Source organism: Trachypithecus francoisi, unplaced genomic scaffold, assembly GCF_009764315.1.
Source record: "Trachypithecus francoisi isolate TF-2019V2 unplaced genomic scaffold, Tfra_2.0 Lachesis_group11, whole genome shotgun sequence".
Lineage (NCBI taxonomy): Eukaryota > Metazoa > Chordata > Mammalia > Primates > Cercopithecidae > Trachypithecus > Trachypithecus francoisi.
Genome location: NW_022681456.1, coordinates 64,272,500 through 64,344,588, shown reverse-complemented (window position 1 = coordinate 64,344,588; position 72,089 = coordinate 64,272,500). Strand labels below are relative to the sequence as shown.

The window sequence follows — 72,089 nt, the reverse complement described above, 5'->3', positions numbered from 1 at the left end:
CCATGTTGGCCAGGCTGGTCTCGAACTCCTGACCTCAAGTGATCTGCCTGCCGAGGTCTCCCAAAGTGTTGGGATTACAGGTGTGAGCCATGGAGCTCGGCCTCTTTTGAGTTTTTGATTAGCCTCTCCAATCAGACATGCATTTATCTCAGTGAGCAGAGGGTGACTTTGAATAGAATGGGAGGCAGGTTTGCCCTCAGATATTCCCAGCTCCACTTTTCCCATTGGCTTAGTGATTTTGGGGCCCTAAGACTTATTTTCCTTTCACAGATGGATCTGACGACTGGAAAATGGTTCCTGTGACTCAGAGCCTCTGCTCTGACCTACAGCTCTGTCTCCTTTATCTAGAACACTCTTCCCCATATACCATGTGACTTCCTATCCCATCTTTTATATGAGTGCTTAAACATCCTGTTCTTCATCCTCAGCTACTTTTGCAAAAATTCTTTGCTCGCTCTCACCCAGCCTGCTTCGTTTTTCTCCAGAGCACTATCACCATCTCCCAAGCTATAGACTTTATTGAGTGATGTGTTTATTGCCCCCCACCCTCCAGTGTAAGCTCCATCAGTGACGAGACTTTGTTTCTTCGGTTCCCTGTGTATCTCCAGCATCCAGACCAATGCTCACCACATCAGCTGTGCTCACTACATATCTGCCGGGTGAAGTAAAATCTAGGCATCAGAATCACAGGTTCATGGGGTGGTTGGATTTCTGGGCTAAGGCATCCTAATAAGAAATGGCATCAAGCCTGAGATGTCACTGAAAATGAAAGTTTAAAACAAAAAAAACAAAGCACTGAAGCTAAGTACATGTCCCAGGGCTACAAAATTATACATCTCTTAGATTTAATGGAGCCACAAACCAAGGTACTTAGAATGAAAAAGATTATTTCTTTCTCTCTCTCTCTCTCTTTCTCTGAGACAGAATCTTGTTCTTGTTACCCAGGCTGGAGTGCAATGGCACGATCTCAGCTCACTGCAACCTCTGCCTCCTGAGTTCAAACAATTCTCCTGCCTCAGCCTCCTGAGTAGCTGGGATTACAGATGCGCACCACCATGGCTGGCTAATATTTGTATTTTTAACAGAGACAGGGTTTCACCACGTTGGCCAGATTGGTCTCGAACTCCTGACCTTGTGATCTGCCCGCCTTGGCCTCCTAAAGTGCTGGGATTACAGGCATGAACCACCACACCTCGTCAAGATTTGTATTTTAGAAAGAATTTTATTTTGTAATTGATAGTTGGTATGGAGTGAGTGTTTGTGCTCCCTTGAAAGCCCTGTGTTAAAGCCCTGATCCCCAGTGTGCTGGTATTTGGAGGGGAGATCTTTGGAGACAATTAGGGTTAGATTAAGTCATGAGGGTGGGGCCTTCATGATGCCCTCACTAAAAGACTACGAGACAGGAGACCATGCGAGGATACAGCTAGATGTCTACAGACCGGGAAGAGGGCCCTCACCAGATGCCACATTTTTCAGTACCTTGATTTTGGGCTTTCTGGCCACCAGAACTGTGAGAAATAAATTTCTGTTGTGTATAAACCACTCAGTCTATGGTACTTTGTTATGGCAGCCCGACTGATAAGATACTGGTGTGGTATTGTAGAACAGTGTAATGGCCTCCTTGAATAGCAGTGCTAGTTGTAGGACTAAACTCTAGGAGGCAGTGTTGCATATTCTAAAGAAATCATTCTTTCTAACTCTCCTAAGAACACACAGTGTGACCTTAGACCAGCCACTTTCCAGCCTTGAGCCTTTGAGTCCTCATCTATGATGGGAAGGAAATAGATTGGAGATACTTTACATTTCTCAGTCAGTGCTAACATGTGTAATCAATTCAGTGTGCAAGATGATGTTAATTTGCCTAGATCTTTTTTCATCTAATATTCACCTTTATGTTTATTTACCAAATGTCCTCACTCTTGGTGCAGAGTAAATTCTATCTGGAACCACTGTTTAAGATTACTGTCTCAGTGGAAAATAATTTCTTTCTTTCTCCAGGTGTCATTATTTTCCTCTTTTTAATTCCTTACCTTTCCCACAATCCAGAATTGTAAGAAAATAAGTATTAGAATAATATTTGACCAAATATCTGGGCATTATGGCCCAGCCAAGTTGACACATAAAATTAGCCATCACATAGTACCGAATACTTATGCTTTGCTTTTCTAAAAGTGTTCTATATGCTTTATCTCAGTAAATACAACTCTCTAATATAAGAAATGCTGAGGCCTGGAGGGATTGAAATGGCTTGTCCAAGGTCACACAATAAGTGGCACCATGGGACAAAACCCCAGGTCTTGTCATTCTGCGTCCCATGCTCTTTCTCCCTTATCCTGCTGCTTCTCCAGAGTTGGCAGTGTTCCCAGGAACGCGCCATTCGTGGTGATTTTACCTGGCTGTGAAAGGCCCTCTGGATCAGAGGCACAATCATTGTCAGTCTGATTTGGAATCCTTGGTCTTGTGACACAAAACACGATCAGCCTGGCCGGGTGCGGTGGCTCAAGCCTGTAATCCCAGCACTTTGGGAGGCCGAGACGGGTGGATCACGAGGTCAGGAGATCGAGACCATCCTGGCTAAAATGGTGAAACCCCGTCTCTACTAAAAAAATATAAAAAAACTAGCCGGGCGATGTGGCGGGCGCCTGTAGTCCCAGTTACTCGGGAGGCTGAGACAGGAGAATGGCGTGAACCCGGGAGGCGGAGCTTGCAGTGAGCTGAGATCTGGCCACTGCACTCCAGCCCGGGCTACAGAGCGAGACTCCGTCTCAAAAAAAAAACAAACAAACAAACAAACAAAAAAAAAACACGATCAGCCCTAGCTCAGATGGATGGTTTTGAGAAGGTGTGAGTTTTTCCTTTTGCTTTTTTTTCATTGTTGCAAGCAATTTGGCTTCCTGATGTCTATTTTTTCATTTCTCAGCCATGGCAAAGGCTATAGTGATGAGCGGCTTCTGTGAGATATTGACCATCCCTTGTACTTGGGATCAATTCACTGGGTCAAGCTCAAGGAAAGATGTTGCAGACAGATTACTGGCAGTAAATGTGAACAAAGCCACAATGATGGAAATGCATCTAAGTTTCTCCTGGGCTCATTTGTTTTATTTACCTATTGACTTTTCAGCACCATATCTTTCAGATGTGTCTAGGAAATGCCTCATATATTTCCTTACTAACAAACATTAGTCACAAGTATCAGCTGACAATGAATTTAGTCCTAGGTTTTTGGGAGTTGCCATGATTCTTAAGGACTCTATGGAATCAAAGAGGGAAAGTATCTTTGGAAGTTTAATTGGGTTGACCTGGAAGGACCTCTTAGGAGTAATACAAGATCCATATTAGCACATGATAAAATGACCCTGTTATTTTGTGGAGCGATGTTTTCTTTTTTTTCTTCTTTCTTTCTTTTTTTTTTTTTTGAGACGGAGTCTTACTCTGTTGCCCAGGCTGGGGTGCAGTGGCGTGATCTCGGCTCACTGCAACCTCTGCCTCCCAGGTTCAAGCGATTCTCCTGCTTCAGCCTGCTGAGTAGCTGGGACTACAAGCAAGAGTCACTATGCCCGGCTAATTTTTGTTTTTTAGTAGAGATGGGGGTTTCACCATGCTGGTCAGGCTGGTCTTGAACTCCTGACCTCAAGTGATCCTCCTGCCTTGGCATCCCAAAGTGCTGGGATTATAGGTGTGAGCCACTGTGCCCGACCTGGAACAGTTTTTCCCTTGGGAAGTCAAATGGTAGTAGAGTTAGTTTCAACTAAACCATGCCTTTGGTTCAGTGGGAGCCAATAACATTGAAACATGTGATGACTGGGCCTTGGCAACCATCAAGACAAAATTCAATTTGCCCTAGAATTTTCACACTCAGGGGAAACACGCACGCGTACATACCCACACATCAGAAGAAAGTTTGCCAAAGATTCGGGGTAGCAGGAGGGATGGGGGAAAAGCATTCGTCTGAGAAGAGTTATGAATGGTTAGCATGTGAAAGGTATCACACCAGGTCCTGGGACTGTAGCCTCTGTAGCCTCACAGAGCTCATGGTCTCAGAAAGGCAAATTCAACAAATATTTATTAAGGTCCTACTGTGCGTTAGACACGGAATGAAATGTCCCATCCTATTTGGTGCCATCACAGAACTTCAGTCCAATAGGGAATAGGTGCTGTGACAGGGGAGGCAGAGGGTATGGAATTCTGTAGCCTGCCCTGGTCTGAAAGGCATGAGAAAGCTTTCTAGATAAAGTGACATCAGAGCCACCCTCTTAAGGATGTATAGAAGTCAACCAAATGGAGGCCATTTTTGGGCTTGGTGGTTTCACTCAGGAGAAAAACAAACGTTTTGGTTGGAAGAGATACGAGGCCATTGGTAGAACTGCAATACAGGCAGATAGGCTGGAAAAGGCAAGTACAAAGTGAGGCTGGGGAATGGCTGGGGCAGGAGGAGGGGAGTGATGAGAGGTGAGGCTGAGTGGGGGACCAGGGGCCAGAGCTGGGGAGCCTTGTATGCCATATTGAGGAATTTGGGCTTTGCTTTTAGTCTTTTGAAAGATTTTTAAATATTATGAATGAAACAATGAGGCCTGAGGCTTTGAAAGTTCACTCTGTCTGCAATTTGCTGTGATACGTCCTTTAATACAGATCGCCCGGAGAGTGCTTCTACAGCGTATTGGAGGATGCAGAAGCAAGGTAAAGGGATGTGGGGACAGGCGGGGTTGTGTCTGTTGCTGTCAGCAGCTCTGGGCTCCCTCTCGGGAACTCTGTGGCACTCCAGGTACCTTCTCTGATGTCTCTGTCATCCATGATAGTCGTGGCCTTCAGGGTGGAGGCTGTCACTGCCCTCTTTATGATGTTGATCGAAGTTTACGTCTGGCCTGCCACCCTGAATCTTTGGCAAACTTTCTTTTGATGTGTGTGTATGTGCACATGCGTGTTTTCCCTGAGTGTGAAAATTTGAGGGCAAATTGAATTTTGTCTTGATAGTTGTCAAGTCACTGCAGATTCAGATACTTCCCTCACTGCTGGCTTCTCTACAAATCCAGCAGCTTCTGTCTTGGTGCCTGCCAACACCCAGTGAAGAGGCAAGTCCAGAGCCTCAGTGAGGAGGCTCAGCTCAAAGTTGAAAAGCACACTCCTGTTCTCTCTCCTGTTCTATTTGTTACTGGCAAAGTCTTACTTACTGGGGTGGTAACAGAAAGTTGCTGCCTGGAGACTGACAGGCTTGAATGCTGGTTCTGCTGCCTGATAGCTGTGTGGCTTTGAGAAAGCGATGTGAACCTTCCTGACCCTCAGATCTCCCTCCTACTTTTTTTTTTTTTTTTTTTTTGAGACGGAGTCTCGCTGTCTCCTAGGCTGGAGTGCAGTGGCACGATCTCGGCTCCCTGAAAGCTCCACCTCCCAGGTTCACGCCATTCTCCTGCCTCAGCCTCCTGAGTAGCTGGGACTACAGGTGCCTGCCACCACGCCTAGCTAATTTTTTGTATTTTTAGTAGAGATGGGGTTTCACTGTGTTAGCCAGAATGGTCTCGATCTCCTGACCTCGTGATCCACCTGCCTTGGCCTCCCAAAGTGCTGGGATTACAGGTGTGAGCCACCGCACCCGGCCCCCTCAGACTCTTTGTCTGTAAATAGTAATGACCGACACTGCATGGTTGCTGTGAGACTAGTAGTTGCGCCATAAATAGGTCAAAGAAAATAACAGGATCAAAGGCAAAGCTGTTGCTGGTAGTGACCTTGAGGAGAAAATAAGTTGGAATCTCTGTCTTTATTTGATGATTTGTTCTTATAATAATGCTTTCAATATTTTAATTAAATTTCATTTTTGTATTTTTCAGCTGTTGTCCAGATATTTTTGCCTTGGAGTTTTTCAAGTGTAGATTTTTTTTTTTTTTTTTTCGAGATGGAGTAGCACTCTGTCATCCAGGCTGGGGTACAGTGTTATGATCTCACCTCACTGCAACCTCCAACTCCCAGATTCAAGAGATTCTTGTGCCTCAGCCTCCTGAGTAGCTGGGATTACAGGCGTGCACCACCACACCCAGCTAACTTTTGTATTTTCAGTAGAGATGGGGTTTCACCATGTTGGCCAGTTGACCTCAAATGATCTGCCCATCTTGGCCTCCCACAAGTGCTGGGATTACAGGTGTGAGCCACCACGCCTGGCCTAAGGTTAGTCCTTGGAATTGTCGTTGTTGCTCAGAGGCCTTGTGATTATGGTACTGACAGTAATGGCCTCTGGAATATTACTAAAGGGTAATATGGGAGAGAGGGCCGATGCTATGAAGAGTTCCTGAGATAAAATCCCAGGATATGTTGTTGTATTAGTTAGGGCACCAGCTGAAACACTGTAACAAAGAGACCCCCGAATCCAGTGTCATGCAAGTCATGAAACAGTTCCAGCATTGGGGGGTGGCTCTGTCAACCTCAACACATGGCTTCCAAGATCGCTCCAGTCACCCATCTCCCAGACAGCAGGAATGCAGAAAGGGAGCAACGCAGCTTCTCCTTCCAGGAGATGATCTGCAAATTGCACCTGTCATGTTTTGCTCACATTCTATTGCCCAAATGTAGTCACTTGCGATCCCTAGAATGGATCCTGGGAGACAATTAGTAGACTTTGCTACAGGTAGCCAATAGCCCAGCCTGCAGAGTCATATCTGATAGGAAATCCCAAAGTTCCTTCTGACTATTGGCCACAACAGTCACTAACTGCTACTATAAAAAGCTAAAAAACAAAAATGAACTTATACTTTCAATATATCATTCATGTCTATTAAACAAATACTTCTTGAGTGTCTACCCAGTGCCCAACAGTGGTCTAGCCTCTGGGAGGTACAGCAGCCCACAGAACAGGCATGACCCCGGTATCACAGGCCACATGGATACAAGCTGAGTGTTCCTAACAAGGAGGCTGATTTTGCTGTTCTGCTTTGCACTGGTTAAAAAAAAATTCCGCCGGGCGCGGTGGCTTAAGCCTGTAATCCCAGCACTTTGGGAGGCCGAGGTGGGCGGATCACAAGGTCAGGAGATCGAGACCATCCTGGCTAACACGGTGAAACCCCGTCTCTACTAAAAAATACAAAAAACTAGCCGGGCGAGGTGGCAGGCGCCTGTAGTCCCAGCTACTCGGGAGGCTGAGGCAGGAGAATGGCGTGAACCCGGGAGGCGGAGCTTGCAGTGAGCTGAGATCTGGCCACTGCACTCCAGCCCGGGCTACAGAGCGAGACTCCGTCTCAAAAAAAAAAAAAAAAAAAAAAAAAAAATTCCACTTCCCACCCACCAAACATGGGGAGTATTGTGCTTGCTTCCGGGTGCACATTTGAGTAGAACCATTTTTGACACCGCCAGTAGAGACAGATCAGGACAGTGGAAGGACTCAGGATCATCAGATGTAAAGAACAATTTGATTCTTGGTTTGGCAAGGTTTGCTCTCGAGGAATGAAGTGTGTGTGTGTGTGTGTGTGTCTGTGTGTCTGTGTGTGTGTGCATGTGTGTGTGTGTGTTGAGGGAATGTATAGAGGTATCATACTCTTCAGATGTTTGAGGCAGGTCATAAGTGGGCAGAAGGATGGACTTCTTAGGTGTGGACCCAGAGGCGGAATGAGAACCAGCGGGATCTGGCTGTCAGGGGACAGCTTTTCACTCAACGTGGAGAAGGCCTCTAAAGAGTGTAATGTCCCAGCACGCAGTGTGTTGTCTCAGGAAGGGTGAATTGTCTTTCACTAAAGGGATTCCAGCTGGATGAATCTTGACAGGGTGATTGTAGAGAGAATTCTATCACACAAAAAGGCACTGAACCAGGTGACACAAAAATTTCCTTCTCGCCCCAAGGTTATAAGAACTGACAGGTCAGTGACATGGAGACCTACTGTGAATGCATTTACTCCAACCAGCTGGGAGCCAGTGGGTATCAGCAGCCTCTGAGGTCTATTCCTTGATGTCCTGCAGATGAAGAGGCTCTCCATTCCACATTCCCCGCTGATTTGAAGACATTCTCCATGTTGGCCAGGCTGGTCTCAAACTCCTGACCTCAGGTGATCCACGCGCCTCGGCCTCCCGAACTGCTGGGATTACAGGCGTGAGCCACCACGCCCAGCCCATTTCCCCCTCCTGATAAGACCCTCAGTTGCCAATTTCTTGGATTCTGTCTTTGGTAAGCAATCCATTTAGAACGGATTTTAAACATTAACAAGAGCTTAAGGAAATAATTAAAGTGTGTGTGCTTGTGTATTATCTTGGACCAAGGGATGCAGAACCCCTGCCCCTAAGAAAGGCTGTTTCTACCCAAAAGCCCCTCTGTGCTTTGAAGCATCTTTCTCTAAAGTTTCTCATATTCAAGTCCCTCTCTGGTGCCTGAGACTGGCAGGCTGGCAATGCCATCTGGACAAGGCGCTCTAAGGCATATGGGGTTATCCTGCAGGCCCTGCTTCCAGGAGGAACCTGACTGATGCATGAGTCACTCCTGGGTCTGGTGCAGTGTTTTGTGTTTTCAGCATACTGATTTGGAATGACTCAAATTATTTACATACACAGGGGCTCTACATACGTTAGGGGCAGCCCTGATCACCCCAACCCTGTCCATCCATGTCCCAAGCCTCCTTCCCCAGAGGCAATGTCAAGTGCATCTGAGAACCTCCAGTCGCCCTCAGGGATGAACAAAGCTTCCACCCTTGGTTTCGGATGGATTGAAGCGGAGGCTCTCATCTGGGCTTTTTGAGGGTCACCATGCTCACTGCTGCCACCTGGAGGCAGCCTGGAGAAACTCTCGCTGGTGTTCCTCCCTTGGCCTTTGCTTCCGCCACGTGGAGTTTGTTACATGCTGTTTTTATTAAATCGGTCCAAGGCGGGAGATTTAAGAAATAATGTCCATAGATATTTGACTTCGCAAAATAGTCATTGATATACTTTAGGGAAGAAACATTAAAAATTATGAAATCCGAGGAGGGGGATGGGAAGAAAAATTAATCCCAAATCTTTTGCTTGAAAGTGTGGCCCATTTTTTTAACTAATATTAAAAATAGTTAATAATTACTGAGTCATAACTTTGCATCAGACCCTGTATTAATTGCTTTATCTTCACAATTTCATTTAATTTTTCAAACAACCTGATGAGGAAGGTTCTGGCATTAACACAGTTTTGTAGTTGATGAAATTGAGGCTAAGGGATGTTGGGTAGCTCACCCAAGGTCTCACAGCTAGAAAGTGTTTCAGCCCGACTAGAGTAGTGCCTCAGCTCTCAATCACCATACTACTTAATAATATGACGATACAAACATCATAGCAAGCATGTATTGTGTATGCTATATGGCAGGCAGTGTAATATGAATTTATTAATACCCACAAAAATAGGTATTACTGTTATCTCCATTTTATTCGTGAGAAAACCAAGTCACAGAAAGGTCAAGTAACTTGTCACCAAAAGTGGTCTATCCAGGATTTGAACCCGTGAAATCTGAGTCCAAAGCTCATATTCTTTTTTTTTTTTTTGAGACAGAGTCTTGCTCTGTCACCCAGGCTGGAGTGCCATGGTGCCATCTCGGCTTACTGCAGCCTCTACCTCCTGGGTTCAAGTGATTCTTCTGCCTCAACTTCCTGAGTAGCTGGGATTACAGGTGCCTGCCACCAAGCCCTGCTAAATTTTTTTGGTATTTTCAGTAGAGATGGGGTTTTGCCATGTTGGCCAGGCTGCTGTCGAACTCCTGACCTCAGGTGATCCACCCGCCTCGGCCTCCCAAAGTGTTGGGATTACAGGCATGAGCCACCACGCCTGGCCCAAAGCTCATATTCTTACTTTTATGTTCAAAGACCTCGCTTCTTCACAAAGGTTGACCAGGCCATGTTTGAAATTTGGTTTTATATGTGGAATGTAAAGTAAAATCAGGGCTCATAAACCAGGCACGGTGGCATATCCCAGTAGTCCCAGCTACTCAAGAAGCTGAGGTGGGAGGATCACTTGAGTCCAGAAGTTCAAGGCCAGCCTGGGCTACATAGCAAGATCCATCTCTAGGAAAAACAAACAAACAAACAAAAAACAAGAAGAACTTACTCCCCTGGTATATTGTGGACCACAGACCATGGGAAGTGCACATTATCTGCTGAAAAATACATAGGAAAGGTACCTGGCTGGTCCCCAGCCGGCAGGTGTTGTGGATGCAGGGTGGCAGTGACACCCATGCCATGCTGTATCTGCTCTTTTAGGTTCTAGGAGGCCCTGAGGGAGGGAATTTGTGTGTATCACACAAGTTTTAGATGTCAACACCGACTCTGGACAGCCCTGGATCCTAGGAGACATACTTATATCTGATTTTTACTGCATGTTTTTGTTTTGTTTTGGTTTTCGGAGACAGTCTTTGTCACCCACGCTGGAGCACAGTGGCGTGATCATAGCTCACTGCCACCCTGACCTCCTAGGCTCAAGCCATCCTCCTGCCTTAGCCTTCTGAGTAGCTGGGACTATAGGCACGTGCCAGCATGCCTGGCTAATTTTTAAGTTTATTTTATTTTTATTTTTATTTATTTATTTATTCTTTTTTGGTGGAGATGGGCACTCACTATGTTGCCCAGGTGGGTCTCAAACTCCTGGTCTCAAACAATCCTCTTGCCTTGGCCTCTTATTGCTGGGATTACAGATGTGAGCCACTGTGCCCCACCCTATGCTGCATGTTTCAGTGGGGTAACAACAGAGTGGGATTTGCAAAAACTGTGTATGGGAGAAATATGGACTCCCTTAGCCTTGGGTACTGGAGGTGAGGCAGCTGCAGAGAACTGCACTGGTGGCTGGGGGCCAGACCCCATCGACCTTGATGGGACAGCTGAAGGACAGGGTCATTTCTACTCTGACGCTGGCTTTCTGCTGTTTGGTCTCAAACGCCTCAGTGCTCCTTCCACAGGCTCTCTGAGTGTCCCTAGAAATATTCGGAGGAAAGTGGCTCTGAACTTTGTGTTGGCTAGACACAAAGCCAGCGCCCATCATGGAGAGAACTCAAGAACATGGGCATATTCTTGCCTCTTACATTTGACTGACGTTTTGCCTGACATCAGTCTTTTATCAACTTTTGGTCACTTACAACTTTTAGAAGTTTTATTTTCCCTGCAGTGAGGGGGTTTGATCTTGTCCTTAGCCATCTCTCCCACCAGCAGGATTTACTAACTCTGGCTTAGCTGTTTCTTCTTCCTCCACTTACTGGTTTGCCTTTTTCCTAGGGAGAGTAAAGCTGGCTTTAACACATTCCATATCCTAGGCTGTGCACAGTGGTGCACACCTGTAATTCCAGCACTTTGGGAGGCCAAGGTGGGCAGATCACTTGAGGCCAGGAGTGGCCTGGCCAGCATGGTGAAACTCCATCTCTACTAAAAATACAAACATTAGCTGGGTGTGGTGGGGCATGCTTGTAATCCCAGCTACTTGGAAGGCCGAGGCACGAGAATCGCTTGAGCCCAGGAGGCAGAGGTTGCAGTGAGACGAGACTGTGCCACTGAACACCAGCCTAGGTGAGAGAGTGAAACTCCATCTCAAACCCCTGTGCCCCGCCCCCCAAAAAAACCCCATCCCAAATCCTTTCGTCTCCTGTCTGTGTGGAGTGCTCTCTGTTGCTCAGCGCTCCATGCCCATTGCTGTGGAGCTGACCTGGGAGTGACTGATGGCTCCTGAGGCTAAAGGATGGAAATAGCAGGAGGGCTCCTGGCTGCCCCACCTATGATAAGAGCCAACCAGCCTGCCAGGTTCCCTGAACAGCGGCTGTGGCTATGCAAACCTGAATGAAGAGGCTCGAATTTCCCGAGTGGGAATGGCATGGCAATGACATGCTGTTCCTGAGTTGTCTGGGATCTGACATCTCTGCCAGGCCTGCTGCCAATGGGGCCTGGTCAAGCAGGGTTGGTTGGTGCTGGGAGTCCCTGCATCTTGGATGATTTACACTGTCATCCTGCCAGGGTGAATACCATGACTGTGTATTTCACCCAGAGAGGCAGGTCAACAAGAGAAAAGCATGCAGGTTTAACATGTCTGAGTGATAGCATGGGGCTGCTGGGAGTGTATAGAAGTGAGCAGAAAGATGATCTGAGAACTTTAACTTCTGCATTTTCTTATTCTTTCCCTCAGTGCATTTATGGAACTCACAGTGGCTGAGGTCTTCATGGAGCCAGTGATGCTTTAGTAAAAGAAGTACAAACTCAACATAACTATGAGGGCTAGGCAGGCAACAAATGAGTGAAGCAGGCCTAGTGTAGGACAATAGGGAGTGGTGGAGACTGCGGTAAATTGGAGCATGCTGGCCAAAAAAAAAAGAGCTATCTGAAAATCAGATTCAGACTACCAGCCACCTTCCCACTGCAGACCAAAATTGTATGTATCTAATTGTGTTTCAGACTGCTAAATTAAGAAACTTATTAGTAAACATTATTTTGCTTAATGTAAAAAAAAAAGACGAAAACTAGATTCAGTAAAATTGCTTTAAGTGCTTCTACTGTTCCACTTTTCATCATGGAAACTAGTACTTCTGGAATGCCCCAGTTTAAAGCCTTGAGTGAGTAATACTGACCATCTGTGAGGGTTGGGCCCTGAAGTCAGCACACATGAGAACACTGGTAGAGTGAAAATTACCTTTAAAATCTCCTAGGAAGGTACCATGTTGGGCATTAATAAAGTGCATTTCTCAGGAACGCCACATGCCTGGATGCTAAAAAGTGGAGAATGTTTTTCAGTTGAGCAGCAGATGAGATTGTTGACTTGTGATTAGGAGCCAAGTTGTTTGAAAGATTCGAGTGTTGTACCTTTAACCACCAGGATCACTCTGGAATTGAGGCTGAGGGAGTGGGATTTTTCTATCTTCCATCTTCCACTCATTCTTATACATCTGTTTCCCGGGGAGAAGGGGAGAAAGGAGAATGGTCTTTTCTTTCTACACGTATACAGGTGCTTCTCTTTTCTTCGCCAAGCTCACAGAGTTGAATTCACACAGGCCGCCACACATTTAATGTAATTTCAGTGTTCTGAAGCATGATCTCGGAACCTGAAAACCTCACATGTGTACAAAGAAGGAATTGCTGGTCTTGCACTGGATCTTCAGATGTGCTTCACGCACCCAAACCAGTTTGGACTCATGACAAAGTACAATCCCATATTAAACCCAAGAGTTTAAGTTGTTGCCAATGAAGCAAGGGATCAGGAGGGGAGCGGGTACAACTGAAGGGAATGTGTTTATAGAGAAATAAGCTCTAGGGTTGGGCTATCCTTCAGTGAAGTCACATATCTGCCTCATGGTTTATGCGCCGGCCTGATTTTGAAACCCAGCTCTGCTCGTTATCAGCTCTGTGGCATGGGTACAGTAGTTTATTTCCCCAAACCCCGGTTTCCTCACCTATAAAATGGGCATAGAGATACTTCACAGCTCGTTAAGAGAATTAAATGTGATAAGGAATTGTTATAACTTAAAAAAAATTTGTTTTAGCATAATTTGGCTCTGTTGTTTTACTTGGTCTTTTAGAAGGAAAAGTTTATTTGAATTAGTGGGAGGAGGATTGCAAGAGGTTTTAGTGAGAGTTGTTTTAATAAGTTTTTCTATTAATTTTGGGGCACAGGGTATGATGCAGTATTTTATGAGAATAAGTAACTATTTTAATGGCTAGAGAGATGACGATTGAGGACGTAATTTTTTTTTTTTAATTTACTGAACCAATTATTTATTAAATTTATGAAGGGATTGTTTAGTTCAGAATTTTTGGCTAGCTTATTTCATAGGGCAGTAAGATTCTGTAATGCTTTAATTATGGTTCCGCTGGGCATAGTGTTATTAGGGATATAAGTACTGCATTGAGTTTTGATTATGACACAAACTCCACTTTCTTTTGCTAGTATTATGTTTAATGCTATTTTATTTTTCCAGGCCATTTGACTGGCGAGTCCTAATTGTTTAGCTATTTTTAAAATAGTATTTTTAGTATAATTGATACATCATTGCTGATTGTAATAAATGTAATTTATTCAATTTGCATCTTTATTTACAGTTAACTATTAGAAGAAAGTAGATTCAAATCCGGTAGCTATTTGGTTTTGGGCTTTAAATTTATTTGACACTTTTCTTGGGACTTCAATGGCATTTATATACATATGAGAATTGAAGAACCTATGGGGGGCCTCTTTTGTGTGATGATGTTTGGTTTTTATTTTTTCTGGTTGATGAAATGCCAGGGTGAAAGGGATGGCCAATTGAATTAGAGCACAAATTTTGTTCTAGTTATTTGGCAGAGTGTCCAGTATTGTTTTATTATAATATTACCACACAACCGCTAGAGGATGGCTAAGGGCAGACTATTAGGTAAGCTTTTGGAAGGGCTAAAGCTCACTGCATTTTTGTTAAGGCTCCCAGGAACACTAAGTTTTTTTCTCCAAACCCCAGTTTCCTTACCTATAAAATGGGCTCAGAGATACTTCACAGCTTGTTAAGAGAATTAAATGTGATAAGGTATGGACAGCACTTACTACAGTAACTGCCACCCAATAGGTTCAGTAAATGTTGGTCTCCCAAGGTTCCTCCATGGACCTCAAGGGGTATGTCGGCAGAGGTTGTTGGGTTGTTACGGTGATTGGTGATTGACTGCTCATCAGTTGTGTGCTGCAAACGTAACTTTCTATCCTAACCTGGTTAACTGTTATGGATGTGGTGTGGAATAGTAGAATCAGCAATGAGCCTAGGGGACCTGTGTTCAAATCCCAGATTGAAATTTTAATTGTTGTGTAACCTGTAGCAAGTTATTTAGCTTTTCTATATTCCTCCTATTTACTTCGTAGCTGTCATGAGGACCGATTGAAGTGATATATGTAAAACACCAGGCACAACCTAAGTACCCAAAAGGTGTTAACCCTCCCTTTCCTGATCTCACGCTCCTTTTCCTTTCACTATTTAGGTCAATTTTCTAATTTTCATCACAACTGTGTCTTTCTTCCTCCCCAGGTATAGAATCTCCAGAGATGTTACTGGAACCAGCATTTGAGAGGAATTTATTTATTTTTTTATTTAGTTGAGATAGAGTCTTGCTCTGTCACCCAGGCTGGAGTGCAGTGGTGCGATCTTGGCTCACTGCAGCTTCCGCCCCCCACCCCCAGGTGCAAGTGATTCTCCTGCCTCAGCCTCCCAAGTAGCTGGGATTACAGGTGCCTGTCACCATGCTCAGCTAGTTTTTTGTATTTTAGTAGAGAAGGGGTTTCACCATGTTGGCCAGGATGGTCTCAAACTCCTGACCTCAAGTGACCCACCAGTCCCAAAGTGCTGGGATTACAGGCGTGAGCCACCGTGCCTGGCCTTGAGAGGGATTTTAAATAACTTAGTCTAACCATTCATTTAGAGATGAGCAAAATGAAGTCCAGAGTATTCAAGTAACTTGACTGAGATCACACAGCTAAGTTTGTGATTACACTTGATTGAGGTTTTCAGGTCTTCTAACTTTGGATCTAAATCTGATTTGCATTTATTTATTCATTTTTTTCTTTCCTTCAAGCATCCATGCACCAATTTTTTTTTTTCATATGGTCAGACAGTTTTCTAATCATTGGAGATGCACTGGTTGAAAAAAGCCAGTGAATGGAGCTTGCATCCCAGTGGAAAGGGCCTGGCTGCCTTCTAAGGCAAGCTGGCACATGTCTCATTTCCACTGTACCCACGAGAAGGGCATTGTCCCACCCAGCCCCTCCCAGCTAAACCTTTTTCCCTGAAGAGTATCAGGGGTACATAGCCTCTGCATCAGGGCCGGGGGAGCAAAACCATGTTGAAGAGAGGTGAATGAATGTGACAGAAATCTGCCTGTCTTCCTTCATTCTTTAGTTATGAAAGTAATCGGATTCCATTTTTATTTGGAAAAAAATGACTGATTGAAAGTGTTTTCTAATCTTGGTTGTGCTTTTCCTTTGGAGTCAGTAGGGCCCAGTAACCATGTGGATTAATACCAAGCTTATCATTAGAATTGAAGATGCTGCCACTTCCAGAAAGTTTTGTTCCTTGGGGAATAAAAACAAGATGAGATTCATTCACTTCTGAACCCATCTGCAACCATCCAAGCATGGCAGTTGATTTATAAGGACAGGGCCAAGGGGGGCAGTAAACACTCAATATTCACCCATCTTTGAGGCATAAAGGGGAGTAAAGACTTAGACTGTAGACCCAGAGCAGACCTCAGCCAGTAAGAACAAGTGATGCTGGCCATTTGGTGCAAGCCTCCACCTTTGCTGATCCCATACCCTAAATAGAATTTGATTGTGGACTCCACCTCTGGATTTGCTCCTGCCTTCTTCTGAGTGTTGAAGGGTCCTGAACTATCATCTCTGTTTCTCCTTAAGCAACAGCTCCTTAAGTAGCAGGCTTTACTCCTGCAGTTTAGTCTGATGCAAGAGTTGGCCTATTTTTAGTTGGCTTTTGTGCAAATGAGTGCTATGCCCCAAGCACTGAAAGGGGAAACATCACCACTCACAGGTAGCAGGAGGGCAGGCATTTGGAAGGAAGTTAGTATTTAGTGGGGAGGAGCTGGAGTTTTCTTTCTTTTCTTCCACTCATATCACCCTCTCTCTCCCCTCTTTCAGATGCTGTTTGTTTCATACCAGTGTATCTAATTTGCAAAAAATATGTAGAACTTATGAAAGGTCGTTTAGTAGATGGGGGGATAATTGGCTCACTCTGTGGAGAAACAAAAACAACAAAACTTATCCCTACTTAACACTGTAAAGGAAATAGGACAAAAAATGTAGGAGAATATCATGAGAGAGGGATGGGGAAAGATTTCTTATACAAATAACTTCAAAAGCATAAAACAAAAAAAATTGATGAATTTGATTATATTAAATTAAGGATTTCTATTAAACAAATACCATGGATACTTTTAATAGACACACAAAGGATCAGAAAAGACCACTACAATGTCTGAAACCAACAAGGGTCTATTACCAGTCTAGAAACAGAAGGAACTCCCGAAAATCAATAAGAAAAGTATAGAAAGTCCATTAGATAAAAAAGCAAAGAAGTTGAAAAGGCAATTTTCAGAAGAAGAGTGCTAAAAGGATGCACAGGCACATGAAGAGATGCTTAATGGCATTAGAAATCAGATAAATGTCAATTAAACAACAATTAGGCATCCCTTTACATTTGTCAGGCTGGAAAAAACAGATAGTGAGGCAATGCCAAGCTTGGGGTTGGGGAAAGGGATGTAGAGATGCAGGGACACTTCTGGAGGAGGTCAATCTGTTCATGGGTCTACACCCCAAAGAAACTCTTCTATGGGTCCCTAGGGTGCCTAGAGGGAGGAAGAGGCAATTGGGATAGTATGTAAGTGAGATATAAGACATTCTGGAGTACGCAGCAAGAAGCAATTTGGGGAGTAGGTAAGATTTACAAGAGGGAATTTGGGAGTGCTAAGTGAAAAACATAGTACTGAGTGAAAAACAAACAGATGAGACCTATACTCCAAAAACAGTTGCACACAAAACAATATGCATTTTATAAGAATGTATACAAGCAAAGAGCTTCATGTTAAACTAAAATAGTTAGGATGGGGAACAGCATTGAGGATGAAGAAAACAAACTCAGGGGCAAACATGAATGAACTTCAGAAGGCATGTTCTTATTTCCCAGGACCTGCAGAGAGAGTGGCAGATCTGTTAGGGAGGGTGGGAGGGACAGAACTTCCCAGACACCTAGCTTTAGCGGAATGCCTGACACTCAATAGTTGCTTAATGTTTCATGAATGACTATGAATATGAGTCCAACTGGTGACATCATCCAGGATTTCACAAATTCCTTGATGTTATTCTCCTGGAAGTCTGAGGCAGAGGAATCCATGAGTTTGGCCCATGGGAAGGTGGTAAACTGACCCCATCCATTGTAACTTTTCTACTAAAAAGTCCTTTCTAATAAAGTGCCAAATTACATGTCTAGAAGATACAGTTTGTTCAGTCCTAAGAAAGACATATATAAAAGCTGAAGCTAGATCAGTTGTCTATCCACAGTCTAACAGTTTATTGGCACAAGTTCTTCAATAATATTGGGAAGAATTTATTATTATTTGAGACAGACTTGCTCTGTTGCCCAGGCTGGAGTGCAGTAGCATGATCTCAGTTCACTGCAAACTCCGCCTCCTGGGTTCAAGTGATTCTTGTGCCTCAGCCTCCCAAGAGCTGGGATTACAGGTGTGTGCCACCATGCCAGGCTAATTTTTGTAATTTTTTTAGTAGAGATGGGATTTTGCCATGTTAGCCAGGCTAGTCTCAAACTCCTGACCTCAAGCAACTCGCCTGCTTTGGCTTCCCAAAGTGCTGGGATTATTGGCATGAGCCACTGTGCCGGATCGATGGTCAATCTTTATGTAAACTATAATCTAAGGAAATTACAGTTATGCCAGCAATGGCATTTAGCTACTCTTACTGGTAGGAGCCATTCAAGGAATCTAAGCATGAACCTCCGGGTTCAAATCCGATTTTTCTGAATTTGAGATATCGGATCCTCTATCATCAAGGGAGAAATGGTAATTATTTCACAGCTTGTACACAGAATAGGAATTTAGCCTGTTGCTGGGCCAATCTGTTCTCTTCTATTTCTTTCTCTAGCTCATCTCTCATCACTAATCTCCTTGGTGGTTTTCTCATTTTTACCTTATTGGCCTAAATCAGGTTTCTCAAACTTGGGATATTGGGCCAAATAGTTGTGGACGTCTGTCCTGTGCATTGTAGGATGTTTAGCAGCATTTCTGGCCTCTACCCACTAGATGCCAGAAATACTCCCCAGCACGACAACTAAAATTATCTCCAGACATTGTCAAATATCTTCTGGGTGCAAAGCCATCTCTGGCTGAGAGCCACTGGCCTAGACAAAGAACCTGGAACACATCAGCACTTCTGTGCAAAACCCTTTTTAGAAACGTTCTTATTTGTTTTCAGGATACAAGATACAGCATTCCCTTTGCTGCTTCTGGCAAATGTCTAAAATTAGAAGGTCAGAGAAGATGATTCTAGGTAACCACCTGGACAAATCTACCTGTGGCAAAAGGAAGGTTTGAGTCCACTTTCTGAATTAACCCAGAAACAAAACAAAATAAAACACAAAAATGTAACCTCCAAACTGAATTAATTACTTGGGCAAATGTGGTTTTTGGGTCTCGATTTTACAGGGAAATTGGTGCGTTTTCCATTTGCCATGGACTGGCATGCGCTGGCTGCACAGGTGGAGGTGATGAAGAGCGAGAGTTTGGAGAGAGGTGAATGTTTGTTAGGATTCTGTCTCTCGAGTTTTACCAGTGAATAGGAATCTTTTTTTCTGGGTTTTGTAAGATTTGCAAAAAGAGAACGATTGTGGTGTTCTTGAATTGGTTCTTTTGATGCAGTGGCCCTATGAGTGGAACAGCCTGTCCCAAAAATTAAGGTCCATAGAACTAAAAAAACAAAAAAGCATGCAAAAGTCTTGAGGACCTATCTGACATAGTTCAACAAGACGAAATGAGGAAATCTTTGGTTGTTACTGTTAATAGGCCCAGCACATCAGAAAATGTTTGTTGTTGACCATGTAGGTGATTGTGATGAGAGAGGGGCAGGGGAATTAGGTTTCAACTGGCTCTTGCTTAGGCGTTTTTACAGCTGTAGTTGTTCTTTCTAATTAACTGGTCTAGGACCAGGTTTAGGGAGATTAGATACCTCAAGAGGGTCGTCTAACTTTGAACCCGGGGTTCTAAATCCTCTCGATTTATAGTGGAGAAAACAGAAGCAAACTTTTCTCCAGTTCCATGTTTTGATTGAGGGGATGGAGACACATAATGGGTCAGAGGAGGAATTCATTGCCATGACAATGAGGCCTGCGATATGGTGGACAGTGAAGAACTATGACAAAAAACACTGCAGAGAAAGAAGACGTGGGAGGAGTTAGGAAGCATATGAAAGGAAAAAAAGCCAAAGAGAAATGACAAGATCAATGATTTGGAAGCTTAATGGTGTGTGTTTTAGAAGAAAAGCTTTCTGAGCCAGGCACAGTGGCGCATGTCTGTAAGTCCCAGCTTCTTCAGAGGCTGAGACAGGCAGATCTCTTGAGCTAGGGAGTTCAAGGCCAGCATGGGCAACACAGCAGGACCTGTCTCTAAAAAAGAAATAAGAAAAGCTTCCTGAATGAAAGAGGTTAGAATCCTGTAGAATAAGGGGATCCTGGCAAACAAGTAACTAAATGAGGAAGAGAAGAAGGGCTTTTCCTGAAGTTCACAGTGAATCCATGGGAACATTAATCCCCAGTCATGCTTGCCATCCATATGGTGCTGCTGCATTCCCAGCCTTCTCTCACGACATCTCATGAAGGCCCAGTGAAATGAACCAGAAAAGAGCTCATTTTACAGATGAGAATAAGAAGTTCAGAAGAACAGAGACTTGTTCAAGTTTATAAAGGAAAACACTGGTTTTCCTTATCCCATTATAACACATAGCCACTTGGGCTCAGTAGATTCTCGGAGAGTAGATTTTACAACAATAAGATCTCAGAAAACTGATTTAAAATGGAATCAAGCAGGGTGTGGTGGCTCATGCCTGTAATCCCAGTAATCCCAACACTTTGGGAGGCCAAGATGGGTGGATCACTTGAGGTCAGGAGTTCAAGACCAGCCTGGACAACATGGTGAAACCCCATCTCTACTAAAAATACAAAAAAATTAGCCAGGTGTGATGGCATGCACCTGTAATCCAAGCTACTCGGGAGGCTGAGGCAGGAGAATCGCTTAAAACTAGGAGGTGGAGGTTGCAGTGAGCAGAGATTGTGCCACCGCACTCCAGCTGTGGGTGACAAAGTGAGACTCTGTCTCAAAAAAAAAAAGAAAAAAAATTGAATCAATTTATCTAATTTATCTGGAGAAGGAATCTAGAGGGGAAGACACTAAAAGAAGAGGTGTATTTTTAAGATTTAAACAAATCTTTACTTTCATGGCGAATTTTACATTTTTCCATTCCATTTAAAATATTTTCCATAGCTTAGCTGAACCAGGCTGAAAGTGGATGCCTGGAGTGATGGAGGCGATACACCATAAAGTAGACATGACAATAAAGGAAGGGGAGATAACAGTCTTCTTTGTTTTGCTGGGGGCCAGTCATCTCTAAATTCTTGGAAAATTGAGAAAAAGTTAGTGGGCCATTTCCTTACTGAACTGCAGACCCCAGCGTCAGGGCAGAGTTATCTCTACAAAGCAGGGAGAGAACGCAACAAATAGAGCTTGGCCTAACTGCACTCTCTGGCTTTCGGGTCACGTTTAATGTGACAGAGTTGAGCCTGTTCTTCGAACGCAAACCCAAAAGATTAAGGCACCAGGCAATGTGACCATTCATCTAGGTGGGTGAAGGTTCCAGGACTCGGGGAAAAGGAGCTAGGCAGGCAACGAAATCAGGTACATGAGAAGAAATCATTTTGTTTTTTTCAACCGTGGTCTGCGTTGAGTAAAAACTCATTTTAGAATTAATAGAGAATTTATTCATCTGCTCTGAGCAATTGCTGGCTTGATTTTATAGCTGAATTCAACCACATGGGCTCATTGAGCATGCCATGATTTAGTTTTCACTGCAAGTAGAAAATGAGAGTCTATTTCAAATTTTGAAGAAATATTGAGGAAATTAAATAATTATCTGGATAAAAGTGCATAAGGGGTGTGTGGAAGCAGAGATAAATGAACACTGCCAGTCCTTCATAAATGTATTATTGTATTTGTGTATAATTTATCACCTTGGATTTAGGAATGAAAACTGATTATATTTCAAAAGCAGCTAAGTAGAAACTTACTTGAATTTGAACAACAGATAGAACCAAAGAGAAGAGAATAGACAGACTGAAACTGAAACATCCAATAAAATAGCATTAAGAGCGTGGTGACTGGGAGAAGGTTAGGGATCCTGCCTTCTTGAAGTGTTATATTGGCTCTTGATCCCATAGTCTATATGTAGTGCTTTGGGAATAATGATGCTTTCCCAGGTGCTAACACTACCAACCAACATAGAGAACCATCAAGGTGTGTAGCATTTCCTCTAATATTATTTCTTCTCAGTCCTTTGAGAAAAGTTAAAGTCAATGTCATTGCTGTCATGCAGCTTGGAGGCCTGGGAGATATGAGGTCATGTGAAAATGTGCCAATTTTAACATTGTGTATCAGGAGGAGTTGGGGAAGGGAAGGAGGGTCCTGCCAACTTTCTTCTGTCATGAAAAATAAAGAGGACTATGGCTGGTACTCCAAGCTGGAGCAATGCCCTTCTCTATGAGTGCATAAAAGACGCAGGTAGACTTGAGCGGGGAGGACCCAGAGAGGCCCTTGAGGCTGGAGAGATTTAGCCTGAACCTAAATCTCTTTGGGCATGCCTCCCTTGGGGCATCCTCCAGAATGCTGGGCAAATTGCTGGCAGATTCAGGGCCTTACAGATAGCACAGGGCAGTGAGAAAGCATACTGGTTAACAGTGTGGGCTCTTGAGTCAGATAAACCTGGGTTTGAATGTGAACACTGTCACTTCTTGGCTATGTGATTTTAGGCAAATACCTTACTTCTCTAAAGCCTGTTTCTCTTGCCTTTAAAATGGAAATAACATATCAGTCTTGTAAGATTTGCTGCTGCCTGGAACACTGTGAGCACTCAATAAATGGTAGTTATGAGGGTGATTTTATTTCTAAAGCCATATGAAGTCAAGTGTCATCATATGACAAATGGTAAGTGCAGCAGTCGTAAGGCATGGCCTAGGCACTTGGGAGCCCACGACAAACAGCCGTCCTGAGAGCTCCTTGGGAGGAGTACCAACATCCGGTCCCCATTATGTAGCCCTGGACCCCATTAGCCACCCAGCCCAGTATCCTACCTCATTCCCAAATGACCCGATAGACACAGTAACTGGTCCCATGTTGCAACATGATTGGGATTTTTGCATAAGAGTTAGAGTTAAACAGACATGAGTCATCTTATTCTTTGGTTCCATAGCATTTGGCTATGCAAATTTCATATTCTCTTGGCTTCCTTTTTCTCCAGTGCCCAAGACCAAAGAGTGGAAGCAGAAAGAAATGGCAATGGCTGCAAGGACGTGGGGGGAACCATTACTCCTATATGCCTTCCACTGGAAGTAAGGCTGGAAGGGTATCAGGCTGGATTCATTGACACCTTTGATGATTCTGTAGGAGGCTTTGCCAATGTCTTATATTTTGAAATTCATGGCAAGATGTAAGCAACAGATTTGGCAAGAGGAAATATTATAACCTGAAAAATGGGACAGATTAGAGTCACTAGAAAAGCAGCACAACCAGGGAGAAGGGAAGGGAAAAAAAAGGATGACAGAATAAAGGAGAAAGAGAGAAAAGTAGAAAAGGAAATGGAAGAGAATGAAGTGTTCTGGTGCTGATGAAACTTAAGAATCAGGAAGTGATAATAACAATAATAGTTATAGGAAAGTAGGAATGAGATGGTTAGAAAGCCTCAAACAAAAAAGTTAGGAAGGAGGGGGTCTTTCAGTCATTATGTGATCCATCTCCTTTCTTTATGGCTAAAGAGAAAAAGAAAGAGAAAAAAGAAGAGAAATAGAGAACCCTATGTGTGTGGGCCTTAGGTCTAGGGGATTGGACTATGATTTGTGAGACTCTTTCCACAGCAAATAATCTATGAATTTATAAGTCGTGTATATTTTTCAGATTCCTTATTTGGTTAAGACTTATTTATCACTGTGGTCTGTGTAACTTCCAATGAAAGCCATGTTGTGATGGATGACGTGAATGCATTTCATTTTTTGCAGTTCTCAAAAAGTCAGGATCATAATGCCCTTCAAAGTTCTAAGTAGCTTATATAGTGTGATCACATTTTTAAAAAGTTAACCAGCCTTCAGATATGTCCTGGGACTAATGCTGCTTTTGGGGAGATAAGAATCTAGGCCAGAACCAGGTCCTAGGACTTTGTGGCACTCATTTGGGTGATTCCTCAGTTTCCCTGTTGTTCAGCTCTATGATATCTGTTTCCTTAGTGTCCAGGTTTTCCATTAAATACAGCATATCAGGAGAGACTCGAGAGCCAGCCACAATGTTGATCCCACTGATCTCTGAGGATGTTTCTGTGTCAATTAAAAGAGCTGGCTGAGAGCTCATGGGGTCTGGACTTAGGTTTCCTAGGGAAGTGTGGCTGGACTCCAGGAATCCTGGAAAGCTCCACCTTTTTAGAAAGGTATCACCAGGGTCTTCTTCACAGTTGAATATATTTTCCTCAGCACTGGCTGAAACAGTCTGGAGACTGGGGCCTCTAGGAGGTGTTTCCTTCTCTGAAGGAGACAGGATGGACCCCATGGGGCCCTGCTGCTGCTCAGTCTTGCTTGGCTGAACCCCTGTAAACTCAGAGCTCAGGATGGAGGTAGCGGAGTCATGGTGGTAGCTGTCTGAAGTGGGCACCGGAGCTTCGGCCGCTGTGATCAATACTTCGGGCACCAGTGGCATTTTGATGGGTGAGGTTCTCACACTGGACTGTGGGGTCAGGCTCTGTAAAGTGCTTGTCTGGCTGGTCTCCCTGATGGTGGACAGCTCTCCCATGCTGGAGCGCAGCGTGGGGCTTCCTTCTGGGAAGGAGGATTTCTTCCAGGTGGGTGAGGCCCTGTGGGGGTTTCTTGAGGGCACATCCAGTAGATCCCTGGCTGGGCTGAGGTCATCTCGGGGTAAGAACATGGAGCTGTCACTTGTCTGCCTTCTATAGCTTCTTCTTCTGGGGCTGGAGGGGTGTTCGTGGGCACTCAGGAACCGCTTGACTCTTCTTATCATGGAATGCCGATGGCCATGCTTCTCATAATTCCACAGCCACTCCTCGTCAGGAAAGTCGGACCCAGACAGCCTGAAACACACAATGACAAGATCCAGGCAGAGTAGCTTCAGGGGCCTAGTTTTGGGGGCAGAGTCTCAAAGTTAAGAGATGAGTTTGGTATGTTTGCCTTATATATTTTTAAATGGGGGTTTGAGGACTTGAGATAGTCTAGCAGAGGCTCTCACACTTTTTGATCTCAGATTCCTTTTAAACTCTTAAAAATTATTGAGTATCCCAAAGAGATTTGCTTATGTGGGTTATATCTACTACTCTTTACTGTATTTAAAATTATAACTGGGGAATGTCTGAAATGCAAGCATGTGCAAGCACACATTCCATTTACTGCTAAGTGATGACATCATCACATATCTTGTGGCCTCTGGAAAATTCCTCTGGACACTCTTGACAGAATGAGAATGAAAAAGGCAAATAACATGTTGTGCTATTATGAAAACATTTTTGACCTTCAGGACTCTCTGGAGGGGTCTTAGGGATCCCCAGATATCCCCAGACCACACTTTGAGAATCACTGATCTAGAGACTTAGACATTAAGAAATATCTATATATCTATATCTATGAATCTATCTAGCTAGCTAGCTAGCTAGCTATCACCTAGTATATATTCTTTCTCCCTTAGTACAGTTGAATTAAAGTCATGTTTCCCAAGGACCCATAAAACCCCCCTTAACAATGGATGAGAGTAAATTCATGAGAGTGCAATGACCAGCTCACATTTATTGACTATATACTAAGGCCCAGCTAAGCACCTTCTATGCATTGATTCATTCAGTTATCACAATAATTAGATGAGTTGGTATTAGTGTTATTATTTACACTTTACAAATGAGGAAACTGAGGCCTGCAGAGATTCATTAAATGTACGCAGCTAGGGAGAGCAAATTCGGAAGTCTGGCTCCAAGTTCCCTCTCCTAATCGCTTTGATGGAAAGCCTATTGCACAGGGGTCAAGGGATGAGCTAGAGCCCAGGGCAGAAGAGTGAGTAAAGCACAGTCCTTGCTCAGAGGTAATTTGTAAACATGCCTGATGAGGCTTTGCATTTACATCTGTACAATTAGGGTTAAAACAAGAGAAATTGGAACCTTGTGGAAAGGATATATTCATCCAGGTAGGGTGAACTCGCATCACGATTGGGCTCCCTTTGTGATTAAATTTGATGGATTAGCTACCAAGAATTTCCTGCTGGATTTTTACCATTTAAAAAATAAAACAAATAATTCTACCATTTAGTTAATTAATTATTTATTTGAGACAGAGTATTACTCTGTCGCCCAGGCTGGCGTGTAGTGGTATGATCTCAGCTCACTGCAACCTCCGTCTCCCAGGTTCAAGTGATTCTCAGGCCTCAGCCTCCTCAATAGCTGGGATTACAGGCAAGTGCTACCACGCCCAGCTAATTTTTGTCTTTTTAGTAGAGACAGGTTTTACCATGTTGGCCGGGCTGTCTCGAACTCCTGACCTCAAATGATCCGCCCACCTTGCCCTCCCAAAGTACTGGGATTACAGGCATAAGCCACCACGCTTGGCCAATCCTAACATTTTAAATCTCCTTCAGGACTGACATAAAATGAATAATTGAGGTGAGATAAGCCTGTTTGGTAATTTGGTCTACTCTGGCCTCGGATTACATAGTTATTTGCCACACATCTCCATGGACTTATAGCCTTAATAGGGTTTGAAGAACAACTTAAAGCCTTGCCCTTGAATTACAAATGCTCATCGTGCTAGCTCTGGGAGCAACAGTAACCAGCCGGTCTCAGTCCAATATTGGTAGAGACATCTCTGGTGACAAGATGCTACGTGCGTTTTATGTGACATGAAGGAAAACATTGGGACAGTATAATATTGGTGTAACTTGAAAGGGCAAAGCAAGCAGCCAAAGAAACATCGTTCCTCATGTTTATGAATAAAACATGGATGACTGAGATGATTAACTGGCTGAATGTCCCGGGACGGCGTTCGATGACAGCCTTGTGCTGTTTTTCTAAAGCCCCAGCAGCACCCTTGGCTACCAGATAGCCTTCTGACCCACCCTCCACTGTGTGAGGCTCAGATTCTATTACATCGACTTGAGAAATGCAGACTCATGCTTCAGTGGCCTTGGTGACCCTGCTGGGTGGATTGCATTTGGTCAGCTCTCCAGTCACTCTCCACAAGCACCCATTTAGTTAGGGAGGAGGACACCAGCGGAGCCACAGGTGAACTTGTTCACTAACATAGCCACTCTGGATGTGTTCTGGGAATCAAGGACAAGCTGGCAATCTCTTTATATAGGACAAGCATCTGTCTTCCATTTGGGATCTCAACTATTTATTTAAGATTTGTTTTTTTAAACTACCTCTAAAGGATGCAATATTGTAAGAAAGACAATCTTCTAGGAAAAAAAGTTTTTATTTTTAATACTTCAAAACTTTGTGACTCAAAAACAAAAACTTTATGCCCTGTTGTAGGACGTATGTATAAGACCTTCAACTGCAGCAAGAGGTATAAACCCCTGGGTCATAGATGGGGGAAAATAGACAAGTTGCAACAAGCAAGCTGCAGAACGTCTAGTGTTTTTGCTAACATCCTACTGATTCATGACTGACATTGGGTAGGCCTGCCAAGAAGACCCTATTGTACCTTCCTGGCTCATAAGACTATGGAGTGGATGCGTGAAATTTATCTGTTTATTCACCCTACTAAATTTATTGAGCACTTATCATGAACAATTTGCTGCATTAGGTACCTTTTAAATGATCACTTAAAAGGAGAGAGAAGACATATAAATTAATATCTACATTTGGGGCAAAGCAAATTTTTGAGCTGGCCTTTGACACTGAGTGGGAATTGGATAGATAGGAAAGGGACAGAGCATTCCACATGAAAGAAGCGACTTGAACAAATAAGGCAGAAGGAAAGTTTAGGGTGTTTGGGAGAAATAGGAGGTACTTGAATCTGTGTGAAACACAGAAAAGTGTCAGGCCTAGGCTGGAAAGAGGTCCTTAGACTGTGCCATGAAGAGTTGTATACCAGATTGCGGGATGTGGACTTTATCCTGGAGACAGAGGGAAGCTGTGGATTGTCTTTGAGAATGGAGGGCGTTGCTAGGGTTGTGTGGTGTTGGTAGGGGTGTCCATGGTGGAAGGCTACACAAAAAGCAATGTTGATGATTGCTTTGGATAAGAAACATGACTTGAAAACTTTTCACTCCTTTAGTCTGAAACAGGGTCTTTGGAAGAACACTTGGTGTTCTGTGCTCTTGGGGGCAGTTTTACATATCTTACGCTGAGTGATGAATGATGCCCTCCAGGTCTTAATGCTGTAACAGAGCAGTAGGGAAACTCCCCAGCATGACAAACCTAATGACATTTCTTCTGAATGCTTCCATGGAAGATCTAATTGCCAACACACAATGTTCATCTCCTCCTTTCTCTGGTAGCCACTATTCCCAATATGACAGCAGAAGCTGTGCTTTAAGAACAAAATAGTTTAAAATAGAATACTTATTTATTTATTTATTTAGAGACAAGGCCTCACTCTGTGACCCAGGCTGGAGTGCAGTGGCACAATCATGGCTCACTGCAGCCTTGACCTCTTGGGCTAAAGCGATCCTTCCACCTTAGCCTCTCAAGTAGCTAGGACTGTGGATGTGCACCAGCATGCGTGGCTAATTTTTTATTTTTGGTAGAGATGGGGTCTCCCTATGTTGCCCATGCTGGTCTTGAACTCCTGGCCTGAAGTGGTCCTCTTGTCTTGACTTCCCAAAGTGTTGGGATTATAGATGAGAGCTACCACACTCGGCTTTAGAATAGTTTGAAAGAGTATTTCCCAAATGGGAGGCTGGGGTATAAATTTTAGTTTATTTTATGTTTTTTTTTTTTTTTTCTGCTCCTTATTTGATATTTAAAGTATCCTCTTAGTCTAGGGTTAGTACAATCCTGAGGCTCAATATAATACCACTTAACCAACTGATAGCAGAAACATTATATGATAGAACAAAAATACCCTCATTATATTCCTATTAGAGAGAGTCAGCTGAACGAGCTTGGTTTTATGTTCTGGAACTTATTTGGAGTGAGAGAGGCAGGTAATTAGAGATAGGAGGACATTCATGGAAAGTGTCATGCAGCCATCAGTTTCCAGGGATGAAATTTGAGAACTGTCTCTGTGGTGGGAAAAATAATTTATTTTGAGAACTTGCAGAGCCAGGATTGCTGCTGTCCATGCTGACACCAACCAGCTGCGTGATCTTTGGGGACTCATTTAATCTTTTGTGACTTAGTATTATTCTTGGTAAGCTGGTGATAATTATCCTTTATCTGCCTTTTAGGTTGTTTGAAAGTTCAAAAGGGGTGACATGTGTAGAAAAGCTTTGAAAGTAGAAGATGTAAAAAGGACTCTGTCAATGACTGGCAAACTTTCAGAAGTGGTTTCCAAGTCATCATTGACTTCTCATACAGGGTTGGAAGAGATGATAATGTGTATCTGAAGGTCACTCCCTTTTCTTCTTCAAGATTGTCCTTTTAAAATTGTTACTACACCAGGAGATATCACTTAACAATTAACACCTTCAAAAGGGATGACTTAGCCATTTAATGATAAGCCATTTAATGATAGGGCACTGGGCGCATGAAGAGGAAATATAAGAACTGGAAGAAGCCGGGTTATTTGAGGGAAGGAAGAGAGGACTGCTCAAATGGTGAAAATTATGGAGACAGACTGCCCTGACCTTGCCTCTCAATATTGCTTTTTGTGCCATTTGCCAAACATCATCAAACTCTGCAATATACACTTATTGTGCAATAGAAACCATCAATACAAAAACATAGAAAACATGAGAATGAGAACGATTGTGTCATATATTGGGCTATTTTTGAAAGGGAGAAGAGTAGAAGAAGGAGAGAGAGAAAAGCTTCTGTTAAGACAGTCAGGCTACTTAGTTATAGGTGAGTCCAGAAGAAGGAAGAGCATGCGTTATTTCCACAGATTAGATAGATGTCTGGATTAAAATAATTTTAATCTCAAGTATTAATAAAAAACCCAAATTTCAAAATCTATATGGAATACCTCCACAAACACCAGCCCCACGGTTTCCCCTGCAAATGACAAATATCCGAGGGCATAAGCAGCCATGATTGAATTAGGAACTTTAAAAGATGCTTGGGCTGGTCAGGGGTGCAGAAGAACATGCTTCCCCCTCTGCTGCCATAACAAAGAGGCAAGAGACAGGCTGATGAAGATGTCAGCAGACTGCCATACTTCTTGGGGTGTGTCTCATATAGAAAGACAAAAATAGCCCTGATAGCTTGAAGGATTTAATGCATTTCTCCAAAGAAAGCTCTTTGCAAAGCAACCCCCTTCTTATGAGAGTGATTAGGTAAATATAGAGCTTCAAAAAGATTGAAAGATAAAACTGGATGATGCTTGTCTCTCTTTCTCTGCTCTACTTTTGAAGCGGTATTTTGACAATTTAAATTCAAATAATAAGAGGCCTTTTTAACAGAACTGAAATGAGGAATTTAGGAAAACGATATTTAGTATGATGAATTCTACTTCTCACTGCAAATTTATTGTTTTCAAATTGCTAGTGTACTCACAGTCAGGCGACTGCCTTGGAGGGAGCCAATAATTTGCCTGAGAATCTATCAGGACAGAGACATGCGTGGAGAAGCATTTTTTCATGGGCAAAGCAAAATGTACTCTTCAAACCCATCTGAGGCACATGCGGCTATTTTTAACCATCTGCACTGCAGAATCATCATCGAAGCTGTAGCCAAGGATTTATACAATGGACAAGACAACCCTCCCTCTGAGCCGGGAGGTATGGGGCTAAGGGTTATGAGGAAAATCCAGTGGACCAAATATTGTGTTCACCCAGCCTCCCACTACTCTCTTTCAGGTGGACAGTTCTAAGCTCTAGAGCATCCTAGAAGGTAGCCCAGAAAGCTGCATTTAGAGCTGATGACCCCACTGCTACCTCAGTGTTGACCTATCTGATCATTGAACCAAAGGCTTCAGCAAATCTGGTTGAAGAAGTGGTCTCCTGTGCCTTTAACAAGGCTTATCTAGCTACATCCTACCACCCTGGTTATGTTCGGCTCTTGCTGGCTGGCACAAAAAGAAATTATGGCCAAAAGTGGGGGTTCACTTAAAGTTCCCTCTTCATACTGTTCTATTCTGTAGGAATTTTGTTAAAAAAGGAAATCAAGCCATGTACACATCTGATACCGTTTAAAGATGAAAACTGATTGCCCACGGTGACCCCACATCAGGGTATGAAAGAATCCCTGAGTAGTTCTAAAATTATAAAGTTAATGCACATTCATCTCCTTGGAAGTTTCCATTTCTCCTTTCTGGTACATTAAGTGAAAAATCAATGTTCCCAGAATATACTTTTGTGAAGTTAGTAATTCAGAATTTGAGATATTTTTGGTAGTTTGTAATGTAAGCATGCAATAGTATGTATCAGACTATGTATTTTCTTGTAAAGCTAAAATATTTGAATATAGTTGACTAAAAAGGATTACTAAGTAATATCAACATAGAAGTATATTTAACCACACTTTAATAAAGTCTTCGCTCACTAAAATATGAATTTTGGTATATTTGAATTAATATCACTAAAAATACTTCTGACCTACTGTATAATCCTAAATATTTTGTGTACATTAAGTACATTTGCATGTCTGTATAATTACCAAATATCATGTTATTGTTACATATTCCTAGAACTTTTAGAATAAAGATAGATGAGTAGAAATGATTATTTCTGACAAAGTTCCATAGCACCAAATATATCTTAAATAAATCCCTCAACTCCTAGCCAGAAGGAGTTCTTTAAAATTTTGAATATTTTTCCTCTTTACTAAGTGGATCCTTAATTGACTTCATAGACCCCTTTTTTAAGATTATTATATATGTGAGAACATTTTGACATAATTATTTGAATTATGGCAGAAAAGCCCAATAAAACAAAGCTCTTTAAATGGGATTACAGTCAGCAGTTTAAAGTTTACAAGCTTGGAGCATGCTTTTAGATTAGCAAAACAGAGCAAGCGCTCTGGACACACTTGAGTGATCCATTTCATAAGCAGTTACAGCCTCTCTTCTCCAGAATTTCGAATCCTTTAGCTGTTATGAATGGATAGTTTGTTAGGGTTTTTCCAATGCCCTTAAGGGATTATCTTCTTTACTGTTGGCTGTTTTGATTTTCAAGTTAGGACTAAAGGGCATTATGAGACTTCAGTCTTTAATTTCTGTGTTTCATTCCTCAGAGTCTTAATTTGTGTTAATGGTTAACCCCAAGTAATTAAAAGATAGTAAGAATTTTGAAGTGACTCATGATGATATAAAGTGAAGACAGGCATTCTACCTCTACCTCAAGCCAGTAGTGACAGGGTAGTTCTGGACCTTGATTTTTGTTCATTTGTTTTTAAAAATCTTGAGTTTAAGCATTTAAAGTTTCTTTTGGTAAAGTTATTTTTATCACGCATGTGTTTATTATTGTCCCAGGAAAACTCATTATTACATTAGGGTTTGGGTATATTTTCTCACTGTGCATCTTACAGACAATGTTCTTTTGGCTACTCGTGGGTGTTTTCTCAATCTTGGTTAATAGCGTCTCCATAGTTAAGCTAATGAAAAGATGCCTTAATTAAAACAGCAGATCAAGGCTGGCATGGTGGCTCCCACCAGTAATCCCAACACTTTGGGAGGCCTAGGTGGTAGGATCTCTTGAGACCAGGAGTTCAAGACCAGAATGGGTAACATAGCCAGACCTTTGCCCCTTGAGACCATCCTGGCTAATACAGTGAAATCCTGTCTCTACTAAAATACAAAAAATTAGCTGGGTGTGGTGGTGGGGGCCTGTAGTCCCAGCTACTCGGGAGGGTGAGGCAGGAGAATGGCGTGAACCCGGGAGGCGGAGCTTGCAGTGAGCCGAGATTGTGCCATTGCACTCCAGCCTGGGCAACAGAGCAAGACTCCATCTCAAAAAAAAAAAAAAAAAAGCCAGGCATGGTGGTGTGCACCTGTAGTCCCAGCTACTCAGGAGTCTGAGGCAGGAAGACGGCTTGAGCCTAGGAGTTCGAGGCTGCAGTGAGCTGTGATTGCACCACTGTATACTCCATCCTGGATGACAGAGGGAGTCCCTGTCTCAAAAATACAGAAGGCAAAAAGCAAACAAAAACAAAAACAAAACTACAGCAGATTAGAAAGGATTCCATAGTATTACAAAAGAACAAACAAAACAGATTCAACTGAAGTAATCCCACGTGAGATAATGGTAAAAGAATTCACACAAGAAATATTTTTTCATTGCTTATTAACTCATAAAATGACTAAGTGTAGATTACTGGCCATGCAATAATTATCATTATTTAGTAAATGCTCAAGACTGGTGTATTTATGAAAGCATTTCTATTTTGGGGACTGCATTCAGATTTTTAACTGGCCTTTTTTCATTCAAAGTGTTGATTTTAAAGTTGTTTTTTAACATGCCCCATGCAAAGATCAGGAGATGGAACTTCAGCACTGGTTTGGTGTTAAAGCTTATAAAATGCAGTTTTAAAACAGTAGCTCTTTGGTCCCAGATTGGACAGAGAAAGATGAGCTCCGTCAAAGCTTCCTTTAGATTAAGACACGATGACTAGATGAGGCAAGAACATTGGTTCCCACTTCCCTGCCTGCACAGGCACCATCGCCCCCTCTCCCCTTACTGTATCCAACTTCAACTGCTTCCCTCTAGCTCAGCCACTGGGACCTCCCCCTACCCCCCGGGCCCAGCCCTGTGTCTTCTTTAGGACCTTATTCTGTCATCCCCCCTTGCTCCTGTGTCTTTCCTCTCTTCCAGTGGGCTCCTTTTGCTCAGCCTGTCTTTTTTCCTTCCTTTTTCAAAACAAGGAGACTTGTTAATTTGTTTCTTTATCGCATCTTGCTTCATCTTACCAAGGGTTTGATGTGGCCTTATGGAAATACATACGATGCAATAATAGTATGTAGTATATATGACATATAAAATATTATATTTATATATTACATTATATAAATATATATAATATATACGATCAGGCCAATATAGTAGAGGTAGAATAAGAAACAATCATAAAAGACACAGAATCTAGAAATACATTCCAAAATAATCCCTTTCCACAGACTTAGTAAGGGTAGGCTACAAATTTGATTGTCAGCTTCCCAGCAGCCAAAATGAAAAGGAAACGATCATTAATTATAAAATTATAAAGTTTGTAAGATAAATAGTGTAAGATTTGCCCAGAAGAGGCAAAGCTTTCTTTTTTCCCCACAATGTCTGAAATACATATCTTCCTGTGGGTCCTCTGCTAAAAGGGATTTTAAGTTACACAGTGGACGGCACTACAGTAAACACCAGAGGGAGTCTTAATGGCTCGGTCCAAACAAGGCCAGGTACAGCAGCTGAGTGAAATTCAGTATAGGTGGTGAAGGTAATTCTAAGGAGGCCAAGGTGGGAGGATCACCTGAGGTCAGGAGTTCAAGGCCAGCCTGGCCAACATGGTGAAACCCCATCTCTACTAAAAATACAAAAATTAGCCAGGTATGGTGGTGCATGCCTGTAATCCCAGCTACTTGGGAGGCTGAGGCAGGGGAATTGCTTGAACCCAGCAGGTGGAGGTTGCAGTGAGCTGAGATCACGCCACTGCACTCCAGCCTGGGTGACAGAGAGAGACTCTGTCTCCAAAAAAACCAAAACACAAAAAACGAACAAAAAAAACCAGCAAAACGAAACAAAACAAAAAGCAAAGCAAGTAAAAAATACGCAATTAGCCTTACCCAAGACAAAACAAAGAAGCCATTCCTAGAAGTCTGAATTGAGGGAAGAAACAGACCAGCATCCCTGTCTCTTAGTGAATACGGTCTGATCTATTTACCCCATCAATTCAGACTTCTCAAAAAAATAGTCCATGGATACTTAATGAATTGAGGAATTACATGCATTTTGGGTTTGTTCTATTTTTGTTTTTTAAGTATGCAAATGGCATTATGATCTATTTGCTTTACCATGATCAAATGGCAGAGAAGATAAAGGCGGGTGGGGAATGAAACAAGACTGGCCGTAACTTGATAATTGAAGGGGTGATGGATACATGGAGCTTTATCATAGCCTGCTCTCTACCTTTGGAACTGCTTAAACTTCTTTTTTTTTTTTTTTTTTTTTCTGAGACAGGGTCTCGCTCTGTCACCCAAACTGTAGTGCAGTGGCATGATCTTGGCTCACTGCAACCTTCCGCTCCTGGGTTCAAGCGATTCTCCTGCCTCAGCCTCCCAAATAGCTGGGACTACAGGTGTGTGCCACCATACCGGCTAATTTTTGTATTTTTGGTGGAGATGGGGTTTCACCATGTTGGCCAGGCTGGTGTCGAACTTCTGGCCTCAAGTGATCTGCCTGCCTTGGCCTCCCAAAGTGCTGGGACTACAGGAGTGGGCCATCGTGTCTAGCCCGGTTTGAACTTTTCTTTTTTTTTTTTTTTTTTTGAGATGGAGTCTTGCTCTGTCGCCCAGGCTGGAGTGCAGTGGCCAGATCTCAGCTCACTGCAAGCTCCGCCTCCCGGGTTTAGGCCATTCTCCTGCCTCAGCCTCCCAAGTAGCTGGGACCACAGGCGCCCGCCATCTCGCCCGGCTAGTTTTTTGTATTTTTAGTAGAGACAGGGTTTCACCGTGCTAGCCAGGATGGTCTCGATCTCCTGACCTTGTGATCCGCCCGTCTCGGCCTCCCAAAGTGCTGGGATTACAGGCTTGAGCCACCGCGCCCGGCCTGAACTTTTCTATAGTAAAATTATTTTTTGAAAACAGCTTACACTGGCAATTTGATCTTCTTACCTATAAATCACTTCTAACCTTCTACAGTTTAATTTCTACCCCACACTCTCACTTAAGTCTCTGATGACCCTAGCATACAAAACCTATGGTGTGCTTTTCAGGCTTTATTTGGAAACTTTGTACCTTTGGCCTCTTGGCAGGGCATTTTCTGGGTTACTCTGCATCTATATTGACCATTTCTACTCTGACTACCCTTTTCCTCTGACCACGCTTTCAGTGATAGTATTCTACCCTTCGTATTTTGCTCTGCTTCCTTGATACTGTTCTGAGTGTTCCCACCCACTCTTTGGTTCTGCGTACTGATACCAGTAAAACGCATCCTTTGCCCCGGACTCCCTGCCTGCTGGCCATCTCCATGTGAATTGCCCATAGAGATCTCAAATTCAACACATGCAAAAGGGACAGCTCATAATCTTTTCCTTAGAGCAGCTTTCACCCTTACACTCTCTCTCATCTTTGGTTTATTACCATTCTTCACTCCTTCTCCTTTCTTGAATCTGTCCCTTCTGTCACCTCTACTGTCTACGTCCCATGTGATACACCTACTTCAGGCCCTTATCCTCTCCTGTTTAAATGACAACAGCCTGCTCACTCTGGCTCTGGTCTTATCCTCAGCAATCTGTCTTTCAGCCAGTTGCCAGGCTAATCTCTCTAAAGTAAAAATGTGACCCTGTCATTTAATAGCTTTGAATAACGGCTGAAACCCTTACCTGGCCTATAAAACCCTCCATCTTCTGCCCTTGCCTCCTCTCCAGCTTCATTTATTGGCTCTTCTGGTTTGCCTATCAAATTGTTACTCTGAGTACACTATTTATCATTCCTTTCTGTCTTTGTCCATATTGGCCTGAAATGTGCCCTCTGCTGAATCCCCTCAATCCTATCTGTGTACTGGCTCCTAATTCATTCTTTTATTTATTTTTTTTGAGATGGAGTTTTACTCTTCACTCTTGTTGCCCAGGATGGAGTGTAATGGTGCGATCTCGGCTCACTGCAACCTCCTCTGCCTCCTGGGTTCAAGCGATTCTCCTGCCTCAGCCTCCTAGCTACTCAGCTAGGATTACAGGTTGTGCCACCATGCTCAGCTAATTTTGTATTTGTAGTAGGGACAGGGTTTCACCATGCTGATCTCGGACTCCTGACCTCAGGTGATCTACCTGCCTCGGCCTCCCAAAGTGCTGGGATTACAGGTGTGAGCCACCATGCCCACCTCCTCACTCTTAAAGATGCATATTAGAGTCCCTGACTCCAAGTGGCTTTCTCTGCTTCACCAGGCTAGCTGAAGTGTGTCTTCATTGTGTGTGTTCCCATAAGGCTGAGCATTTCTCCACTGTAGCATTTACCACATTGCATTGTCAATTTTCTTGGCCTTACATCTGTGAACTTAGGAGGCATTTTTTTTTTTCTTTTCTTTTTTTGACTACCTCTAGCATCTGGCATAGAACCTACCTCATAGTAGGCCCTGAAAAAAATTTACCTGAATAAATAAATGAGCACATTCTGTATGTGAGGGTCCAAGGGAAAATATATTTCAAATTTGTACTTAAGATGGAAAGAAGGAAAATTAATTTATTTGAGTTATATATATTTAGTAAATATGCAGAAAATAGGGTCATGTTTTGAACATGCTCCTTAATATAGAGAATGAAGACATTGTCTCTGAGGAATTTCCTTCTGAAGTGGAACTGAACAGTGTGCTGAATGTGAACAGTGCTGTTGAATGTGCTGGCTGGGAGGCGGGTGATCCTGCAGGTGGCCCTTGGAGAGGAGTACTTTTGCTCTGTTCTTGAAGGGCACTGCTTTGATTTTAGAATATCCGGGTTATGGGAGTTGTGGCTACAAACCCAAAACATTGATATGAAAAGGTAAGGACAATTTGATTTCTGAATTAAATATGCTGGGAACATACACCTCAAAGAGAATAAGAAAATTTTAAAAAATCTCATCCAGGAAAGGATTTGATATGGTCATCAAGCAGCAGGCACTTTTATAAAATGGAATGCTTCTGTCTACAGCATCTTGACATGTGGTCTTCACTCTCGTGCAAAGAGCTCATTGGCTCAGTCAGCACCAATAAAACCACCGGTGCTACAACAATTCTTAACTTTTACCTTCCCCTTGCCCTGAGCCTCAGTCGGGTGGCTCATTTGACATTGACCTTGTATTTGATGAAGGAACCATTCATTGCTTAGGGAATTATCTTCTATGATTTTAGAGAACATCTACTGTTTTTGCCAGCCCAGCAAAACCATTCACTCTTCTCCTGATAATAGCATCCTGCTTTTTCCTGAGATATCACATACTCCATATGGTTGGATGGGGCTGACTGTAACCCTTGGTTCAAAGATGGACCTATAAACCAGCCATGAATAGTCAAAATATTGTCTCCCTGTTGATAGTAATTAGCCCAGGAACGGATATGTGAACCAAGCCCAGTCAGTCATAGCAAATCCAGCACTTCAGTTTCAAGAGTTGGAAAAGAGATGTGCCCTTTCCACAGATTAGCTGAGAAGGTAAGCTGTAAGCCTGGAGCTTGCCATTTTGCCATTTTGCCCTCAGGACGGGAGATACTGCCTGAAATCTGAGCCAGTGGAGAGAAAAGCAGACCTGAGAGTCATGGGGCAACAGTGAGTCCTGGTGACATTCTCTGAGCCTCTGGATCTAGTGACACCCAAAGCTAGGCTCATCTCTGGATGTGACACTATAAACCTCCTTTGCTTAAGAAAGCTTGAATTGGTTTTCGTCATAGGCAACAGAAACATTTTTTCTAATACGACAATCATAGGAAAAATAGACATTAATAAATCCAAAGGGGGCCATTTCTATCAACTCAGGGCTTCTGATCACCTATTTTCCTGCAGTAAATTTTCCTGGATTGTGGTCCACTTTAATGGTCCTCATTTATACAGAAAATCAAGATCAAATGAGCTTTTGCCTAATTGTTTCTTTGATCAATTGGTTCTAGCAGATCCAGTTAAACCTCTCACAAAACCCTCTCCCAATAGATTCTGGCCTTTGTCTGTTCTTCTCTCCATCCTGCTGGTAAATAGAAATAGGCCATTTTAGTTGGAGGACTTCTGTCTGACAACTGATAATTTTTTGCTGCAGTTTTAAATATTGTACCTCCTGGTTTTCTCTCAGTTGTTTTATTTTCTGTCCTAAATTTCCAGGGTAAGTTTAATATGAAAAAATAGCTTAAAGTGATTTAATCTTTCTCTGCTTCAGTCTGACATCCACAAATAACACTTGACTAGGGGATAATAATCATCATGCTCTATAGTTTTACCTAGAGCATTTTAACGCTTACAATCTCATGGAATCTTCCCAATAATCTTCTGGGGAAGAAATTTTCTCTGAGATCTTGTCAATCCCTAATTCCGTTTCTGTATTTAGAAACAGGAGAAGCATTGTGTTTTAATATTTTCTAAAGAACATGAATATTTATATGGTAATCTGCAGAATTATGATGATTAGGATGAGTAAGTAGATCAGGATAAAAATGTTGAGACCTTCAAAAAATCATCTTAACCATGGGGTAAGAACAACTCAATGGACATTAGAAATAGAGCCTGCAGAGCATTTGCAGTTTAAATAGAGTCATCACAATGATGCCCTGATTCTATCAGCATTGCTGGTCTCTTTTCTTTTCAAGTTAAATCTTCAAGTACTTTGCATTAATCAATGGTGGGAGTGAGGAGAAGGATAAAGCATATTTAATTATCTAAAATCAACCTCACAGAAAAACAGCTCTTGTTAATTCTGAAAATTGAGAAGATTGCTGGATGTCCATGAAGCTCTGCCCTTGCAGAAGGTATCATGAAGGCTGAGACATGCATACAACAAGAGATTCCTATCCATGGAAACTGAGAATACACTGAGGGCAGGGATGAGCTCTCTGGCCTGGAAGGAGCCCTGGGTGGGTGGGTCTGGTCTTAGAAGGCTAGCTAGAAGCAGAAGCAAATCTAGCCTGGAGTAGGCAACCTTCTCTAAGATGTGCTTTGTGGGCAACAAGGCAAATCTCCTGGCTCCTAAATCTTTCTCATTACTTGCCGGAACTACTGAAATTCCACTTTCAGTCTTCCTTTTCTTTGGGTCTTGAAAGGTTTTCAGCCTCAGAGGCCCCTTTGGAAGAGAAGTGCCACAAACCATCACTGATGGGCATTAGGAGACATTCAGCAAAGGGAACAGGGTTGAAGCGAGATCTCTTGAAAGTGGAAGGAGGAGGGCAGGCCACTTCGGCGAGGAGGGAAAGAAGGGTCACAGGCAGCAACCATGGGACACGAACCCACTGCATAAATCCGCTTAGAGCATGCCTCAGGGAACTATGAGCCACAGTCTTGCCAAGAGTTATAAGAAAAATTCCACAGAAGTTTCCCCCTTTGCTACAGTTTTTTGTTTGTTTTGTTTCTGAGTGGAGAGTTTCTTACTTTCTGAATTAGTCTATGCTTTTCTCTTTAATTTACATGGAAACTGTGGCATCTGCCTTCAGCAAATAAAATTCTCCCACATTCACACACTTCTGCAGTATCAAATACATGCTCAGACTTAATGAAATATAGAACTGTGCCTGATTTACTTCAGGCCTCAACTTTAAAGCTCATTATACATAGGGGTGATTGCTGTGTTAAAACCACTGAACAGAGACTGACGTACATACTAAGCCCAGGTAGAAAAAAATGCCAAAAAAAGGTAAAAAGATTAGAACAGTGATCTGTCTGCTCATTTCCTAAATATTGGAGATATTTATTTTAATTTTCATTAATTAATTATTTTTCTTGAGACAGGGTTTCACTTTGTCACCCAGGCTAGAATGCAATGGCACAATCACAGCTCACTAAAGCCTTGAACACCTGGGCTTGAGCAATCCTCCGACTGCAGCCTCCCCAAGTAGCTAGGACTACAGGTGCCATCACAGTTGGCTACTTTAAATTATTTCTTTTCTTTTCTTTTCTTTTCTTTTTTGTAGAGATAAGGTCTCACTATGTTGCTCAGGCTGGAAAATATTGAGAGATTAAAAAAAAAAATGTACTTACCCCATCTGGACTGTTGACCCCAGAAATGAGGGTATGCAGTAGTCAGCAGCTGCCAATGTGTATGGTGGACGAGCAGCAGAATCGTCCCAGTAAATGTCCTTCTTCATCTTGGGTAAGCTCATGTGCATTTCGTCCACAGCTAAAAGAGAGACCTAAAATCATTGTTATATTGTTAGAATAACTCAGATGTAAATTAAATAAAAAGGAGAAGTTTTTTGGGGCAGATGAGAGTTAGAGTGGGCTAGGACACAGTCTAAGTGAGTGAATATACAAATGTCTATAGTTCGTATTTGCCATGACCACAGCTGCCACAGAGAGTTGTATCTGTCGTTTACTGCTCAAGAGTACTTTGCAATGAGGATAAGTGGGGCTTCAAGCCTCCCACACTCCGGGATCAAACCACACACTCCAGAGAGGAGCTGCCTCTTAGCTGGAGGGAGGGGAGCCATCTTTTTATACTGTGCTCACAATTATGCTGTTGTTTTACTTGATAGCACCCACTTAACCCCAAATATTACAGGAAGGTGAAGATTCCAGTTTTCATTCTGTTAACCCCGTAAACACATTTTTACTTGGCATCACTTCTTATATGCCCTGGTTTCTTGTTCATTTCTTTGTTTGGAAAAACATATCAAGAAGTCTATACTGCTTGGTGCTATGGTGCTCTCTCCTCTTGGCTTTGACAAAGGGATACATGAATATATTATTAATCCTCTGGGATTCCAATTTTGACAAAGTGGGTGACCTAGGCATTATGTGTCCTCCCTAAGAGACTGACATTGGGATCTACTGTGAGATGTTTGAACTTACTTAACTGCCGACTAAGGGCTTGAAACAAATGAACAAGGTGAAGGCCTTCACTCATCTGTAGTTCACAGGGAAGAGAATGGTCTAGGGAGAGTCTTGCCTAAAAGGAAAATTCCTTCATGCTGGTTCTTCATGAAAAGCTCTCTGGAATACTGCTTCAGGGTAAGGGCCCTGGGGCCCATTTAGTGCATTTCATGCAGATTTGAGACACAGGCGGGCATGGCCCAGGCTCCCAGTGTCCAACTGGTGGCTATCTGACTGCTGGGATTGATGTGATACGACTTTGGGAACTCCCACCAGATTGTGTCTGGATGCCATTTTAAGTCACTATTAACCTCTCTGGTTGGCAATAGAAAACAAATCAAAGAACAATTTAAAATACTGCTCTATGCTGAGATGAAAGAGGCTGGAAAAAGCTAATAGAGAGGCTTACAAAGAAAATTGGCTTGAAATTCTACTTAAAAGGAACTAAATTTCACTGGAGCTGAAATCCCGGATGTGTAAGCTTCCAAAAGGACCTGAGATAGCATAGTGCACAGCCAAGCCTCTTTCATTTGTGGCTAAAGCTCTGAAGCCAAGAGGCGTGCATTTAAAATCTGCTTAGATTTGAAATATCACAAGTGTCTTATTATTAATATTTGAAAAAGAAAGAAAAATTCCTCTAACCTGCAAATTTCTGTCAATGCACCAGTTAGTTTCGAAATCATCATCATCTTCTCCAAAAGGGTTGATAAGCTGCTCTGCTACCTGTAGTTGAACATAAAATAAATCCCTCATGATACCCGTGAAAACTAAGAATAGAATCTGAAGATGATTTCTATTTTCCTCTCTGCTTCCTTTTGTGACTTTCATACTATGAAGAGTAGAGGGGAGTAGATTGTTCTACCCAGATATTTATTAGCAAGCAAGACATGATTCTCAAACCATGAATGATGCACCTTTGTAGGTATGCTCTCCAAATGGATCTGTCCATTCAACTGGTGACAATGCAGGCCCTATCAGGGGAAGCCATGTCCGATTTAGGAGCCAAATCAAATGACTGAATAGTGAAGGAGAACCAACTATTTGCAAGGCACCCTGAAGGGTACACAGGCTGTGCTTTCAGGGAATTTACAGGGCTCAGATAATAAGACAAAATGTACACAGGGAGAAGGTTAAACAGCAAAGAAAGACTTAAATCACAGTGAAAGAAAATAATATAAGAGGCTTTCACAATTTATTTTTATTTTTTTAGACAGTGTCTCACCCTGTTGCCCAGGCTGGAGTGCAGTGGCATAATCGCAGCTCACTGCAAACTCTGCCTCCCAGGTTCAAGCAATTCTCCTGCCTCAGTCTTCCGAGTAGCTGGGACTACAGGCGAGCACCATCACATCCAGCTAATTTTTTTTGGATTTTTTTCAGTAGAGATGGGGTTTCACCATGTTGGCCAGGCTGGTCTTGAACCCCTGAGCTCAGGTGTTCTGCCCTCTTCGACCTCCCAAAGTGTTGGGATTACAGGCATGAGCCACTTGTGCCTGGCCGAGCTTTCACAGTTATTGAACATAACTGCTAAGTAAATGAGTCAGAGAGCTAGTAAGTCCTAAAGCTGGAAATTGAGGCTTACTTAGTTTTACCCTAAACGATTTACCCTTATCCAGTAAGTTAGTTTTCCTGCCGGGAAAATGTTAGGTAACTATTGTCACGTATCTTTGAATATTTGATCAATATTAAATATTCTTATCATGTTCCTGAATTGAATAGCCTTCTTGATGAGAGGTTTATATATCAAATACAACTTATCTATCATTTTCCTTGTTGAAAATTTTCACTTGGTTTTTATTATCTGGACATGTGTGCATGCCTGTGTGTGTGGGGGGGGAGGGGGAGAGAGTTGGGAGAGAGGGAGATTTTACATTGAGTCTAGATGGAAAAAAATTTTAAATGTGTGAAATAAAGGTACCATGTGATTAGTTTTTAGAGTCTCAATATTCTAGATTCTGAAACTATTCAGTAGAAAATCTACCTACTTTTAGGATTTAAGTCAACATATTAATACTTAGAGCAGTTCTTTTCAACCTTGGCTGCACATTAAACTCACCTGAGGAGCTCTTTAAAAAACCCAACTGATGCCTGGGTTCCTTCCGCAGAGATTCCGATTTAACCAGGCTGAGCCCAGGCATCAGTGTCGGGTAAAGCTCCCAGGGGATTTTAATATGTGGCTCTTATTTTAAGTGCCTTTCCTTAGGCAGGTCTGTGTCCTGGATCAGTAAGCCTCACAGTGATATCTATGTTGTTCTTGTCACCAGTTTCATGGGGCTATCTGCCCTTTCTTGCCTGGAGATTTACTTAGATTAATTAAGGGTTGAGTCCTGAAACCTTTTTTAATTCTTTCTAGATTTTCATTTTTATGCAATCAGTCCTGCATATATTATCATAGTCTACATTAAATTGACAAAATGGCATATATGTTTCTGAATTGACAATCTCAAAATATATCTTTTATTCCACTTGGGGCTGCATTTTCAGCAAGTAACTGAATGATACTATTCATAAGGTTAAGATGGCTTTTCTATACTTTGAAAAGATTTGTAAATATCCTAATCATTGAGATAGAACAGCTGTTTAGAAATGGAGGCACAACCCATTGGTGTTTAGGTTTGCCTATCTTTTTTTATGAGATGGAGTTTCGCTCTTGTTGCCCAGGCTGGAGTGCAATGGTGCGATTTCGGCTTGCAACCTCTGCCTCCCAGGGTCAAGCGATTTTCCTGCCTCAGCCTCCCAAAGTGCTGGGATTATAGGCATGTGCGACCACACCCAGCAGGTTTGCCTATCCTTTAATGGAGCTAAGATTGTGCCTTTTAATATTTTGTCTTTTAAGATTTATTTTATTTTATTTTATTTTAGACAGGATTTTGCTCTGTTACCCAGGCTGGAGTGCAGTGGTGTGAACATGGCTCACTGCACCCTCGGCCTCCTGGGCTCAAGCGACCCTTCCACCTCAGCCTCCTCGGTAGCTGGGACTGCAGGCATGCGCCACCATGCCTGCTAATTTTTTGTTTTTTGTTTTTTTTTTTTTGAGAGATGGGGTTTCGCCATGTTGCCCAGGCTGGTCTTGAACTCCTGAGCAATCCTCCTACCTCAGTCTCTCATAGTGCTGGGGTTACAGGCATGAGACACCGTGCTGGACTTTAAAACAGTTTATAAAGGAAAAGGATGTAAATATTTTAGAAAGCATGTCAGAAGGAAAGAACCATTATTTGCTCGTTACAAGCGGTCAAGCACCTTACATGGACACAAAACAAAGAATAAAAAGCTTGGCGCAACTTGGGAAAGGAAGAAAAGTACTTTTTGAGAATGACTGAGTATTTGTGCCACTGTGGTGATTTTATCTTTATAAAGCTAAACTCTACTTTTTCCTCTAATGGAAAATGAAAGTCATTAGTCTCTTCTGCGTTCTTGCTCCTATGCAGGTAGAAATAATTAAGAATCATGGTAATCTGATTAAAAATGCTTTTGCCATTTGTAAGGGACATGCCTTTACTCTTTGGAGTATAATTGGAAGTGTCAACATACTATATTTTTGGTTAAGATTCAAACCAATGAAAGGAAAGGCTTCTGCAGGAAAAATTCCACTGCAACCCGAAGGCCTCAACGGGTCACGACAATGTATGGCTCTTTGGAAGGCCAAACATTTGAAAATTCTACTTTATGAATATCATCTTCATACCATCATTGCCTTTCAGTGAATTTAATGAAGCCATTGTCATTGATTTTTTTCTATCACATACTTCCCATTTGGAAGTTTACAGAGGTGATGGAAGAATCGGGTCTCTGATATTTACACACATATATTTGAGGAGGTGGTGATGAAGGGAGGGGAAGCAAGGAAAATTCTACACAGATAGTTGGGCAAGCCATTCTCACCTCCTGAACCTGTTTAATTCCCTGGCAAACCAGATGTTGTCATTATTTCTGGTGTTCTGGTTCTGATTCTGAGGAATTCTGAGTCTCAGTTCTGGTTTTGAAAATGGGGTACATTTAGACCAGGCACGGTGGCTCACGCCTGTAATCCCAGCTACTTGGGAGGCTGAGGTAGGAGAATTGCTTCAACCCGGGAGGCGGAGGTTGTAGTGAGCCGAGACTGCGTCACTGCACTCCAGCCTGGGCAACAGAGCAAGACTCTGTCTCAGGAAAAAAAAAAGAAAAAAGAAAATGGGGTACATTTAATGTTGTGGGACAGCTAGCAGAATTTCAGGGAATTGCAATAACTATTTATAGAGTTGAGCAGAACCAAGATTCTACCACAATATTAATGGTTAAGTCTGATTTATAAGGCTTCTTGTTGACTCTTTTACTCTGCCTAGTTGCTTATTGTGGTACACAATGTCAATGCAGGTACACTTATTACTTTAGTTACACTATTGTAATCCTAATGGGAACACACAGAGACGTAAAAGAGAATCAGTAACCATAAAACAGTGTTCTTCTAATCTCTTTGCACAAATGAGCTGCTTCCGACAGTACTGAGTATATCCCTATCACCTGAATCCCAGGCAGAAAAGTAATAATATTGCTGAGCTATTACATGTTAGATCTACCTTTGACTCACTCATGAATGATTTGCTAAAGACTCAGTAAAGGATCAGTGTGGAGAGTCTGGAACATAACAGATTGCAAAGTGGGGCCCTGAGACCATTGGCTACCTTGAGCCATCCTGCATAGAAGAAGAATTGTAGGAGGGTGAAGATTGGAATGTAAAGATCCAAGTCATGCCCTGCGTAGCCTTTGGTGGGATCCAAAAACTGGCGTCCAATCAGGCACGCAAAGAAGAAGGTATAGACAGCAAGAGTGACAACCTGGAACAGAGAGAGACCGGAGTGAGGGGACGGTGCTGGCCTCCCACAGCAAAGCTACAGTGCCAAGGTGAACAAGTAGAAATAAAGAATTCCGTGCAAAGTATTTCTTACCTGGGTGTAAACCAGCGGAATCCCAACCCAGTCATAACCGAATAAGAGGCTGCACCAAGAGCGGTATCGATTCATTTCCTAAGCCAGAAACAGATCGAGCATGATTTACTAAGATGACAGGTGTGGTAATAAGCACTTACTGGGATTCAGAATGTGAGCATGTCTTTTACAGGACTGACTATAAGACTAGTAAATTGATTCCCAAGGATACTCCTAAAGGAAAGTTCTAAAAATGACAATCAATCAATGAACATCATTGGAACAATGAGTTCATTGATAAGTACATTTGGACATTTAAAAAAAAATTAAAACAAGTCATGGCCAGGTATGGTGGCTCATGCCTATAATCCCAGCACTTTGGGAGGCCGAGGCAGGAGGATTGTTTGAGCCCAGGAGTTTGAGATAAGCCTGGGCAACACAGAAACACGTTGTTTCTACAAAAAGTAAATAAATTAGCTAGGCTTGGTGTCACGTGCCTGTCGTCCCAGTTACTCCAGAGGCTGAGGTGAGAGAATCACTTGCGTATAAGAGGTCAAGGCTGCAGTGAGCCATGATTGCGCCACTGTGCTGCATGTAGCCTGGACAACAGAGTGACACTATTTCCAAAAACAAAAGGACTTCATAGAAATATTCCCCCGCCATTCTATTGAACCCATAATTTCCAACGTTTATATTGGCCCAAAGTCATGGTGAGAAGGAAATTGCTAATATTTTAAATAAGTAATTTTTATCGATTTTGGTAGGTAATCTGGAAGCAATTTTTTTTGTTTCTCTCATTTTAAAACATGCTTACTGTAGATCTTAGAAAAGAGATATAATTACTCCCACAAACAGAGACTATAACTCTCATATTGACAGAAAATCTATCTCTGAAGCAGGAAGGACAGGATTCTTTGATTTTTTCATCTATTGCACACAAGTTATTATGTAAGACTAGGCAAAAGAGTTCACATTAATTTGGGTGCTATTTTTAAACAATTCACTCCCGTTAGCCTAATCCAGGGAGGGGACTGTCCTAGCACAAATCTATCCAGGTCCTACATAAAAATTTTTTTGGGGGGGGTTATTTTGTTTAATGAAAATACTATTTTACTTACTAGAGTATCTGAAAGGTTGGCTTAATGTCGCGATATTCCAATTTTGGGGAAATATTTGGCTGGGAAGGTTTATTTCTCCTCCAGATTTGTTTCTAGAATCCTGGAGCCAGGGATGGCAAATATACTACATGGGCACCATAGCTTTCTGAGCCCTTGGCGACCCTTGGCCAATCAAGGAATACTTTCTTATAGAGCCTATTACAAAGCATGATTCTGTTTAAAATGCAGCTTCCAAGGAACCATTTCCAAGCAACTCGAGTTTAACCTGTGTACCACCTCTGTCCTGCATGTTGAGGGGTCTGACACTGGTCCAATCTTTCCAGTTCCTCCGGAACCAGGACTGAACAAAGCTGACTCTTCCTGGTCTAATGTGCTATATCCAGGTCCCTCTTGGTCTCTAATTAACACCTTTTTCTTGTGATTTATGATATACTTACAGTCATCAATGATTGCAGATCAACACTGTCTCTGATTCTACCTTCATTCCGGGCTTTAGTTGCAAGGTTTCCAAACCAGATGAATGGAACCCAATATTTCAGATGAGGAGACTTGAGGTGGTTGAATAATTTCCTTTCATCTGCTGTCATAAAACCTTTACAAAAAAATAAAAATGGGTAGGTATACAGACTGTTTGACACTAACATGTTACCACATTTCAGCATCTTTATGTAAGCATATAATGAGGGGATATTAAAGAAATATGAAATAAAGGTTCCTGTCTCAAGTAGTTTATACTTGTATTAGAGTTAAGGAATGTGTGTGTGTGAGCACACACACACATACATATACATGCACACCCAAAAGTTATATAAAATCCCTGATAGAGGAGGCCATCAGGAGGTAAGGAGACATTAAATGTGAACTAGAACATTTGGGGAAATTTCTTCTTTAGGTTTTGGTTTAGTCATCTAAAGTTGGGAACCATAATGCTTAGAATTGTTATGATTAAAATAATACAATATGAGAATGTATACAAAGCACGTGGCATAGTGCCGAACACGTAATTCACATGACTTTTCTCCTGATCTCTCCTTTCCAAGTCCTGCTTAATCACGTTCTCCTCTCTGAAGCCTTTCTTGAGTCCTTCTTTCTCTTTCCTGGGGGATCTCTTCCCTTTGAAGTTCCCACATGGTACTCGCTCTTGGCTTGCATCACAGTAATATTACACATAAATGTTTCCCTTACTATGACCCTTTCGAAGGGCAAAGAGTATATTAATCTTCATCGTCCCCATAGCATTTTGCACATACTTTAAAATTGTTTCTTTGTGGCCGGGTGCAGTGGCTCATGCCTGTAATCCCAGCACTTTGGGAGGCCGAGGTGGGTGGATCGCTTGAGGTCGGGAGTTCAACACCAGCCTGGCCAACATGGTGAAACCTTGTCTCTACTAAAAATACAAAAATTAGCCGGGCATGGTGACGCACACCTGTAATCTCAGCTACTGGGGAGGCTCAGGCATGAAAATTGCGTGAACCCGGGAAGCAGAGGTTGCAGTGAGCAGAGGTTGTGGCACTGCACTCCAGCCTGGGTGATAGAGTGGGACTGTCTCCCTGCCCCCCAAAAAAGGGTTTCTTTGTGTGTGTGTGTGTGTGCATGTGTGTATGCGTGCATGTGTGTGTGTGTGTGTGTGTGTGTATAAAATGCAATTTGCTTGGGCTTGCAGTGACCTCTCTGAGCCTCAATTTTCTCATCCGTAAAAGAGAGATAATATTTGCTTCACAGGGATGTTGTAGAATTACCTGAGATGATGAATATGTGTCAAGATGTTATTTAACATAATGCTTAGCACACACTTAGCACCCACAAAGCACTAAGGCATATTATGTGAAACTTTAGTTATCCTCTGCCTCCTCCTCCCCGCCCCAAACACCAAGGGAAGAGGAGATAGAATGACTGAATAATAGAAGAGGAATAAGGTAACAGATTTATTTAATAAACATTTATTGAATGCCTACTATATACCAGGGTTTGTTTGCAACAAGATGCACTTTAAAACTTGCAGTTTACACTTGATCTTTTTTTTTCTTTTTGAGACGGAGTCTCGCTCTGTCGCCCAGGCTGGGGTGCAGTGGCGATCTTGGCTCACTGCAAGCTCTGCCTCCCGTGTTCACGCCATTTTCCTGCCTCAGCCTCCGGAGTAGCTGGGACTACAGGAGCCCGCCACCACACCCAGCTAATTTTTTGTATTTTTAGTAGAGACGGGGTTTCATTGTGTTAGCCAGGATTGTCTTAATCTCCTGACCTGGTGATCCACCCACCTCGGCCTCCCAAAGTCCTGGGATTACAGGCGTGAGCCGCCGCCTGACCGATCTTTTCTTTTTAGAAATTTAGATTGAATAATTCAAATGGCACAAAAATCCCAAAGGGCCAAAGGACTGCTGGTGGTGAAAGTCTCCTTTTCCCAGTCACAAAGTTTCCCTCCCTGGAGGAAATGATGATCCGTTTATTGTGTATCTTTCCAGAGAAATCTCATGGATTTTCATACAGGCCTATTTTTAAAAATACAAAAGATTTTATACTTCATATGTGTCTGCCATTTGCTTCTATTTTTCAGGTATATCTTGAAGATTTAAAAAATTAATATATAGAGAGCAGCAGCACTCCTTTTAATGGCTGCTCTCTATATATTAACATTGTTAATTATATATAATATTTAGCTAGTTCCTTTTTAAATAGATATTTAAGACATTTAAGTTGTTTTTGATTTTTTTGTTACTAAAAATAATGCTGTAATGACTCTCCTGGTATGTACCCCCTTGGCTCTTTAAGTAGCTTTTAAATATTAATTATGATTTAATATAAATATTGTTTTCTGAATTAAAACTTATTTCTAAAACTGATTTTTATTAGATATTAATTTTTGGGTTTTGTTCCCTCAGAAATGCAATCATTTGCTTATGGAATTCTGATACTACATTCAGACGAAAATCAACTTTTGCCCTAATATAACACATTTTTCTATCTTTAACCATCTGTAATCAGTTAACAAATCTGGTTGTCCTCTTTAAGGTAATCCTTTTGCCGGGTGCAGTGGCTCATGCCTATAATCCCAGCACTTTGGGAGGCCCAGGCAGGAGGATTACTTAGGCCAGGAGTTTGTGAACAGCCTGGGCAACATAGCAAGACTTCATCTCTGATAAATAAATAAATAAATAAATAAATAATAAATAAATAAATAAACCTCCCTCCTTACGATACAGGCCAAATTTTATTTAAGAGATAGTGTTACAGTAAAAAAATATATATATATCAAAGGAGGAATGAGGTATGCCCATTTTGAGAGCCATCAATTTATAGAGCTTTGGCGTTATGTAGATCTTTGACGTGACCTAGGCCATTGTTTTTAAGAATAAGATCCAAAGGCCATAGATCTGAATCACTTGTGATATCTATTAAATATGGAGAGGCCTGGACCCGGACCCCGACTACTAAATCAGGCTCAGTAGGGCAGGAGTTCTCAATCCAGGTCTGCACCTTAGAATCTCATAGGGGTACTTTTAGAAAATACCAATGGCAGCCGGGCATGGTGGCTCATGCCTGTATTCCCAGCACTTTGGGAGGCTGAGGTGGGTGGATCACCTGAGGTCAGGAGTTCGACACCAGCCTGACCAACATGGTGAAACCCACTCTCTACTAAAAATACAAAAATTAGCCAGGCATAGTGGCAGGGACCTGTAATCCTAGCTGCTTGGGAGGCTGAGGTAGGAGAATTGCTTGAACCCTGGAGGCGGAGGTTGCAGTGAGCCAAGATTGTGCCATTGTATTCCAGCCTGGGCGACAGAGTGAGACTCCGTCTCAAAAAAACAAAAAACAAAAAACAAAAAACCAATGGCTAGGTCTTATATCATTAGAGATTCTGATTCAATTAATCTAGGATGAGGCCAGGCATCAGCATTCTTTTAAACCTTCCTGGGTGATTTGATAGAATTGGGTCTAGGCAGTTGCATGTTTTCCAAGCTGTGCAGAAAATTCTGACATATAGTGGTGTTTGAAAATCACTGTCCCAGTAACTGAAGGTCCTGTTTATTCAGGATCTGAAATAAGCAAAGTAACAACTGCAAAGCCAATATTTACCAATAGGAGACTAGTTTTAGATAACATTCGGGTTGTTTATACTAGCTTAGAAGGGTTCTCTGCATGTCTGGAGAATGGCACTCTCTCTGGAAGTATAAAATAAAAATGAGCTTGGTAATTCTCTTCTTGTTTCTCACTGCATCTCAGAGTTGTTGCACAATCTAAAAAATCTGTTTTTGCTTTGTAAAGAATTGCAGAGCATGATTAAATCTTTTTTTTTTTTTCTTCAATTTTTTATGGGACAGAGTCTTCCTCTGTCATCCAGACTGGAATGCAGTGGTGTGATCTTTGGCTCACTGCAGCCTCAGCCTCCTGAGCTCAAGCAGTTCTTCCACCTCTGCCTCCTGAGTAGCTGGGTCTACAGGCACACGCCACTATGCCTGGCTAATTTTTGTATTTTTTGTAGAGACTGGGTTTCACCATGTTGCCCAGGTGGGGCTTGAATTTCCTGGGCTCAAGTGATCTGCCTGCCTTGGCCTCCCAAAGTGCTGGGATTACAGCCATGTGCCACTATGCCTGGCCAGTTAAATCTCATTGGATGAAGTTAATAAACTTGATCTGTCTTGGCTTTATGCTTAAAGACTTGCTGTGTAGCCTGTTCTCACATATCCCATATCAATTGTCTAACAGTGATATTCTTGAAACCTAGAATGCAATTTTCAAAAATGATCCCGTTTATATACTGGCTTCATTCTATCATTTGACCAAAGAATAACTTTATCTCTGGTTATTTTTTATTCAGAAGTATGGATCAAATTGTGCTAGCAAGTCCTTTCTTAGCTTCTACGCAGAAGGCAAGAGTGAGGGTTTATTTGGTGCAAACACTAAAGCAAGAGATTGAAAGAGGACAAGTAGAGCAAGAAGAGCTGGTGATTTTGTTTTTAGCACAACTTTTTTGAGTATTTTGCTAGGTGCTGTGAAAGATGAATGACAATCACTGAGACATTAATGTATCCTCTAAGAATATATAAGCAGAATAATTTTCATTATTCCTTGCAGGGTCACACATCGTATTTATCCAAAGTGTGAAAGGAAAATATCTTGGGTCCCCAAAATCACTAAGCTAAAGGGAAAAGTCAAGTTGGGAACTGCTTACGACCTGCCTCCCATTCTATTAAAGTCATTGCTCCACTCACTGAGATAAATGCATGTCTGATTGCCTCCTTTGGAGAGGCTAATCAGAAACTCAGAAGAATGCAACCATTTGTCTTTTATCTACCTATGACCTGGAAGCCCCCTCCCCACTTTGAGTTGTCCCCTGCTTTTCCAGACTGAACCAATGTTTATCTCACATACGTTGATCGATGTCTCATGTCTTCCTATGATGTATGAAACCAAACTGTTCTGACTACTTTGGGCCATGTCATCAGGACCACCTGAGGCTGTGTCATGGGTACACATCCTCAACCTTGGCAAAATAAACTTTCTAAATTCACCGAGACCTGTCTCAGATTTTGGGGTTCACAAAAGTAACACCTTTGGAAATCAAAGTTCGTCAACTGAAAGAAAATCTCTAGATTGTTGGTCAAGTCCATTCCAAAAGTATTTGTTATGAAATGGAATGTCACCCTTATCAGGACTTCAAGCCATTTTAAGCAGAGACCAATTTTTTTTTTCAGAATATGATCATTATTGCCATTGCTGAGGCTATGCTAATGATAGTTACTGATCTGCTACAGTTCGGCAACACTCTCAGTGGGCTTGTCCTCCCACCACTTGGTTCCCTGCACGTGTCTGTCTCCATGCCATGCTCTCCTCAAGCCCCATCACACCCCTGGCATCGCTATTTTATCCTGCCATTGCCTCTGCCTACAGTTTCTCTTGCTATCGCTTTTCCTTCTGGCTGGCTCAGCTCTGCTCAGCAATTTTCTTATTGTTTATCCCCAAAACCCTCCTTCGTCTTTCTAATCAGAGTAAAATCTATCTCTCAATATAGATACATGTTTGCATTTACTCTCTGTTGAGTTGTGGTTTGATGGAGCAGGATCTGCTACTTTAAGACAAAATGTTATTGCCCTCAAGCCAAAGGATTAATTACATCCATTGATAGACAAAATTCCAGTCATCATAAATTCTGCCTGCTGTACAGTTGGTCTATTTTTCCTTGATTGAAGTTGAGGCAGCTGTCTTTTGCCTTTCAAGCAGAGTATTCAAACGAGGCTCTATTAGCAGAGGAACTAAAAGCTCTGCATCTCAAAACTTGAAGGCAGAATGGGTTTGATGCCAGTTCTTTCTGAAAGAGAAAGTTGTGCATTCAGCATCTGAGCCCTTCTCCAAGGGATGACACTTTTTCAGGAAGAGTGCAACGTGCCTGGCTTGTTTTTATCTCTGTGTTTTCCACATGAATGGAATGAAGCCACCAACTTCAGTTACAGCTGTCCTTTCCATTCAATGGAAGAGGTTTAGAAATCCCTGTCAATTGGGAAAATCAAGGGGGGAGCAAAATGAGATTGAGAGAGGAATGAAATCACATTGCAACAACATCATGCAGGGCAGGATGCCAACCAGATTTTTTGTTTGTTTGTTTACCATGAACCACAGTAAGATATATGTTGTTCACGAAACAGTTATTGGCCCTGCCGCATGCGCATGATGTGCTTTCTGCTCTGCTATTCTATTCTATTCTATTCTATTCTTCTCCATTCCATTCCACTAAAAATGCTGGTTACAAGCCATTAACCTGATTTAAGAATCCCATAATGAGTTACAAACCATAGCTGGAAAAGTCTGAAGTAGGATACAGTGGAGTAAAATCAGTTTCTGGGAGTAGCAGTAAGGAACAGAGACAGACACTCCTCTATTATATTGATATGAGCAAATCTCTAGTTACCCATATCCTTGTCCCTGAATTAGTATCCCATCTGGTAATTCACTGCCTTCTCCATAATCACACACAAGAAATAACATACAAAGAAATCAGTGCTTTTAAATCCTCATCTGCATAGTGGCCCAGAATTTTATTTGCCCTGGGTAGAATAGATCTGAGACAATTTGTAGATGAAATTGGAGGAATTAATTGATGTGTTCTAGTGCAGCTGTTCCTAAACTCTGCTATACATTACAATGGTCTGGGGAGTTTTGAAAAATCCTGATGCCCAGGTTGCTCTACATACCTAATGAATCCTAATATCTGAGAATGCGAGTCAGGCATCCGAATTTTTAAAAGATCACCAGAGATTCCAACATGCAGCAAAGTTTAGGTTGAACAACTGCCCTCATGTTGATCATTTCGGCATTCTCAGTCTGGGTCAAACATCTGCAGTGCTTCTAGGGAGCCTGTTTAAAATGTCAATTTCTAGGTCCTAAGCCCTAGATCTGATTGCCTAGGTTGCCTAGGAACCTGCAGTTTAGAGAAGCGCCTTTGCTAATTCCGTGAATGTGGTCTGCAACCATACTTTGAGAAACACTGAGTGGATAACCTTTATTTAACTCCTAAAATAGAAATGTGGGGAAACCTTCAAACTCTGACCCACTGAGACTATCCATGCTATTAATCCAAGAAGGGCTAGTTCTGCATGCACCTTCTCTCATGTGCAGAGCAAGTACACATAGGTGATTCAAGTTTCACTCACAAGATGACATTCTGTCTGTTCCGACCTCGTCATGTGAGAGACTACAGGGGGGTGACTTACTCAGCCTCCAAAAGTTTAGCCAACAGAGGAAAAACTGGCACAGCTGTGAATACCACGGTTCCCTTGGCTCTCACTCTTGTAACACAAGGCAGTGGAGAATAGAGACCAAGGAGCCCCAGAGCTGTGTAATGCATCAGGGGAAAAAAAACCAAAAAACAAAACAAAAACAACAACAACAACAACAAAAAACAGCCCACCCAGGGCAGAAATGTTATACCAGATTCAATTAATTTTGTGAATGTTACATAATATGTTATACAAAAGTCATTTTAGTTTACTTAGTGAGAGAAGAGAAGATCACAGATTAAATGATCTATCTGTGCCAGAAACGCAAATGTGGTTCTAACAGTATTAATTCCATGTTAGAGAAAAGCTTGCTTGTTTGAATAATATTATTGTTTTCCTTGAGTTTGTAGATTAGTCCCCAAAAACAGCCTCAAGAAAACAGAACCTTCAACAGAGATAAAATAAAATATGCTGGCTGGGCTCGGTGGCTCATGCCTATAATCCCAGCACTTTGAGAGGCTGAGGTGGGGGGATCACTTGAGGCAGGAGTTCGAGACCAGCCTGGCCAACATGGTGAAACCCTGTCTCTACTAAAAATACAAAAATTAGCTGGGTGTAGTGGCGTGTGCCTGTAATCCCAGCTACTTGGGCAGCTGAGGCAGGAGAAGCACTTGAACTGGGGAGGCAGAGGTTGCAGTGAGGCAAGACTGCAACACTACGCTCTAGCCTGGGCAACACAGCAAGATTCTGTCGAAAGAAAGAAGGAAGGAAGGAAGGAAGAAAGAAAGAAAGAAAGAAAGAAAGAAGAAGGAAGGAAGGAAGGAAGGAAGGAAAAAGGAAGAAAGGAAGGAAAGAAAGAAAGCAGGGAGGGAGGGAGGAAGGAAGGAAGGAAGGAGAGAGAGAAAGGAAAGAAGAAAGAAAAAGAAAATACATTGACCAACAGCTCTGGGAATGGGCTGACTAGCCTGTAAGAATAGCTGATGGCACCTGCAGAATGTCACAAAACTTTCACCAAGAAAGCAATGATTAACTGCCTAGCTGACTGAAACTGCTTACATTTCACAAGACTGTTTTGATCTTCATTTCTCTTAATTTCCCTTAAAAACTCTTTACCTAGAGGCACAATTCTGAAAGGTGGCCTTTCAACCCTAGTTCACTGCCTTCCCCTGGTTACTGACTTCTCTAATAAAGCTAACATTCCTTTTACCAAAGTTCTTGAGTTGTTTGGCTTTTAAGCAGTAAGTGACCCAGACCTGAGTTCCAGTTATAGGGCTAGCCTTATAGCCAGAGCATCTGAAGTTAGAACTTTTATCTCAACATCCATTGACAACTGGTAGCTTGCTTGGTTATATTAATGTCTGTTAACCATAAGTGTCAGCAACAATTCCAATGGAGTCTCATCAGGCTCCCTGTAGTCAGAGAAGACAGTCAAGAAACTTTACATTAAGATTCCAGGGCAGGCCAGGTGTGGTGGCTCATGCCAGAAATCCCAGCCCTTTGGGAGGCCTGGTGGGAGGATTGCTTGAGGCCAGGAGTTCAAGACCAGCATAGGCAACTTAGTGAGACTCCATATCAAAAAAAAAGGATTAAAATAAATAAAAAATAAATTGGTCAGGCACAGTGGTGCACATCTGTAGTCCTAGTTGCTCAAAAGGCTGAGGCAGGAGGATGGCTTGAGCCCAGAAGTTTGAGGTTACTGTAAGTTATGACCGTGCTACTGCACTCCAGCTTGGGCAACTGAGTGAGAACCTGTCTCCAAAAAAAAAAAAAAAAAGAAGACTCCAAGGCTTTAAGAAAATTAAAGGGTGTTTTTTCCTCAGAGGCTACTGTCTTATAACTACTTTTATGAGCTACTAAATACAGACAGAAACTATTTATTTTAGAGAGAGAGAATTGCAATGCAGAGATGTAAAGTTTAACTGCAAATACATTTGTACTTGTTTATGACAATGATTAAGATAAGATTTGAAGTAAATTTTATTAATCCTTGAGGATGGGGACCATATTTGTTCTGCTTATAAGGGTATTCCCAGTGCCTAGCACAGTGCCTGGCATATAGTGTACACACAATAAACCTTTGTTGCATGAGCAAAGGCGTAATAGATCTAGCATCAGCTTGGTAATGTTTCTTTAAGAGGAATGTATATAATTTCCTATTACGTATCATTGTGCTTCTGGTAAGTAATTTTGAAGATGACTACTTTCCTCTCCTGATGCTTGTAAATACTAGATAAGATGTTTTGATTCAGTATGAGACCATACTATATGCACACAACTAAGGTCATCACTTGACTCAGCCAAGATCTGGAATTGTGCATCTGACTTGACTTGGAATGAGTGACATCTCCCAGGGCAGGTGATTGGAATGACTGGAATTTTCCAGAGCAGATTTGTAGCCAATAGGCAAAAGTAGCAGAGGCTGTTGCAGTATCTCTGATAAATAATTGATCACAGACCAGTTCAGGGACTTTTCAGCATAATAGACATTATTCTGAATTCTACTGTTGTATTTTTATTTTCATATAAGCAGAAATAAAAACTTTTTTATTTTTAATTTGAGAAATTTAACCTGTAGCATCAAATTCTATATATTTCCCCAGCAGCATGCATTTTGGTCTTTTTATTTTTCAGAATAATGTAACTTGACTGTCCAACTTAAAAGCAAGGAAAGTTCAAGGATGAGCAGGTATGTGACCTAGCTCGTCCAGCTCCAGCCAAGGAATTGCCAGATGCTTCAGAAGGAGGTGCTGGTCCTCACTCTTGGCCCTCTCGATTATTTCCTTCTGTCCAGCACTGAATCTGTGTAGGCAAAAACCCTCGCAGAAGAAAGAGAAGCTGGAGGGAAACCGATTGCCTCAAAGCCCACTGCTTCCCAGAGTGCAAGCCAGGGACCACCAGCCTCAGAGTCTCCAGGAGTTTGCTCAACACACGGATTCCTGAAGCCCATTCCAGACCTACTGAGTCAGAATCTCTGGGAGTGGTATCGTGGGATCCAAATTTTTAGCAATATTGATTTTAACAATATCTAATGCACCCTGAAGTGTGAGAACATGTACTTTCTCTTACAGGTGATTTTATGTAGAGAATTCAACTGACAAGAAGGTCCTTCATGGCCTTAACCTTGTCTCCACCCCTTTGGGGCCCTCAGTGCTTTGCTTACCAGTCCTCTCTGCCCTCAGGCAGGAGCAGGTGCCCTGGCTTTGGACTCAGGGGATCTGCCAAACATTTTCCGCCATCCCTGAACTTCCTGTTCTTCCCAGAAACCTTGGCACAGGCAAAGGACAGTCAGAGAGTGGCGGAGGCATATGCCCAGTTGGAAGAACTTGGAAGTGGACCCCATGTGCAGACTCTGAGTCAGCCCTCTCTGCTGGGGACAGCAGGAAGTTCAGTGAGTCAGCACTGCCGGTGACAGGGGGCGCCGGCCTGGGGCAGCCAGTAAGACAGGCCTCTGAGGCGTCTCTCCTGGCTTGGAGGATAGTGGCTTGGAACATTTGCCCTGCCGCCTAACACACAATGCATGCGTATAGTATATCAGTATATCTCATACTGAATCAAAACATCCAGTATTTACAAGCATCAGGAGAGGAAAGTAGTTATCTTCAAAATTACCAGAAGCACAATATATTCTTGTGGGGACTAGCTGTACCTACTACCCCTTCTCTGCCTTTTGAGAACATGCTTAGGAATTAATGAACGCAACTGGGACCTTCTCACTGAGATAATCAGTGATTGTGTCACAAGACCCTTGGAAAGGCTTTCACCTCGTCAGAGCTCCTCTGTCAGTTCTCTTCTCCCTTCATCCACTTCAGACAGACCAACCAAAAAGTTCAAGTCAGAACTATGCTTGTTACATCCAAGCAGGTGGAATTCAAATCCCTTATACAGTAGCCTCCCTCCCACCAGACTGCTTCCTCAAAGCTCTTCTTTGTAATTCAGGAACCTCACGCTGAAACCTTCAATCCATCCTTTCTTAATTGCTGCTGCTTTATTATCGTTGAGTTGGTGGTTGCCAAAGCCTTTTGCCCCAGGAGTGAGAAAAAGGGTTTAAAAAATAAACATCCCACAAAAGATGCAATACTTCTCAAACTTTGGGGTACTAAAACCAACACAGGGGCATGTTTCACTGCAGATTCCTAGGCTGTATATCCAAAGGTTCTATTAGGTTCTATAATAATTCAGAGGCCCTGACATGGGTAGGACCCAGGAATATACATTTTAAATACATAAACTCAAGTTATTCAAGATGTAGCAGGCCTGTGGGTCTGTGGTTCACTCCTAGAGACTAGTTTAAATGTGCATCCAGAAGTGAAGGACTCATTTTGAGATTCCCTTGGCAGAAACATTGGTAGCTGAAGAGGTAGAAGTATTTCAGTATTCCACATGCCTTGGAAAGGGAAAGTCAGAGTGCAAGTACGTGGCAGACATCTGTACAAGTTTGAGAGGGAGTGGGCCTTGGTATTCTGAAAAATACACTCAAAGGAAATGAAATCACGTCATTTTCCTATTTGCCTCCCTATATCTACTTGCCCCTCAGACCTGAGCACAGCTCAGTCCTCTGAGCTCATGTCTGACCAGAGGCCCCAGAGACCTCTCCATTGCCAGCCAACCTGGCTTCTTCCCGATGTGCTTTTAATATGAAGGTGACACTAAGAAGATGAGATTTGTTTTGAGGATTGGACCCGGCATCTGATTCCCGTCAGAATGCATTCTCTTCATTTCAAGGATGCGTCAGAACTGGAGAAATATCACCTCTGTTCATCCAGGTAAACTTTAGCTCAGCAACTTGGAATAGGTTATACATTTCTTGTTTGTTTTTAGGTCTTTCTTAGAGGTGGTAATTCTTAATCTATTTGTTCCTGGAGACATTAAGGTAAGATAAAATTGAGTTGTCTAGTAGTATTTTTAACTAGGTCATTCTGAAACAGTATTCTACTTTCATATTTGGAGGAAGGATGGCAATTAATTTTTTTAAAAGTTCCTACTGATTTTATATTATCATATACCTGTGCATGTGCCAGGCCTTCAGACCCTCCCCCTGAATGCCCCTTAACCAGCTCCTGGCACCCATTACTTTCTCACATCTCACTCTGCATCTCTAACAACGTCACCTACACCCCTTCTTCCTTATTTCCACCTTGACATTCACAACCTCTTGATCAAAATAGATCAAAAAGACCTGGGATATTATATTAATAACAAGTCTTCTAAAGTGGCTAGAGTGCTATGTTGTGCTGTTGTTTGAGATATAATTTCATTACAATGGCAAGAAATCATGCAGCACTTACTGTGTGCCAGGAATGCTCTAAACATTTTGCAAATATGAACTTTTTAAATCCTCATAACAAGCCTATGGGGTATATGAGGTAGGTGCTATTATAAGTTACTTTAAGTCCATTTTATGGATTAGGAAACTGAGGAACAGAATGGTTAATTAACTCAAAGTCATGCAGCTAGTAAGCTGTGAGATAAGGTTTCAAACCCTTACTCCGTGTTCTTAATCATTGTGAAAGAATGGGTCATTCTTGTCATACCCAACTAAAACAGAGTCAATAAGCCACTAGGAAAAAGCAGTTTTTGGCCAGGCATCACACCTGTAATCCCAGCACTTTGGGAGGCTGAGGTGGGTGGATCACAAGGTCAAGAGATTGAGACCATTCTGCCAACATGGTGAAACCCATCTCTACTAAAATACAAAAACTTAGCCCGGCGTGGTGGTGCGCACCTGTAGTCCCAGCTGCTTGGGAGGCTGAGGCAGGGGAATTGCTTGAACCCAGGAGGCAGAGATTGCAGTGAGCCAAGATTGCGCCACTTCACTCCAGCCTGGCCATGGAGCAAGACTCTGTCTCAAAAAAAAAAAAAAAAAAAAAAAAAAAGGCAGCCGAGACACAAAGTAATTCTCTGCAGGCCTGGTTGCTGAAACTGCCTGCTATTACCGGAAACCAATTTTATAGTTGCTGAAATGATCTGCTGCAACTTGAAGACTAATTTTACCCACCTCCATCACTCACCAGTCAAAACTTGCCAGCTCCCCAGAAACTTACTAGTGCCAATGAACTTTCTCAAAGAGCAATATGTAACATTTCTGTCTTTTTATAAAACCTCCAAACTTCTCTTTGTATTTTGGACATACTGAATACCATCTGGTCTGTGTGTATGCCTCAAACTGGAGTTTTTTCTTCTCAAATAAAATGTGAAATGTAGACATTCATCTCTACAGTTTTATTTTGACTTCAGTAGTCACTATCTATATTAGCCATTTAAGAAGGCAAAACAAAAACAACAACAAAAAAAGCCAACAAAAACTCCAAAACAAACAAAAACTATTATCCGAAAATATCTATTTTCCGGGACATTTCAGAAAAGGAGACTAAATACTGCAAACTAATGTGAGACTGGACTCAATGTAAAGGCAGAATCACCTCACGGTTCTTATCCATATGTGCCAAGAATTATCCATTTAATCCTCGCCCTATCGAAGGCTGACTTAACAGCTTCTTTGCTAAATATTTACACACCAAAGAGAATCATCCTTCAACAATTTACATCTCCTTTGAGGCACAAGAGACAAGAGGTCCACACTAAAACAGCTTTTGACTATCACCTCTCAGTGTCTGTCTAGATGAAACTGACATTGCCGGTTCCTACCAGAATCTATTAGAAAGTATTAACTTAGGAGTTTGGAGCCTAAATTTTAATTCTGGCCTTCCACTGATCAGCTATGTAATTCAGCGCAGGTTGTAACCTTTCTGAATCTATTTTCTACCTTTTTCATGTTTTCTTGAGGTCCAAACGAAATAGCTATAAAGGAGAAAAAACCGTATAGTGCTAGAAAACTGTAAGTTAATATGACAGATTATTTTTATTTTTTTATTTTTTGGGACTGATGGGGACCTTGTCGCCCAGGGTGAAATACAATGGCACGATCTCGACTCATTGCAACCTCCACTTCCCAGGTTCAAGCGATTCTCCTGCCTCAGCCTACTGAGTAGCTGGAATTACAGGCGTGAGCCAGCACGCCCAGCTAATTATTGTATTTTTAGTAGAGACGGGGTTTCACCATGTTGGCCAGGCTCATCTGGAACTCCTGACCTCAGGTGATTCACCCGCCTGGGCCTCCCAAAGAGCTCCCCCAGCCAGATTGTTTAAATAAATATAATTATTATTATGTTTACCTTAAGGCAACGTTGCTATCTGCCACTTTCTCTCCCCTACCTCTGAAGTAAACCTGAGGGCAGGAATCATGTCTTATTCATCTTGGTCTCTTAGTTTGCTTCTGGCACATAGTAGGTAATCAATAAATGTTTCTTTTTCTTTTTTCTTTTCTTTCCTTTTCTTTCTTTCTCTCTCTCTTTTTTTTTTTTTTTTTTTTTTTTTTTTTTTTTTTTTTTTTTGAGGCAGGGTCTGACTCTGTGGCCCAGGCTGGAGTGCAGTGCTGCAATCTCGGGTCACTGCAACCTCTGCCTCCGCCTCCTGGGTTCAAGTGATTCTCATCCTTGAACCCAGCCTGGGAGGCTACTCAGCCTCCCCAGTAGCTGGGATTACAGGCACATGCCACCACGGCCGGCTAATTTTTTCTATTTTTAGTAGAGATGGGGTTTCGCCATGTTGGCCAGGTTGGTCTCAAACTCCTGACCTCAGGTGATCCACCCACCTTGACCTTCCAAAGTGCTGGGATTACAGGCGTGAGCCACTGTGCCAGACCACTAAATGTTTCTTGAGTGAATAAACAAACATAAGGAATTTTCAAAGGAACTCTGGAGGTCCTATCTTAGCTGAGAAAAGCTTATGGAAGGAAAAGCCATTCGTAGTACCTGCTTCAACCACGTGGTCCATTGTGGGAAACCGTTTGTACACAGCAGTGCTCACCGAGCGAAAGATGAGCAGGGAGGTGAGATTGACGTAACGCATCAGCGTCCTTCTAAGCAGGCGCCCATGCTCGTCGCTTCCATGAACACTGCTGGAGATGAGGAACATTAGCCTGTCTGGCCAGGGCAAATTCACAAACTGGTTCCACCATCGGTTCACTACCAGAGTAACATAAAACCCTGTAGAATAACAGGAAATTATAAAGCAGTTTCTTACAGCAGACACGTTGGTGACACTGATGCTTTTAGCTGAATTTTAGCCTTTTTAGAGGTTGGAGGACAAAAATATGTTATTATCCATATCTTCTGATTTTGCCTTCCAGAAAAAAATGTCATTTGTGCCTGGCAATGCTTAAGCACCCTGTAAGTGGGTATTAGATCTCAAATATTGACTGCAAAAATGGAGAGTTAGTGAAGAGAAAGCTTAAATGTCCAATAGCAGATTATTTCCTCAAACTTGTTTGGTGTTAATTTAGCAAAAGCAGCCGTGAAGGCAAACCTTATGGATGATTCTGGTTCTATTGCAAGCGGTGGCTTTTCAGGCATGCTTCTCAGCTTGGAAACACTCCCATGCAGAGTCATCGGTGTCATCCTAACGGAGACAGCTGTGTGGCTGCAATCTGCGTGTGACCTATACTTACCAAGCACAAAGGTTACTGGAATTTGTTCAGCATATCTGTCACAGTAAATTGATAATTTTTCAAAGTAACGTTTTTGGGCTCCTGTAAGTAACAATCTGGAGCAAAAATAAAATGCACAGCCCTTTATGATATTATACTTCTGCACCTGCTTTGCAAGTGACATTAAGTGCAAACAATTAAGCACAAATAATCTGTTTTATTTTTGAAGGAGCAATAATTTTTTCCTTTTTTCTTAAGCTGATATGTCTCGAAAGCTTTTTAACTGCTTAATGTTTCAAGTGCTAACATTTTGTAAACATGATTGGCTATTAAATGGTGGGATTAATTAATCATTTTATTCTAAAAACTTTATATTTTAAAAGTTTTATATGATTGATTCATTGGATTTAGAGCAAGGTATGTTACAAAATAGGTCAGTTTTCAGTTATTCATCAGGAATACCTTAAGAAGAGTGTATTATTGATTAAATATGAATTAGCATTATTAAGTAATTGTTAAATAATAACACTGAATTTGACACCTTGATCTTTCCCCTGAATATGCTACTTAGCACATTCTTGATTATCATGTGTTATACTTCAAGGGATTTTATTATACCTGTTCATTTTAAAGCCCAGAATTGTTTGGAGTCTAAAACAAATTTAACAATGAAAAACGAAAACTTTCATTATTAAATTGAGTCACTCTCCCAAAATTTATATTATAGATCTAACCCATCCTCCCCAAACCCCATTTTCTGGTATCGTTAAATATAAGTGCACTTAATGAGACCATTATTGATATTTACATTATAGGGAAGAGATTCAGAGTCTGAAGAAATGTTTTAAGTCGAACTAATAATAATGATCAAAACCCAGGAAGGAAAGCCAAACAGATGAATTCGAATAAATCGACGAGTGTAGCTGCTTCAAAGGAAGAAGGAACTCAAGGAAAGATCCATTACAACAAGCATCAAAGGCTCATTTGGGTCAGCAGAACTTTGATAAAGGAAGCAAAGGGATAATAAGATAATAGTAAGCAACTAATTAGATTGCAGATAGAAAGCTGTTGGGAGCTGGTCCTGACAAAGAAGGTGTGTGGGGTACAAGGTGAGTTTGGAGTTCCTGCCCCAGCTTTGGAAGAGGTGTTAGAATTACTGAAGTCAGGGAAAGCTGACAGGAGAGGTACCAGATTGTTGCAGAGGTCTATCAGGGTTATGCTGATGACAAATTACAGCCAGAATGGTTTCTGATGTTCAAATAGACATAGTCAAAGAGGATTTAAATGTGGAAAGCATAGACCTTTTTTAAGGTCAGACAAAGCCAGATTTTAATCCCAAGTCTGACACTTATGAATTTGGACTTTGAGCATATTTTAAAATCTCTCTGAGTCTCAGTTTTCTCATCTGTAAGTGGGGATAAAAATATCCATATATGGGGTATTGTAAAGATTAAATAATATATATATATACATATATATATAACCACTTAACAAATTGCCTCATACTTAGTTAATAATGGAATGGTTGGTATCAGTAGCTGGCCAAAGAAAAAATATTTGGCTAATAGATGTAGAAATTTTAATAGCTAGAAAGTATTTCAGAAATTTTGTCAAATTCCTCCAAAAATAGAAAGAAATGTAATCACATTAATGAATCTGGTTCCTCCTTATAACTTTTGTTAGGAATAATTATTTACTTATAATAGAGCTAATAAAGACTCAGAGAATGAAACTACATCCATTTTTTTCTACAGATATGTTTGACCTTCTTGACAAACTCATCCTACAGTCCTTGGTATACCTTTGATTAAGATAGAAGGATCTATTTTAATAAGGTATTACAATTAAACTTTAAAAATTTAAGGATGACTTGAACTGATAATTTTTGTTACAAATGTAAGCACTCTGCTTTAGAAGAAATATATGTATAAAATTTTATGGGGTATAAGTATGATATTGGAACAAAAGTTGAGGCCCCAAGGAACATTTCTAGCTACACTACAACTGTACTAAGGGCTATTCTGTTCTATTCTTAGCAGCAGTAGCAGCAATAAACTCACATTAGTAAAAATGAACTAATGAGATAATTATCACGAAACACCATTGTGTCTTCTACCATTTCATATTCTGAAGGCTTAGGTGATACACACCTAAATTGCCAGAATAATATCATATTATATGACATGTTTGAAAAAAAATTATTAGAGGTTGTTAACAAGACTTTCCCTCTAAAAATATTTTGTCAAAATATATACCAATGCACACACTTGCTTGGAAGGGTTGTTTTGACATATGGAAAAATAGCTCTACCTATTTTACTTTTAATAATTATCAGTCAACTAAATTAATATCCCTCTTTTCCAAAGGAGATTCTGTTGCTACAAGGAAGAATGTGAGAGCAATGAAACAATTTGTTTATCTGTATGCAGAAGAAAAATAACAAACTATGTACATAGAAAAAATGGAAATACAGCCTCAAAAACCTTTAGCTTTCCTGTTTTAAGTTTTAGCTTCTTCCAGAGAAGAAATTTATGCATTCGATGTTAATTAAAAAAGCTTTAAAATCTCGTAAGTTTTTCCTTTTACCATACTGATGAAATTTTATTAAGTCTATAATTTTTCATCATAAAAGTGTTTCTTGGACTTGATATTGCTCAAATTTCCTGTCAATCTGACAGGCATATGTTGTAATGTTATAAAGAATAAGCACCTCCTTTTGTGAACATAACATGCCCTCAACTCAGAAAATAGAAAGAAAATAAATTAGTCTACAGGCCTTTGCTTTAGTTGAGGTACTGTTAAGTGTAGCAGGCATCATCCTGGATAAGATATTTTCATTCCAGGCAAAAAGAAGGAAAGCTTTTGCCTGACATACACCAATCATGAACATGTTGATTATATAGGTAGTTGCTACAAGCTGTCAAATCATCAACTATGAATGACAAGTCGACAGAAGCACAAATAATTATTGTCTGTGGACTTTGCCCATTCAAAAATCTTCACATAGTAAGGATCTAAGGGTAATCCTCCCATTTTATGCCTATTGCAACAGTCTTGAGGCACAACTGGGGCTGGAATGAAGGCCACTTGAATCTTACAGTGAGGGTCTATTTTGCATCCTAACAATGGTTAGTGGTGGATTAAAATCTGTCCTGAGGGGAAGAAGACAAAAGAGAGGCTCATGCAAAAAAGGAGTTACATAACGCAAAGTCAGTGGCGATCAAAAGGTTCAGATTTTTGAGACTGTATTCTTATACAATATCTGATGGCCATTTAAAGAGACATGCAAAGAAAAGTACCTGTACACCAAACTTATTGCTGTATAAAGAACAGCAAAAACAATAAATTCCCTGTACAGTAGTTTGTAGATGCTGCCTCTCCACTTGAAGAGTAACCTATGAAATCCAAAAAAAGTTGCATTTGCTACTTTACTGGAGTAAGTGACAGTCATCTTGGATAGTTTTTTCTAGAAGAGCAAGAAGACAAAACACAAGTAAAAAGCAATGTTTAAAACAGGGCATAAATCTGTATGTCTGTGTATCAAGGAAATTCAAGCCAACAACTAGTCAGCCATATCTCTTTTTTGTCTTTTTTAGTTTCTATAATTTGGAACTTTCAGATAACCATTATCTCAGTTTAGCAGAAAGCAGGAGGAAAGGAGTCTCTGGGAAGAGTAATATTAGACATCCTAAACTTGCCTTAACTGTTAAATATTATTTTTAGATTATATAGCCATTGGTCAATATATATTTGAATGAACAAATGCGACAAACAAGGCCCTCATGGGAATTTAATTGATGGGGCACTTTTGGTGGGTTTGGTTGCATGTAGATGTCTCTCTAGTGGAGGTCCAAGTACATCGTTAGCACTCATTGCATTTCAAAAGGTAGCCAAAAAGTTGGGGCATAATGATGAATAAGAATGGTGCACTTTCCTCATGAAAGGTTGTATATAAACGCTTAGGGATGGTTCACATTCTCTTTTGAACTGAACAAAATGAGGTCATTATTTACCACTCTTTCTATGAGTCCATTTCATGAATGTGGTTAGGATGAGCACTGGGCCCCAAAGCCTTGTTTTCAGTGAGTTCTTTGGAATTCCACCACTTTTCACCAATACATTAAATATTCAGGTTTTGAAACAGACAACGCAAAGCTAAATCCTGCTCAATTTCTGGCCAAGATAGAACATATGCAAATAAAATTAGATTTATTTAAAATCTTACTTTTCTCAAAAGGATCTATGAGGAGAGTCTTATAGAGCTACTTAGACTGAAATCATGAAGCTTTTAGGTAGAATTGTACTAGACACAAAAAATAAATTCTGTAGCAGATTTCTTTTGTAAAGTAACCTACACCACACATTTTATCATAAACAAGAAAATTTTCTATCTTTACTCATTGTTGGAAAAACAATTCAACTCTGATTTGCCTGTTTTCCCTAAGGAAATGAAACTCTGGAGCTACATTTACAGCATTTTCTAAAATCACAAACTTAGCTTTCAACATTACGGATTTTAATAAAGAAGGCAGGGCCTTTTGGCATAAGTAAGTGGCATTACAAAAGGATGGGACTCATGCCACAAAACCGGTTTTATTTTTCCATCTTTACCTTGTCTATTTGTCTAGTGCGAATACAGCCAAAATTGGGAGAGGAGCATAATAAATTAAGCCCATTTCATAATGTGTTCTCATGGATTCCCAGTAATTTTAAATAACAGTCCTTAAATAACTTTCCTTTCTTTCATTTAGTAGTTCACTCTTTTTAAGCTCTGCCAGGAAAATGAAAATCACAGCAAGTAGAGGTCAGAATTAAAATGCATAGGTTTACTCTGGGCACTAACCTATTTATTTGGTTTGGAGTCTCCGACAGGAAAGAGAATCTTCAAATTTTGGGCTCCCCCTGAAGAGGCGCCTTCAGGTCGGTGCTGCACGCCCGGTGTCACCCTTTGCTCGTGCACAGTCAGATTTTCTTTCTGTTCTCTGGCCACTGAGAGGACCCAGAGTGTGACAAGTACAGGGGTTAAATGTTTTTCTACTTGTGGAGGCCTGTTTATGCCAATTTACCCACTGATGACAGTTATAGCTGGGAACAAACAGAAGCGACAGCTGCTGATGCTGCTTTTTTCTAAGCTATAATTATAACTCCACCTGCCGCCCCAAGTACCCCTTTGAATGAGAAGTCGGTAGTGACATGAAGGATGTTGGGCCGTTTGTCTGTTAGATTCATTTTGACTCCACCCTGGGATCAAGGAAGAAAGGTTCATTTGGCCCTAAAGAGTTCAAAAAAGAGGCCCCAACAGCTCCCCCCCGCAAAAAAAAGACAGTCTTTTTGTGCTTGAAATGAAGATTAAATTCTTAAAGCTGGGCTGGGACTCGTAGGCTCACACCTGTAATCCTAGCACTTTGGGAGGCCGAGGCAGGCAGATCACCTGAGGTCAGGAGTTCGAGATCAGCCTGGCCAATATGGTGAAACCCCATCGCTACTAAAAATACAAAAATTAGCTGGGCCTGGTAGTGGGCTCCTGTAATCCCACCTGCTCGGGAGGTTAAGGCTGGAGAATCACTGGAACCCAGGAGGTGGAGGCTGCAGCGATCTGAGATCACACCACTGCACTCTAGCCTGGGCAGAGAGAAGGAGACTCTGCCTCAAAAAGCAAACGAAAAAATTCTTATGAAGCCAAAACTGGAGCAGACAAGAATATAAACAGGATTTTTGCCCACTTGAGAGGTATTGAAAATGTTCTTCAATTAAAAGCAACAATTATGTGTTAGTGTGTGTGGTGTGTGTTTGTGTGTTAGAAGAGCACATAGAGAATCATGATATATTGATGGCTTAGTGTAGTGGGAAATAATAACACATGGATTCATCACATTTTTTTTTTTTTTTTTTTTTGAGATGGAGTCTCGCTTTGTCTCCCAGGCTGGAGTGCAGTGGCATGATCTCAGCTCACTGCAACCTCGCCTCCCTGGTTCAAGAGATTTTCCTGCCTCAGCCTCCCGAGTAGCTGGGATTACAGGTGCACACCATCACACCTGGCTAAGTTTATATATATATATATATTTTTTTTTTTTTTGTAGTTAGCTATTTAATGAGGTTCTTAAGAAATTTAGAACACCAATTTGTGAGGATAAATTCCATTCGTCAGGGCAAAAACAGATCGCAGGTAGCCCTGGAGCTGAGGAACAGCTTTGATTTTTGGTAGAATTTGTGAGTCCACAGCTTTCTGATCAATCTTGCGCTGCTCTGTAATCTCGTATTTCTCTTTCTCCGTGTGGAAGATCTCACCTTCCTGGTGTTTGGGCTTCCGCAACTTCTTCTTCTTGAAGTAAGCATCAGTAAGATGTTTTGGGATTTTGACATTGCTGATATCGATTTTGGTTGAGGTGGCAATGACAAATTTCTGGTGTGTTCTTCGTAGAGGAACTCGATTGAGGACCAGAGGTCCAGTCACAAGTAACAAGCCACTAGCCAGCTGCTTCAAGAAAACCACCCTCTTGCCCTGTGGCGTCCAGTGAGGATGATCAGAATGGTCCCGGGGGTAATGCTGGCTGGCAGTTTTCTCACGTGCTGACTGAAGGGTTTTTTGCTGTGGCTCAACAGCTTTCGAGGCACATCTTCAGTAGGATAATATCTAGGCATTTTGCGAAGTTTGACCACCCGGGTACCGCCGTTCTTGTCACCACCAACTGGTTTTGTAAGAGTTGTAAGAACCTTCTCCTTCTTTTTCTTTTCAACCTTGGATTTAGCGGCTGAGTACTTCCTCTTGTACATGGCCTTCCTGGAATACATGGCAGATCGGGAATACCTGCCAATTCCTCTGACAAGGACAGGGTTGCGGCTGCAATGGGGCTTCCCCTTCTTGGGCTTCTTAGCCTTGAGGTTACCCTTTTTCACCTTGCCACCAGCATCAGCCTTCTTGGCTTCGGGTTTCTTCTCTTTAGTATCTGGCTTCTCAACTTTTTCACCCGCCATCTTGCAAGATGGGAAAGAGAACTAAGATTTCCAGTTTTTATATTTTTGTTGAGATGGGGTTTTACCATGTTGGACAGGCTGGTCTCGAACTCCTGACCTCAAGTGATCCGCCTGCCTCGGCGTCCCAAAGTGCTGGGATTACAGGCGTGAGCCAACGCACCTGGCCAGATTCATCACATTTGTTATCCTTCCATGGTCAGCTAGGAAATTTTTTCTTTTTCTTTTTTTGAGACGGAGCTTTGCTCTTGTTGCCCAGGCTGGAGTACAATGGTGCCGATCACGGTGCACTGCAACCTCCCCCTCCCGGGTTCAAGCGATTCTCCTGCCTCAGCCTCCTGAGTAGCTGGAATTACAGGCATGCGCCACCATGCCCAGCTAATTTTGTACTTTTACTAGAGACAGGGTTTGTCCATGTTGGTCAGGCTGGTCTTGAACCCCCGGTCTCAGGTGACATGTGTGCCTCGGCCTCCCAAAGTGCTGGGATAACAGGCTTGAGCCACCACACCCTGTCCATATTTATTTTCTTCCTTCCTTCCCTCCTTCCTTCCTTTTTTTTTTTTTTTGAGACAGAGTCTCACTCTGTCACTTAGGCCAGAGTGCAGTGGCGCAATCTTGGCTCACTGCAACCTCTGCCTCCTGGGTTCATGCGATTCTCTTGCCTTAGCCTCCCAAGTAGCTGGGACTACAGGCGTGTGCCACCACACCCAGCTAATTTTTGTATTTTTGGTACAGAGGGGGTTTCACCATATTGGTCAGGCTGGTCTTGAACTCCTGAGCTTGTGATCCGCCCTGCTCGACCTCCCAAAGTGCTGGGATTACAGGCGTGAGTCATTGCGCCCAGCCCCATATTTTCTTTCTTAAAAGAGAGAATTCACCAGCATTCTTTAAGTAATAAAATAAATAATTTCAGGGCCAATTCCTGGGACTTTTCCAACCTTCTAAAGTAACTTGTGCACTCTTGCATCTTAACTTAAAGAAAATGTATTTTTGTGGAGAAAGATATAGAAAAAAATGCTTATTGTAAAATTAAGGTTACATATAATTAAATTTTTCTAAAACATTACATTTTATATGCATTTGGCTGGATTCTTTATCAAATTCTAGGTACCTTAGATTAGAGCAAAGCCAGGGTTGTAGGTATCTTTTTAATTTCTTGCTCCCATCCCTGTTCATAGTTCCAGTATGGAGCCCTGTGAATAATGAATATTTAGTATGTATTTGCTGTTTGATTACCCCTTACCTTCACTATTATAATTCTGTTGGTGACTTGAGGGAATTTGTGAACATTTAAAAAGCATATATACAATGTTGCACATCTTATGTTGTGTTGCCATAAAAAGTGGTCTGATAGATCTGATGTTATATTTATAAAGGTTTGCAAGACAAATCAAT

The 72,089-nt window shown here is 41.8% G+C and overlaps 1 protein-coding gene and 1 pseudogene across 7 annotated transcripts; both read right to left on the bottom strand.

The window, feature by feature from the left end:
* Positions 1-12,697: 12,697 nt before the first annotated feature.
* Positions 12,698-68,735, bottom strand: BEST3 (bestrophin 3). Of its 6 annotated transcripts, none has more exons than XM_033221300.1 (9): positions 67,022-67,182; positions 63,744-63,838; positions 63,049-63,282; positions 47,963-48,117; positions 46,429-46,506; positions 46,165-46,317; positions 42,149-42,229; positions 40,678-40,827; positions 12,698-12,851 (listed from the first exon to the last, which is right to left on the bottom strand). In XM_033221300.1, the coding sequence occupies exons 1-9, from the start codon at positions 67,171-67,173 to the stop codon at positions 12,762-12,764; spliced, it is 1,188 nt and encodes a 395-aa protein (XP_033077191.1). In that variant the 5' UTR covers positions 67,174-67,182; the 3' UTR covers positions 12,698-12,761. The 6 variants fall into 6 exon arrangements, with proteins under 6 accessions (XP_033077191.1, XP_033077185.1, XP_033077186.1 ...); XM_033221299.1 differs by lacking the exon at positions 12,698-12,851 and adding an exon at positions 23,811-24,820 and having other exon boundaries at positions 40,676-40,827; XM_033221294.1 differs by lacking the exons at positions 12,698-12,851; positions 63,744-63,838; positions 67,022-67,182 and adding exons at positions 22,374-24,820; positions 68,566-68,735 and having other exon boundaries at positions 40,676-40,827.
* A 1,049-nt stretch (positions 68,736-69,784) lies between these two features.
* LOC117089758 lies at positions 69,785-70,722 on the bottom strand (annotated as a pseudogene). The gene has a single exon (XR_004439737.1). The product of XR_004439737.1 is annotated as a 60S ribosomal protein L6-like (transcript).
* Positions 70,723-72,089: the final 1,367 nt, after the last annotated feature.

Excerpts from the sequence above, each read along its gene's own strand:
- BEST3 (XM_033221299.1), bottom strand. The coding sequence starts at position 67,173 with ATGACTGTCACTTACTCCAGTAAAGTAGCAAATGCAACTTTTTTTGGA. Across the intron at positions 40,828-42,148 it reads GCATTGACAGAAATTTGCAG|GTCTCTCTTTTAGCTGTGGA; the intron begins GTTAGAGGAATT and ends CAATGATTTTAG. Across the intron at positions 24,821-40,675 it reads GGGTCAACAGTCCAGATGGG|GCTGTCTGGGTCCGACTTTC; the intron begins GTAAGTACATTT and ends TGTGTGTTTCAG.